A 72,089-nucleotide genomic window follows, 5' to 3' on the forward strand; every position below is an offset into this window, starting at 1 on the left:
CCCTGCTTCTCAGACATCCCTGGGATGGCTTTGGATGTTCTTGCATGGCTGAGAACATAATTGCTCAAGAGCCAGACAACCAGTGCCTGTACAGAGACAGTCCCTACCTGGCTTCCCCCAAGCTGTGCCCCTCCACCTGGAACCAAGTGTCTTCTAGGACACCAAGTGTCTTCTGCTCCACTTGGATCTTTACCACAGGAGTGGCAGTCTCTCCTAGGAGTTCTTTAGCTATGCCAAGTTATGAGCTCCATGTAGACCCACTGAACCAGAACCTCTGGAGGAAGGTCTGGGGATCTGTGTTTTAACCAAGTACTCCAAGATTTCCAAGTAGGATTTAGGTTGAACATTTTTGCTATTCAGGGATTGTATGGGAATTTCCCTGAGTTTGTCCCTCTAGACTGGACTTTTCCAGCAGTATGTGTGGACTAGAGCCTAGGATGGCATGGTAGTATTTGGAAAAAGACCGGGACAGGGTCAAGCTTAGTTCCATGGGTAAAGATGTCTGCACCCATGCAAAGGAGGTTCTGGCCATGTTGGAAATTGCAGAGGGTGGAAAGAGAAGAGGAAATAGATCAGATTTTCATTTAATTTTTTGCTCCCCAGAGGGCCCAGTCATAATAATGAACTGAAATAAGAAAAAGGGAATGTGTTTTAAAAAGTGCTGAGTGCTGTAGACTCAGGCAGATTATACAATTATCACCTCATTTAGGAACCAAAGCCACTTTTTACAACATGACTCTAATAATAATAATAATAGCAACTTTTAATCATAAGTATGCTAGTTATTCTTTTTAGGTCTGGTTTCCCAGAAACAGGGCCTGACATAAGGACTCACACGTTCCGGCAACTTACTGAAGAAAATGTTCTTAGGAAGAACCTGAGAGTTGGTAGGGGAAACAGGACAGGAAAAGAGAAGAGGCTAAGCAAGCCAGCAATCACCAAGTCCAACTTTAGCCTGATTGGAGGAAAGCTCTGGAGTGTGAGTTACATGTCATACATTGTCTGCTTGAAGGCAAGGGAGCTGAGCTTTCTGGCTCCTGTCCCGTCAGTAACTAGTTGTTTGGAATAACACCCTGGGCTCCCTGTTTGTACAGGTGAAGTGGCTCTACTAGCCAAAGGACAGACCTCTAGGATCACACTGTCGTCAACAAAGCATACAGGAGCCACGGGTGGGCACCCAGCACTATTTCTTGGTCCCCCAAAATCTGGGTAGGGTGCTGGCATGTCTACTAGGAATAATCCTGAGCTCTTGCTCCATACAGGTGGTTTTCAGGACTTTCCTGTATTCAACTGTCAAACTCTTACCAGGTAAAAACAATTGCCATCTTATTTCACAAATTTGAAGCCTGAGGCATAGGAAAATGAGTCATTAGATTAAGGGTCCCCCACAGTTAGGGGATGGCCAGGATGGGACCTGGACACTGCGGTTCCCTGCCCACTGTTCTTAGTGACTTCCTCTTGCCTCTTTTCTTCCTCTGCCCTCCCCTCCCCTGATAGGCCTCAGGCTTCTGGCAGAGACAGTAATTTTTCCTGGAGCAGCATGAGGATCATTTTCTAGGTCCCCTCTCTCCAGCAAATCAGAATAGACTTGTGAAGAAAAGGGAATTTTTCATCAGCTAAGAGAAAATCTCAATCTCTGTGCTTAATTAGGTCAGATACCCATTTTCCTCTGAGTCTCTTCTAGTTCTTTGAAGTCAGAGGGAGCCCTGGGCATTGGAGAGTGAGAGGGGGGGGGAAGTGAAAAGAGAATTGGGAGGAACCCCCTAGTACATACATGCATTAAAAGGAAAAAAAAATCAATCTGTCAATCCTCTTTAAGGGTTGAATGCAGATAAAGTTAGCTATCAACCTTATCAACATGGAAAAAAAATGCTTAAAATAAAAACTAGGGCAATCCCCTGAAGGAGGGAAGGCTGGGGATCAGCCTGAAGACTGCCTACCTTGTTAAGAGCCCACTTCCTCTCTCTTCCTGAAAGGCTGAACCTGTTTTGCTGTCAATCTAAAGACTCCTTGGTGAGTTTGATATTTTTGATGAAGTAGGAGACTAAAATATAGGTAGGAAAATTTTTAAAGCAGGAGGAAGTCATGAGGTGGTGATTCTGGGGGTCTGGCCTTATAGACTCAGCTCTGACTCTAGTTCTCCCAGTGTGTTATGATTTGGATATAAGTTGTGCCCCCAAACTCCTACTAATGCAGGAATTTTTGGAGGTAAAGTGATTGGACTGTGAGAGCTGTAACCGAATCCATTCTAGTTTAAAGGTACTTACTGGGTGGTAACTGTAGGCAGGTGGGGCATGAGTGGAGGAGGTAGATCACTGGGAGCATACCCTCAAAGGGTGTATTTTCTTTCTGACTCTTGCCTCCTCTCTCTGCTTCCTGACCCCACTGTGAGCTGAGCAGCATTTCTCTGGGCTCTTCCCACATGATGTGCTGCCTCACCTTGGACCCAGAGCAAGGGAGCCAGCCATCTATGGACTGAGACCTTTTAAACCATGAGCCCCAAATATACTTTTCCTCCTTCAAGTTCTTGTCAGGCATTTTGGTTACAATGACAAAAAGCTGACTAAAACACAGTGGCTCCAGTGTAACACCATTCAACACACCTTTCTTTGATGACAGAATGCTCCATACCTGTGTTGTCCTGTACAAAGGCCAGTTGCCATGTGTCACAAGCACGTGAAACATGGGTAGTGTGTGAATCTTACTTAAATTAGTTTTGATAATTAAATTTACATTTAAATAGCCTCGTGTGTCTAGTGACTTCCCCAGTGGATAGTCTAAGTCTTAATCCCTTCTATGAAGTTGGTATTTCAAAGAACCCTTAAAAAATGAGATAGTTAGGTTCCTCCTTGTGATGTATAGATGAACAAATCAAGCATGTCCATTAAATCTGGTGACATAACAAGACACTGGCTTGCAATAACAATCACTTGTTTGGTTCTTGATACTGTTGGGAGCAAATATAGATGAGTGTAACTAGGCAGCTTTGATTGCCTCTCTGGGCTACATTTGAGCATTTGTGAGCTCCAACTCAGCTAAGAGCAGGCTGGTGTAGGATGGGCTCTGCTTGGTGGCTGATCTCCATGTCATGTGGTCCCCATCTCTACATGTTTGCCTGAGCTTTCGACATGATAGCTAAGTAGGGTCCCAAGAAAGGGAACCTTTGTGTGCCTCTGAGGCCAAGTCTCAGGAATGGCACATTGTCACTTCTGCAGCATTCTCTTAGCCAAAATAAGTCACGAGCCAGCCCAGAGGGCTGGACAAGGAAACAGATCCCACCTCTTGATAGTAGATACTTCTAAGTCCATACAAAGGGTGTGGGTACAGAGAGGAATGGACATTGGGGACCAGTTTTGCAAAAGGTAAAATGATTGGCCTTTGGTCACAAAGGAAACTTTCAGAACAGCTGGGACTTTGACTAGGGATTTTTGGTTTTCAGATTATTGTTGACCCTTAGTTTATTTCTTGAATTCTCGGTATAAGACTTGCTTTTGTGGGCCTCGGGTTTTTTTTTTTAATCTATAGAATGGAGAAATGCATTAATTTCTCTGACTTCTTCCAGCTCTCGACTGGTTTATGTGTTAGACTTGGTGTTTGTCTTTAGGTGGGGTGCCAGGAAGGGGCAAACACATAGAGATGGGCACACATGGAGGAGCCCTCTAGAATTCCTGAAAGCTGTATCTTTGGCAACTGGCTGTTTGGAAGCCAGAAATTATAATTGACAAATATAAGGTATTTACAGTTGAGCTCAGCTTTTTGGAAGGAGGTTCATAAAAGATTTAATTTGGAAAGGATAGAGGTTTTCTTCTAGGTTTTTCTAATTTATAATCTACCCACTTCCTTTTCCTTTCATAAATATGATGTACGTGAGTGGAGTGATCTAAATATCTTCCTAGTTCCAGAAGCTTGACAGTATTTTCATACTGATCTCCTGTTAGATAAATCAAACTTTGCAGATCTGTGAACTGCAACACCAATAATATTCCTCTGGTGGAGCAGGGCCCCTGCTCACACAGTTCGTTCATGGGCCGTGAATCTGGGCAATGCCGGCCAGTTGACAGAAATGCCCCGAGCAGTCACCTCACAACTGTCAGCCCCAATTGGTGTGCTTTGCCAAAACACTGGCTCACAAGTCTTTACTTGTGAAAATAAGCAGAAATGAGTACATGGTGAAAGATTCTGAGGAAAGAGATCTTTGGGTAGGGAGAATCATGAAGATGATGTTGAAGATAAGGAGCTAAGGAGAAGGCAGAAGAGGAGGGGAGGGGGAGGAAGGAGGAGTAGGAGGGAGGAGGAGGGGAAGGAAGGAGAAGGAGGGAGAGAGGAGAAGAAGAAAGAAGGATGAAGAAAGAGAGGAAGGAGAAAGCGATGAGAGAAGCATCAAAATGAGAAAAGAGAAAGGGATGTAGGGGGGAGGGGGGGGGAAAGAGGCTCAGCAAGGACCAGAGCCAGCACCAAAGTCCAGTTTTCCAGATTTTGGACCATAGTTCTTTCTCATGTACTACTCTAGGCTTCCCTTTCCAGGTATGAACTCTTAGTACTGAGTTTAGGACATGTCCGTCCCCATTTTAGTGACAAAATTAAGTTAGAATCAGCCCTGAGTGTTTTCTGGCCTCCTGGCTACTTGAGTTATACTTAGTTGCTTCACTTCTTTGTATGTTTATCTTTTTGCTAACAGAAATAGGTTGGGCTACATTGAGTTTTATAGGTCTTCCTTTTTTTTTTAACCTTTTTTTTTTGGCTAAGAAACTCTTCTTCGCATGAACTTTTATGAAGAAACTAGGCACAGGTTACCTGTGAACAGGGTTGCTCTGTGCTGCTTGAAAATATTTGGGTGAGGCCATCTGCCTCAGATTGGTGTTTCTGGAAGCTGACCCTGAAATGAAGGTCCCTGAGGAAGTCATCTATTAGAGACATGCTCCCAGGAGGCAGAGGGGAAGGCAGAGTTTGGGGGTGTGGGGAGGAAGAGACTGAGAAAAAGTGCAGATGTGGGCAAATACCACCCTCAACCTGACCCTGAGAATCATTAATTATCCAACAGAATTTATCTCCATTGAAGAAAGGGGACTGCCTTTTCACATTCTTGGTTAGAGGTCACCCAAAGAGGTATCACTCTTAGCAACTTGCAACTCTTCTCATTGATAAGGAAATTCCAGGACTGGTTGCAGGGGCCACCCATTACTGGCGAAACATTGCTAAACTGGGGAATAGGTACCAGGGACCAGCTGAAGAGTCCTGAAAGTTCTGGGCATGGTACCAATAGTGTCTGTCACAATATCTTGACAAGGTTCTCCAAAAGCTGACATCTGCACAGGCAGCTGTGGTCCACAAAAGGGGAAGCCATCCTAGACTAGTGAAGCACTAACCAGTCACATGATGGAGCCCAGCATAACCACTGGAGGGTCCATTGTTAGATAAAGAAATGATTGTTGCCTTTAGCCATTAAGTGCCTGCTGGCATGCTCTTTATGCAGCAATAGTGATCTGATACAGAGGGAAAGAAATTATTTGAATCTGAACCTAATTTTTAACTCAACAATCATCTCTAGGTAGGATCAGGATGTGGGGCCAGGACCGGAGGTAGAATTGGCCTCCATCCAGTTTTATTTTATTCTCTCTTGCAGTGCCAAAGAACTTCATGAGATACCAGATAGCTCTGCCTGGAAGGAGGCAATAAGAATAATGTCTCTCCAGTTATTACTGAATTAATATTAGACAATTGACCCCTTCTTTCAAATCATCTTCAGCATTTCAAGCTACTGCTAGGTTTTAATCTACTGTCTTATCGTCCTTGAGGTCACTGCTGCAGCAGAATTTGTTCTTGAAAGATAACTCAGCATCTTTAAAAAGAAGGCATCAAATAATATAAAGAAAGAATGAAATAAGATAGCATGGCTAAGCAAAAAATGAGGAGGAACAAAGAAGAAGGAGAAATTAATTGAACCGTGCTTTGAATGACTGGCTTCGTAGACAGTTTCTTTTACAGATATATATATCTTCGACATCTCCTATGACTTTAATTGAAGTTATTTTTAAACTTCAGAGGAGCCCAAATACAAAAGCTTAGTTCAACATGACCTTTCTGGAGATTGCATGTTAAGGAAGCATCCTATGCTGGCTTCAGTGAGGTATCTATTGCTCTGCTTGACACCATTCCTCCCCAGGATCACCCTATTTGCATAAAAAATTAATATGAAAAGTGTGGTGAGCCACTAGGCAGATGGATGCCTTTGACTAATTACTTGAGAATAGTGACAACTTTGCAGACATGCTTCCGAACAGATTTAATGATGAAAATGCTCTGCAATTATGGGGACACAGTGTCTCTTTATCAGGGATTGGGAAGAAAGAAGTTACCAAGCGTCTGGCATCTTGGCTTTGGAAGAGGAACAACTAGAGCCTACACAGGGCCCCTCAGGGCAATACAGGTGACAGTACTATGTGCAGAGCTCCCAGAAGCCACAGGGTCATGTCCACTCCCTTCCTTTTCCTCTTTCTGACTCTGAGGATTGGAGACTTTCCTCTCCATCTGCCCCAGATCTCCTGGTATCTTGCATATTTGGTCTTTGTTGTTTGTGGACCGTTCCTACCTTGGTGTATATAAGGATCACCCGAAGGTCTAGTCAAACCCAGACACCAGTGACTCAGATCCTGCATTTCTAACCAGCTGCCTGGTGGTGATGGTCCTGCACCAGGGACCTCACTTGGAGTAGCTCTACTCTAAGGAAATGTTAATCAAAGCAAGCACAGGGCTGCAAACTGAACTCCTAGGGACCAGTTCCAGCCCACTGTTCCGTTTCTTTCCTTATAATATTTTAAAGGGAAATTACCCACCCACATCTGGGTGTTTTGTCTTCTCTTGTAAAACAAAACCATCTGTCACTGTCAATGGCTACAATCGCCTTGTAGTTAGTACCAACATCCCTGTTTAGAGTGAACATGTACTCTCCTCAGGACACCAGTGTCTTCCACCCACTTTTGTACTTCACCAAGCCACATCCATCATTTCCTTAATGTATCTGTTCTGTTAGTCCTTCAGTTTTTGTCTCCTAATTTAAGTTTGCATAATTTGAATTAATTAAAATGAAGCTTTTGAAGATAATGCCTCAATTTAGAAGTGTGATTTGATGGTGGAAATCCCAGACTTCAGTGATCAGCCTCTAAAGAGAATTATGGGATTTCTCCAGTGTCAATTTCATGGCAGATGAGCCACAGAAGGCCATCTTCCATGTTTCCAGGTGAAATTTAACTAGTTTCCCTAAAGGGAACATGCTATGATTTAAATATTACATGTTCCTAAAAAACTCATATGTGAGAAAATGCAAAAAAAGTTTAAAGGTGAGATGATTGGGTTATGAGAACCTTCACCTAATCAGTTTGTTAATCCCTTGATAGAGATTAGTTGAAAGTGACTGTAGGCAGGCAGGGTGTAGCTGGAGCAGGTGGGTCACTGGAGGAATGCCTTTGGGGTATACATTTTGTCCCTGGTGAGAAAATCTCTCTCTCACTGCTTCCTAGTATGAGGTCCTGAGCTACTTTCTTCCACCACACTCTTCCACAATGATGTCCTACCTTACCTTGGTCCCCAAAGAATGGAGTTGGTCGTCTATGGATTAAGGCCATGAGCCCAAATAAACATTTCCTCCTCTAATTGTTCTTGTCAGGTGTTTTGGTCACACTGGTAAAAAAGCTGACTGAAAAATAACATAATAATGTGGAAATAGATGAGAAAAAAAGTATGCATATTCTCTAGGGAATAAAGAGGCTTTATGAAACCAGGAATTTTTAGTACAGTGAGTCTGGGTAATAGGTTAAGAAATGTAAATTCAGGTTACAAGAAGCAACTTGTAACTGGGGTTCTGCTTATGAAAAATTCCATTGCCTCCTTTGGTTCATGTCTCCTTCCTCAGTTTCATAATAGAAGCCAGGCCTCATTGACTGGATTTCCTGCAGCCCTGTCTGGGTTCAAGTTGTAGCTTGGAAATGTATTTTTGCATTATTTTGGCCAGATCACTGAGCTTTGGAGTACTTTGACTTTCCCATGTATAAATCACATCAAACTCACACCTGTATATGTGATGATTAAGTTTGGTAAGTCTTATAAAGGTCTTAAAACAGCATGATACCTAGTGAATGCTCGACAATCATCCTCACCATCTTCCTGTCATGGAAAGGGCATTGGCAAAAGGATCAAGTCAACCTGAGCTCTAATTCTTATCTTGCCAGATATTGAACATATGACAGTGAGAAACATTGACCTTTCTTTCATTCATTCTTTCAACAACCATTTAATTACCATTTATTTGCTCATTTGGAAAATGCAGACATTGATATCTACCTTACAAAGTTGTTGTAAACATTAAATGAGATAACTACATAAAATGCTGTGTCTGACATTTGAGACATGTTTAATAAGATTAAGTTGGTCCATATGAAATTCCCATTTTTTGTGAGTCAAAAATGGCTGAATATCAACAACTTTCAATAGTTTGAACTATACAAGCAGTACTATTACTACTTTTAACATTTTTGATGTCATTGATGTCTTTTTTTTAATTGATTTTTTTCCCCCATCACTTCTGTAAGGAGCATATCATTTACTGCTATGTGAAACAAACCAGCCCCAAACTCAGAGGGATCAAACATTTTGAGTCATTATGATTTATTATGAGTTTATAGACCAGATGAGTAGTTCTGCTGTTCTGAGCGAGACCCTGCTGATCTTGACTGGGTCCTCTCATGAGTCTGTAACATACGATGAAAGGAACATAGCAGGCTGCTCTTGGAACGTCTGACTCACTTATGTGGGGCACTGGGAGTGACTGGGCCGTGTGTAGACTAGGCTTATTCATGAAGTTATGGCAAAGCTCCAAGAAGACTGTGAGGCCTTTTGGGCCTAGGCCCCATATTGGCATGACATTGCTTCTGTTCATCTTATTGGCCAAAATAAGTCACATAAAGGCTAAGGAAATAGACTCCACTTTTTGCTGGTAGGGCTGAAATGTCACATTGTCAAGGAGAAGAACAAGGGATAAGAGGAGAATTGAGTTTTTTTTTTTTCTTTTTACAATTGATCTAAAGCAGGAGGTATACGTGATATTTGTGTTCTTTGGCCTCATCACTTATATTATTTCTTCAATTAAAAATAATTTTGATAAACAGTAAAAAGTTGCCCATCCTTTGGTGATTAGGATTTTATCTTCCCATCTTCTGGCTGTCTGGGCAGTTTAGGAGTTTCCTGGCTGGGCGATACATAGGCAGACTCATCAACTAGAACAGTTTCATGTCTCTACCTTAAAATAAAATAATCAGGGATCGCCTTAGCAAGAAAACAAAGTGACTTTGTAGCACCTTGATGATTTAACCCAGGCCCTGTGGATAAAATGTACTGTTGTCTTTAATATCCTTTTTTAGCCATCACCCCTAATTGCCAGCAAAGACTAAAGAAGATACCGCTAAAGGTGCTAAATTGACACCATAAGGAGAGAAAAAATGTCTGGTTTAATTATTAAGATCTACAAGTCCAAAGATATGAAGACCTTAAAAACCTTTCTAGATTCATGTAATGAAAACTAAAATTGCTGGATCACTCTGTACGTGTATTAACCTGTTTCTCCTCTCAACAACATTCTGATAAGGGTACTGATACCAATCCTGTGTTACAGGTTTAAGAGAATAGAAACTTTTCCAAAGTCACAGAGTTAGAAAGTAAGAGAGCCAGAATTTGAACTCACGAACCATATGTTGGGGCTATACACTTAACAATTATCTTGAGATAAAGTAAATTATCTAATTGAATTATATTAAATCCTTTTCAATTTTATTGAATCTTCATGAATCTTTATTAATACAAGTGAATCCATACAGGCAAATAGCAGCACAATGTGTATAATATCTTATATATGTGATATATATTATATACATATTATATATATATATATATATATATCATATATATGCATATGTGTGTATGTGTATGTATAAAATCCAGTTTTTCAGAATTACCCAGTAAAAATGGCATGAGGTCAGTGTTCCCAGATATATTTGAACATCATTGATACCAGAACTCAGGTATCAGATTGGTTCAAATCCTCTTTTTAATTTTTCATTGTGTGCTAGTGTCTGAGGCACCTAAGACATCTGTAGCCTCAGTTTCATCATCTTTTTCTTTATTTGTTTTTTTAATATTTATTTTTTAATTGTAGGTAGACACAATACCTTTATTTTATGTGGTGCTGAGGATTGAACCCAGTGCTTCACATGTGCTAAGCGAGTGCTCTACCTCTGAGCCACATCTTAAAAAATTTGTTGCGGCTCAGTGGTAAAGCACTTGTCTAGCTCATGTGAAACACTAGGTTCGATCCTCAGCACTACATAAAAAAATAAATAAACAAAATAAAAGTGTTGTGTCCATCTACAAATAAAATATATATATATATATATATATATATATATATAATAAAACATATTATACATAATAACAAAATAATATATAATAATAAAATATATATAATAAAAATGAAAAATAATAAAATAAAATAAAGGTTTGTGTTTGTCTATAACAATAACAATAACAACAACAAACCAACAAAAAACCAAGCACACAAAAGCCAAGAACCACTAGAAGTAACTTTATAAGTTACTATGAGATTAATGTAACATATTTAAATCTCATGATTCATTGTGGGTCCCCAGCAAGGTTCATTTCCTTCCTTCCTCCTCTAAGAAACTGTCCAACAGAGCTTCCAAGTGATCCTACAGGAACAAGAGGGAATCTGGTATCAGGAAAGGAGTTGATTTAGCTATTGATACTAAGAGCATCACCTGGGGAACTTGTTAGAGATGCCCATTCATGGCTCTATCTCTGACCTGCTGAATCATTTTAGGGTGGAGCCCAGCATCTGTGCTCCCCAGTGATTCTCATGTTCCCTGACCTTTGCACTGGCCTAGGTGACTTCCAGAGACTCTTCCCACTTTAATTCTGTGGTTTTGGTTCATCCCTTCCTCACCACGAACCATCTTATAGTTGCTCCCATTTGATGGTTACCTCCTCTGTTCAAACATGAGAGTCAATTCTTTGCATGCATTTATTTAATCCTTCCCCAAGTGGGATTAGTACCATGCTGTATAGATGAGGAAACAGAAGTGAAGAAACCTGCAGACCAGGATTCCAATCTTAATCTGTTTGGAACTTTAGCTCCTGAGCAATCTGCTAAACTAATCCTTCCAGTGTCTCTTACAACTTCAATAAGGACTCAGAGGAGAGCTACTTGTCTTTTAAATTCATTTGGTTGATCGTGCAATGAAATAAAGAAATTAATCCAATGATCTCAGACAAATCATTGAGGGTCTGTGTAAAAGGATATTGACTGATAACCTGAGTTGTCTCAAGAGTAGAATATTCTAAATCATGGTGCTGAGGAGAAGGGATTGGTTGTTTCTTTCAGGGCAATGAACAGCAAGGAGCAACCTGGTGTGCAAAAGTGCTGCTTTAAGTGCCCGGCAATTGAGAAACACAGCTGTAGGTAATTATTTTTCCCTAGCTATAAATAAAAAGATCCTTATGAAGAACAAGGGAGAGACTAGTTGGGGGAGCAGGGATCCTTCCCTGTACTCTCACCATCAGCTGCTCTGAATGGTAAAGCAATAGGTTGGTTTTAGCCACTTCACACCACCTGCTGCCTTTTCTGTAGACAATGTCTCTACAGGGAAATGGTTTTAAACACAAATATATGGTCAGGTAAGCCTGGAGAAGTGACTGTGTGTAGCTTCCTGTTCAGTGTTCCTGACCCAGAAATAAACAACAGCACAGATCCAAACATTTTTTTTTGTGTGTGTGTGGAGGGATAGAGACCTTGTGTCCCATCACCAGGGGGCTCTTACCATTGCTTTCATATGCTTCAGCTACACAGATATATCTCCAGTCTTGGCTTCATGCCTGGGCACTGCTCAAAGGAAGTGGGTCCTCAAGATGGAGATAGTGATCAGGGTTTCAGGTGGTTTGAGGAGAATGTCCCCTGGGCTCACTCAAACCACATGTAGCAGCAGAATTCCACAAGGATACCAGTTCTCCTTTATCAAAACAATCTTATTCTTGTAAAATGGCAAATGCAGTTGAGAATGGAATCATACCAAGATTCTGCTCTCATTTGAACCATCAGTGTCAAACAAGTCATTTCAATGAGTAGATTTTGATGGATCTGGGGAGGGAGAATATAGAATCTCCAGCTATTTGCTATTGAAGGTGTAGTCCTGATCAGTAACATCGCATCCCTTAGAACCTGTAACAAATGCAGGGTCCTTCCTGGGTGCTCTATTTGACTTACCTAATCAAGTCTGCCGTTTAGAACATTTCTAGGTAATTTGTGTACATATTAATATTTGAAAAGCATTGGTCAAGATGTCTGAGACTGAAATGGGGTCACATAGCAGCCAGGTGAGGAAAGGGAAGAGGTGAAATGCAGATAGTGTAGCCTAGTAAAGTACATTCTGGAAATGCAAGCAAAATTTTTAAAATGCATGCAGAGCAGAAAGCATCTGAAAGATCAAGTCCTATTCTCTGATCATGGGTCCACTTTTAGATCAAGCAGTATACCTTGGAGGTTTCTTGGGGACAGAATCTTGGACCCCCAAAGGAAAATAATATGAGTAAGAATGGTATTGCCTGGCTAAAATCTGCTAGGCAGTTTTACACAGCAAGATGCTGGTTAGCAGGGAATATTTTCCACAGCAAATGTGATGCTCTCACAATTGCCAACCATCATGCTATCTACTCAGAACACATTCGATTTGCAGCCTCCACTGACTGTTGTTCATGAGGTGCTTGCCTGGTATAGAGCCAACCTGTGAGCTTCTTGGAGTCTTGCTTTGATGCCTGAACGTCTGGGGAGTCACCATGTTCTTGAGTCTGGAGGTGAGGAAAGAACTGGTGAGCACTGAAGGTGGAGGAGGTATAAGAGGGTGGAGCCAGAAGAGCTAGTACTGAGTTCTGGGACCTGCAATTTTATTTCACTCTCATTAAGTTTCTACTGATGAATTCATGCAAGTCTGCTACAAACCCTTGAGAAGGGGCTGGTTCATATTGATTGTGTTGCCCTTTTATTAGATGGCTAGTATACTTGTTTCCAAAGCATTATTGTACATCAGTAGTTTAGTAATTTTGGTGAAATCTCATAAGTTTATACATTGGGGAGTCTTCGTCATCTTCAGCGGGTGGTGGCTCTACGATCTCCATCCCAGCTTTACTTCACTGTCCACTATTTTGTACCATGATTTGAAATGTGCAGGAACAGGAGCTGTAGTCAGATCCTCTGTAGAGGAAAGACACTTTATGATTCAAGTCACACTCAGGATGACCTGAGGTCCCAGGTTAGACTATAGCATCTTTTGTGAAATGGAGCACACCTATATGATGATTTAAGGATGATGAACATAAATGGAAATTCAAATCCTATTGAGATGTGCAGAAACTGCTCTGGTAGCTAATCTCTACCAGCCTATCTCTACAGGGCATAATTCTTTTTTGATATGATACTCATGTATTTCATTCATTTTAAAACTTATGAAGATTATTCTCTCAAACCCACACATGGGGTGAGAACTGAGGATCCTGGTTTGAGTGGAATGGTAATTTTTAGAAATGGAAAACTGATAATTGAGCTTTAAATTAAATAAAATTGATATGAACTATTTACTGAAATGAAATAAGAAAATTCAAATGAGGCAATTATCTGGTGTGGAATCTCAGCAGGTCTAGATTTTCAGGGAGAGGCCACCTCTCTTGTTTATGAGCAAGGCTCTTATTGCACAAGGTTTAATTGAGGACGCTTCTCAGTCACCATGTCTCACCTGCAATAAACCCCAGGCTTTAGTCTGCATTGTAAACTTTGGTGGTTTGTCGAAAGGTTTCTCTGTCCAAAAGCAGAGCCCCCTTTGCATGTTACTAAGGAATTATATCTAGCCCATACATCTTATTTCATTCTCATTCATCAGGTGCTGTTTCTAGAGAGAGGGTGGATCTTTCTCTCAGGTATTTACATTCTTCTGAAGGAGACCACCCAAATCAATGGTTGCAGTAAAGTACATCTAAAAATATGAGACTAAAAGAGATACTTAGGTTTTAGGGTTTGGCTGCAGAGTGTCCCCCTCAAGGCTCCTGTGTTAATAAGAGAATATTCAGAGGAAAATGATTAAATTATGAGAGGTATAAATTATCAATCCATCCCAGTTTGAACTAGGACTAACTGGGTGATAACTGTAGGCAGGTGGGTTATGGGTGGAGGAGGTGGGTCAATTTGGGTATTGCCCAAGATCACACAGCTGGTAAGTTGTGGATCAAGGATTCAAACTTCAGTCTGACTCCCCAGAAAGTGCTCATAACCATTTTTCCAATAATTCTTAAATACCATTGCACAGTGTAATCATTTGAGAATCTTTAAAAAAATATAAATAAAACCAATAAATGTTGTAAAAAGCTGATGCCTGAGTCAGGTGTAATGGCTCACACCTGTAGTTCCAGCTACTTGGAAGGCTGAGGAAGGAGGATTACAATTTGAGATCAGCCTAGGCAATTTATGGAGACTGTGTCTCAAAAATGAAAAATAAACAGAGCTGGAGATATAGCTCAGTGGTAGAGTGTCCCTGGGTTGAATCCCTAGTATTGCAAAAGGAACAAAATGAAAAGCAACAAAAACAACAACCAAACCCCCTGATGCCTGGATTTCTTTTCCAGCCAGGCAGATAAAATTGGTGTGGGGTCAGTTGGGCATTGGGATTTTTAAAAAGGTGATTGGGATGTGCAACAGATTTGGTCATCAGGGGCCACACCATGTAGTGTTAGAGCAGTTGAGGACCTTAAAGAACACCAGCATGGCTTGCGTTGGTGAAGAAGGAAGAAAATGAGATTCTTAGTCCCCAGCTGGTTGACCTTTTCCTATTTGTGCATTTGCCAAAATGAAAAGCCTCCACTTAAAAAAGAGATAGTCTCTTTGAATTATGAAAACCCTTGTGACAGCAGAGATATAATTTCTGTCAGTGGTGCATCATCAGACCCTGAGTATGTTCTTGGCTTTCCTCCATGTCCAGTGCACTGCCTTCTTGCTGCTTGACCTTGGGAGGTCACCCATGTAGGCCACCTGAGGACAGCCCAGCTGAAGTCTTGGCAGAGGCTGGAAGAGCCGCTTCTTGTCCTCAGCAACATCATCCAATTATATTTGAGTGGGTTCATTTTGCATTTTCTGCATAGGTTGGTGCTAAATCAAAGCAGAACTCCTTCAACACTATATCGATTGGCTGATGTTTGCTCATGCTAGGCATGCTGCTCCATCCACCCGGACACTAACTAGGGCTCGACTTTGGGCAGTGAAACATGTAGACTCTATCTGCATTGGAATCACATCAGTATGGAAACTTAGGGGGACACTAGAGAGTTACTTTACCTAGAGGCACCAAAGAGGTAAGCAGCGATAAGACTTGGGTCATTGATTCCAATTTGTGGCCTAGGTACATCCTTCCTAGTTCCCCAAGGTTGGGAACTGGAACTGTTTTCCTGGCACCAAGGTAGAACTCAGAATAAGTGAAGTAGTTGTGATGAAACTTTGGCTTCAGTTTTCATGAGCATGTGAAGAAATTGATTTGAACATCTGCAACAGGCCTTCTGGAGGGGCCCCAACATGAATGGGGGAAATGCCACCAAGGAAATATTCCTTTCCCTGTTGATTGAATTAAAGGACACGGAAGTTGAGAGAATTTCCCAATACCACTTTTGGTGAGTTGTTGAACTGGAACTGGAAATGAGGGTGTCTTTACCAGGTGTGGCTGATTAAACTCCACACCCCTATTCATGTGTAGGAAAGCCTTCTAAGGACTCCTAAATGGGCAATGAAGCGAGGAAAAGAGGTGATTAAGGCGCACTTGCCACAGGTATGTTCTGCATTACATACAATCAATTCTACAGCATAACATTTTATGTGATTATAATGTTTCACGAGAGTAGCAAAGGCTATGCTGTAAAATGCCCCATCAAAGTCCCAGCTGGTGAACCAGGAATTATGAAACCAACTTGTAGGTTGGGAAGCCAGTGTCATCCCCATTCGCCACTAATGTTGTGTACAATTAGCATTCACAAGTAATGGCTCAGAGCTGACTCCCAGTGTGAGGATTTATGAGGCTTTCTACAGAGCAGGGAAGTCAGATGCATGTCAAAGACACTCGATTACATTAGATCCCTTTAATAAATAGGCCTAAAATTATGACATACTTATGACCAAGAGGAGTTTCGTTTGTCTCTAACTTCAAAAGCTTTGGAGAGTTTATGAAAAGAGATATGTTAAGGTAAAATTTTAAAATATTAGTGACATGACAAGCATTAGATAAGTTACTTAAATGATGGGTATCTATGGGTCTCAGCCTGTGGAATGAGGAAAGAGGCCAAAGGGATGGTGAGCATCCTTGTCAGGATCTATTACAGGTAGCTGTATCATAATGTGTATACAATGTGTGTGCATACATAATGTATGTGATATATATAATATCATATATGATGCATAATATATAAGATAGTATATGTATAGTACACACACGTATGTATACACATGTTGATTGAATGCAAATGTGGCCAGTTGAATAAAAAGTCTACAGATTTCACACCAGCCTTTTGCTATTCTATTTTCTTAATCAGCAGACACTGCAGTATTAATAATACTTACCCTGATCCTTTTCCTTAAAATAAAAGGAATGAATTACTTGGGTTAATGATGTGTCGGTAAGTAACAAAACCAAGCACAGGTGATGTGGTATAATCTCTTTTCCTCCTGGTTGGGAGAATTCTAGGCCTTCCTCCAGATCTGGACTGAATCAGAACATTGAGCAGATGGCAGGACTGAGAGCACCAGGTCCTGCTGTCCTTATCCACACTGGGAAGAATGGAAAGCTACTCTCAAGACTCTGGTAGAACAAACCCAGAGAGGGAAAAGGTAAAGAGGAATGCAGGGTTTGGCTGTGTTGTGTGTCTAATTCATGGAGCATTAGGAGAGCTTTGAGAGAGGCAAGACAGAAGACACAGGGGAAGGTCCTGAAGACATGAAGTATTAGAAAGGAGGAATATTAAGAAAAAGGATTTTAAGTTGTTCTTCATGGACAGATGGAATCCCTTTTCAAGAAATTTCAGAAATGATGCAGGTTATATTCTATTTACCTTTGGGTGATGGATCATTATTTCCTTGAATATAACCTCCTTCAGGAATGAACTTAAATGCAGGAGACATGGAACATCTCCTCTTACACAGATTATAATATATTTTTTTCCAAATTATAGTCCATAGTAATGAATATCTGATCTCCATATTTCCTCTCTTTTTTGCCTAAATGATATGTTTCGTGACTAGAAAGGAAAACCATAACAGCTAGAAAAGCTTTCTGAAACTAGGGTGCAGAATCCATAATCTGGCAGGTAAATTTGGACCCTGTAATCCTTAATGAATGGATATTAAAGCCCTGCTGATAATCAATGGCAATTTGTTGGAAATAGTTGAGTCAGGGTTCTAGGTAGCAAATCATCAGAAAAAGCCATGAGAGGGAACAAATTGGGGTATATTTACTGTCATTTTGGAGGGATAGGGAAGTTTTGAGGGAACAGCTTGCCATTCCAGATGGCTAGGGCCATGAGCAAGGGGAGCCAAAGAGCAAGAATCACAAAGGCAGTCCCAGGACTTGCCTGCCAGTCATTTACTGTGCCATGCTCATCTTCCTGCCAAAAGTGAGTGTGGCTATCAACACCCAGTGTACACTGTGGCCATTATCAGGAGAAAGGTTGAGGTTCATGATAGAAACCTCTAACATTCTATCTCACCATAGAAAATGTTATGTTCCTGCAAACCCAAAGAAAATTTTGTGAAGTGATAACTCTAAGGATCCAGGGACCCTAGTTAGATATTCCCCATTATTTTCTCTCAAAGCATCCTGTAATTTGCATTCCTAATACTCTTTACAATTAAAACTAATTATCAAGTAATTATTTAATAATCTTTCTCTTTCGACTTTAAATTCCATTTGAACAGGGATAATCAGGGTATTTTTTTTTTCATGGATTTATCTACAGTGCCTATCAAAGTGTCTAGTTCATGATAGGTTCTCAATGATTATTGACTCATTGAAGGAGTCTTTACCCACACTGGTGAGAATGGAAAGCTATTGTGTCCAGAACAAATCCGGAGAGGGAAGAGGTAGGGAGCAATGCAGGGTTTGGCTGTGCTGTGTGATCAGAGATGGAACAGGATTGAACACTCAAGTCTAGGGAATGGATGATGAAGGAATAGGATCCATAGGAGAGAAGTGAGAAGAGAGTTCTAGAAAACCAAGTGAATTCCTTCCATTGGAGGTGAGACTGTGTCTTCTACTATGTTACGCAAAAGTGGTCCATGAACCTGGAGGATCAGTCTTCCCTGGGTGCTTGGAACGGTGGACCTTGATCCTGTCTTCTGAGGCAGAATCCACATTTGAACAGATGTCTGGGTGATTTGTGTATACATTATATTCTGAGAAGGGTGTTCTATATGATAAGTAAATAACCTGCTTCCAAAGAAGGAGGAGATTGAGGAGAAGGAGGAGGAAGAGGAGAAGAAAGAGGAGAAGGAGAAGAAGTGGAGGAGAGCGGGAAAAGACTTATGACAACTTCTGTTGAGGACACTCAGTGAAAACAGTGAACTTAGCAGAATAGACAAAAGGGGGAGAATCTGTCCCACTAAACCCATTACACAATAGCTATGTTATTCAATCTTCAGATAGGAAAGTCTCCTGCTATCAGTACAAAGAAGAAGATGAAGCAACTTATTGTAGACTTATCGTAGTGCTGAAGTTGGTATGTGTGAGGTGACTGAGAGCCAGCAAGTAATGCCAAGTTCAAGAACTATAAACATTATTGACTCACATGGGGGAAAATCACACTCTCCAAACAGGGAAATGGAAAGGCTAAAGTGTAAGGATGGTTTATCCACAATTTATTCATACAAATTGGCTGAATTTCAGGGAAGTGAGAGAAAATGAGCACAAATAAGCAAGCCCTGGGAGCTAAGCTGTCAGTCATAGTAATGATACAGGTCAGTAGTATTTACACTGTGTTCTGTGGAGTTCTTTTGTTCCTGAGGGGTCCCTCAGTGGCAGTCAGAAGGCTAGCGGGGGAAATGTGAAGAGAGATCTGGACAGAACAGCTATTTTATCCTTCAGGGTTCTACCAAGTATGAGAGTGGTACAAGGGGAAGATAGATTGGCCTGCATGCCATTTCAGTGAGTTGGATAAAAGAGGTATCTGTCAGTGAGAAGAGTTTTGACTTACACAATTATAAAAGTTTTAGATCCTCCCTCTAGGAAATAAGAAAACACAGAGACTGAGTGAGATGTTTACTTTTGTAGGCACTTATAATTTAACACAAACATGCAGTACCATAGTATCATCACAACCTGAAGCCAGGTCTCTCTCAACTGTGCCCAGGTGTAACCTCAGTTTGTCTTAACAGACAGCTCTAAGGTGGTCATTAGCAACTGATTGGAAATACTTTGGAGATGAAACTTATTTATGAATTTAAGTTCCAGGAAATAGAAAGATACACCAATAATTTCTCCAATTACCTATATTTTAGTAATGCAATGATTTTGTATGGGGATAAGATATGAACATTTGTCAATTTTACTAATTATTCAGCTATGATTGTGATATTCCCTGCCTTAATAATACTTCTCTTAGCTCACATCTCATTCCCCCCGCCATTCTCTATTGCAGATAGATCTATCCAATTATTTGTGTCTATATAAGACTCTGAAAACGGACAGCATGACGTAGCTGGTGCATCACAGAATCTATCCTTGGGTGAAGGGGTGGTGAAGGCTACTGGCTTTCTAAGGCATTAATGGTGGGGATTCTGGAATCTGGCCACCAACATTCTTGTTGTGAACTGTAATGAGGACCTAACTGAAGCAGAGGTACCATATGCTTAGGGCATTGTTGTTGCTCTGGGCATGATGCTCTGGCTTTCCTGGAGATTACTGAATACCTGATGTATTCCTTTTCTGCTTAAAATGGTTATAGTGGGTCCTATTATTTGCAATTAGAAATCCTGGCTTACTTAGTGTTTTATAAAAACAAAACAAAACAAACAAACTCCAATTCTTTATCTTATTTTGTACTTGACATGGATGGTGGCATAATAAATCATTCTATAACTTAGTGACTTAGTAAATAGTAAATAGTAAAATAGTAATAAATAGTAAAATAGTAAATAGTAATAGTAAAACTTCATTATCTCTCATGGTTTCTGTGGCTTATGAGTGAATTTAGCTTAGGGGTTCAGCTGCAGTAGAGAAGTGGGCAGGGGCAGCAGTCATCTGAAGGTTTGACTGGGGGGTGAATAGTCTTTTTCCAACATGGTTGGCAAGTTGGAAATGGTATTTGGTAGTTAGCATCAGTTACTTTTTATAGATATCTCAACAAGTCTATTCTAATGACAAGTGACTAGCTTTCCTAGAGCAAGAAATCCATTAGGGAGAGACAGGGAAAGAGGGAGGGAGGGAGAGAGGGAGGGGAGGGAGAGGGAGAGGGAAGAGTGAAGAGTGAGAGAGAAACAGGCAGAAGTTTTCCTTTCTATTATCTATCATGGGAAGTCATACACCATATTCTACTATACTCTATTCATTAGAAGTGAGTCACTAAGTCCAGCCCACATTCAAGGAAAAGAGAAGAAAATTGCTACCACTTTTCAAAATGGAACAATGTCAAAAACTCTGTGGACACATTCAAAAACCACCAATTGTGCCATTTACTATGTAACATTGCAGTACCTTCTTGAAGTAAGTGAAACACCTGCCTCATGAATCTGGGCTCAGTCATCCATTTGACTAAGGGAATCTTATAAGATGTGGTGCAAATAGCAATCTGAAAGGTATTGGAGCATCTCACAGTCCACAGGGGGAAGATGGCAGTGGAATCCTTTGTTACCCAGGAGGAAATTAAGAAAGAGTCAAGAGAAAACATGCCTGTTGCTGCTGCTGCAAGTCTTCACCACCAATAAAGGTTCCCATCACCAAAGGGATAAATTCTCCCATGGAAACTCACCCTCCAGAGAGCTGCAGATTTACAGTTGGATGCAACTCTGAAAGAACTGATCAGTTTAGTAAAAGATCTACCCAGAAGCTGAAAAAAGGAAACACTCTTCAATTTTGCAATTATTTTTATGGATCTTAAAAGACCTGGCTATGGAGTTAAGGAATTGGCAGCACCATTTCTGGCTGAAAGGGGACTGATGATGTCATGACCTTGCAGTTGCAGAAGTTCCAAATAGGCCATTATGTGGACCTAGGAATTACCCCTCCAAATCGGGCACCACCTTCTTCAGGGCATATGAGACCATATTAAATTCTCTTTACTAGAATTTATTTTTCAGCCAGTTATGTAAAATAAATTTACATACTCTTTTTCCTCCCCCGATTTTTGCCATTAAGGCTTTAAATTCTAAGCAAATTGTAGTGCATCTATTTAGGAGTTAGATTTGGATGTACTATGGTTATGAATATTAATAGAAAATCTGTATGTTTCAAGCCTTTGTAAACCATGAAAAGTGCTCTTAGCATTCTGTGTAAAACTATTGTTAAATATATGTGTATAACCACCAAAAAGAAAAAAAAAGGGACTATACTTTTTACTTGTTCTCTTGAATTTCTGATATTACCATGAGACTGTACTCAAGATAGACTATTGGATGAGGTACATGGTAAAGGGTTTAGAATATTAGTTTATCTATGACTGCTTATGAAATTATTCCCAAACTTAACATCAAAAACAAAAAAAAATATTTATTACCTTTCAGAATTTCTGAGATTCAAGAATTCAGCAAAGTAGCTGCTTGGTTCTGGCTCAGTGATTGCAATCATTTTGAAGTTGACTGGGGCTGGAGCATCTGCTTGTAGGAAGGCTCACTCATGTGCCTGGCGAGTTGGTGCTAGATGTTGGGACCTTTCTTTTTTGCCATGTGAAGCTCTTCATAGTACTTACTCTAAGTGTCTTCACAGCATGGCATGTAGCTTATATTAGACTTGGTGATTCAAGAGGTCAGGGAAGTAGCTACAGTGACTTTCGTGACTAACTCTTGGATTGACTGTTATTTTTGTGATATCTGATCAGTTATAGAGGACATTTCTATTTTATGTGAGAGGAGTCTAAACAACTGCATGAAGATCAGGAACCAACAATCACTAGGACCATCTTGGAAGATCACAACCACACCAAGTTGTGTTTGTCTTTTTAGTTTAGGCCAATTTCTATCAGTCAGTGGCCAGTCGAACACCAGACAGAGGAGCATGTCCTGGGAGATCAGCAGAGATGCCCCTGCAACTTCTGCTGGCTCTGGATATGTGAGTAATAAGTGAGGTTCTGTAGTTATGTCTGAGAGCATTCTTCTATACAGCCATATAATGCGCTGATATGAGCATATTAGTGACACTGGCAGAAATTTAAAGGATTATGACTTAGAACTACAACAAGAATCTTTAGCTTCAGGATTCCTATCAGCTAATGCTAAGATGCACATATAAGTAGAATCTTTATATTCCAATAATTTGTATGTATTTAAATATTTGAGCCATTGATTTATTTGTTTCTCTTGCAAAATAAAACTCAGGAATAAATGCATGCATCTGTATTTGTTCTGAATTGTTCTCATGGTATATAGACAGCAGAATGAATTTTCCTAAACTATTTAAGATTTTAAAAAAATAAGTTTATTAAGTATAGTTGACATTTATTAAAATTCACTGATTTTTTAAGTGCACAGTCTCGTGAGTTTTAATGAATGTATATGGTCATAAAATCACCACCACAGTGAAAATATAGCACATATACATCACTTTCAAACTTTGCTTGTGAGGCTGGAGAAACAGTGCAGTTGGTAGAGTGCTTGCCTAGCATGCAGGAAGCCCTGTTCAATCCCCAGCACCAGCACCACAAAAACAAACAAACAAACAAACAACAACAACAACCGACAACAACAAAAAAAACCCAACAACTTTGCTGGTATCATACATACTTTAAAGTAACTATTTAATTGAAGTAAACATGTATGCAGGCAAAAAAAAAAAAAAAAAAAAGAAAGAAAAAACTCACAAATGAGTCATGTACAGTGGTGCATGCCTGTGATTCCAGCAATTCAGGAGGCTGAAGCAGAAAGATTTTTGAGTTTGAGGACAATCCTGGCAACTTAGTGACAACCCTGTCTCAAACAAACAAACAAACAAACAAACAAACAAACAGAGTCTGGGGAGTATAACTCAGTGGTGGAGAACTCCTGGGTTCAATCCTCAGTTAAAACAAACAAAAACAAACAAACAAACAAAAAACCTAAGTTGCACAACTTGATGAATTTTCACCAAGTGTATCCATAATTGAAATCAAGAACTAGAACATGACAAACTCTTCAGAATTTCTCTCATGTTCCTTTTCTCCGGTGGAGACCATTAACCTGTCTTTCATCACCATGAATCATAGATTAGTTGCCTCTTTTGTGAAGTATAATATAAATGGAATCATATAATAACCAGTTGGTTCTGCTTCTGTAGATTCAGCCAACTGAGGATCAAAAGTATTTTAAAAAGAAATGCATCTGAACTGAAAATGGACAGAATCTTCCAATCATTACTCCTTGAACAATACTGGACAACAACTAATTATATAGCATTTATATTGTGTTAGTATTATAAGTAATTCATCAATGACAGAAAGTACATGGAAGAATGCATATAGGTTATATGCAAACACTATGCCGTATTATGTAAGGGACATGAGCATCACAGATTTTGGTATTTGTGGGGATCCTGGAACTAATCCCCTTCAGGTGTGGAGGGATGATTGCACTCCATTGTGTGGGACTTCTTTTGTTACATAATATGCTTGTGAGATTACTTTCATATTGTTTCATGTAGTTGTAGGTTATGCATCTCCTTGTTGCCTAGCACTCCACTGTATGCACATACCACAATTTATCCATCTTATTTTTGGTGAGCATGTGTTCTGTTTTCGGTTTGAGGCTTCTATGAACATTCTGGTACATGTTGGTTGACTTGCTTTATTATTTTTTTTAATATTTATTTTTTGGACTGATTTGGTATTTTTAGGGGATAGTAGAAATGAATATGAAATTGCCCATTTATCTTGATTCAATTTGCTATTTTGAGCATTTTCCAAGCAACAACATAAATTTCAAAGGAGAGTGCCTGATAGAAGATTGGGCCTCAGGTTTGTGTTTATTCTATTTTATGAGAGAAAAAAATAAAGAGTATAATCTAAAATTTGAGAGGCAGGTTAATAAAATGGTCACATCCTGGGCTTTTCTGTCAACCTTTCTTCCCCTTCTTTTCATTTTCTTTTCCTTCTCCCTTTCAATCATTGTAGATAGATATGAATTTCAAAACGCAGTTGAACAGTCCTCAGATGAGTATTTGTTTTTTCTTTCATGAAAGTGAATATAAATTCAAGTGATTTTCAATATTCCCTAAATGGCTCCTTTTTCTAGGAAATAGATTTGCACTTTTGTAAACGTTGAGACATTTTCTTGTTGTCTCACTTTTGTTCCATTTATTCCATCCTGCCAGATGAGTCTCCACTGAAAGGAAATCGAGGAACTGGGAAACGGGTGAAGGAGAAATGAAACACGGAGACCTGGCAGAGATACACAGGAGAGTTTATTTGTTAGAGCTGACAAAGGCCATCTCTCCATATGGAAAGAGGCAAAACAGGGTTGGATTCGGGACTTTTATGGGGTAGGCTCAGAGATTAGGGCCAGGTGGGTCCTAATATGGTGGTTAAGAGTGGGGTTGGTATGAGGGAGTGGTGAGCCTTTCTCAGAGACGTCCTTGGGTAGGAAACTTAAATTTTTTTTTAAAAAATGGCAGCTGTCACTTAAGATGGCCATCCAGATGCTAAGCAAGGATCTTATATCCACAAGGAATCACGAAGGCCACAGAGCCATCCTCAGCCACATCCTCTCCATCCCTGAGACTCTAGTAACACTGCCATTAGAGGCAGCTTCACATTTCATCTGCCATTCATGATGGGCAAGTCTCCATTTGGACTGGCCAGGCATGCAAAATGGCAGCCTGTTGTAGATAGATTTTATATACTCCAGGCTACTTTCAAAGTCCTGTTTCATCCAGGGAAGTTCACCTGTTCAAAACTGAAATCACTTGCAGGTCTACCGATAACATCCTCCCTATGTCACATTTGCCACATGTTTTAAGGAAAAACCCTCTGCATATTTTAATTGCTTCTAGCTCTTTTCTTAGACAAGCCAACAATTGATCCAGTTTTGAAAGGACATTTTTTAACCCATGGCATCTGTATTAGACAGTGATGTCAGTTCCTCAGGGTTTACTCCACACTGACCCTTTCTCAAGAGTCTCAGGCAGGTGGACCCCCACCCACCCACCCCCAGCTTCAGAGTGGCACTCAAATGGTTAAGTCAATTACAACTTTAGCCTCTGTGAGCTGTCATAATCGTTCACACAGGCAGGTCAGCACAACTGACCACTTGGCCCTTTGGTCTGAGCTATTGGGATAGTAGTCTGTCTCTAATTTGTAGGATTTGAAAAATGGGAGTTTAGAGCTGGGAATTATGAGATTGCTGGAAATTATCTTCTCTGCGAGATCAGGTCCTGTTGTAAATAGAAGCAATACTAAGGAAGCAGTATTTGCTATATTTGGGCTCTGTTGTTTTCACATTTTTCTGAATTTTGCTGGGAAAAAAAATTAAGTATTTCTTCTCCTTCTCAGTTCTGTCCATTTCAGTAAATGCAGACCCATTTCTCCAAACTGCTCTGTGGAGCTGTGAATGGCCAGAAAAGTTGACTATGCCTTCATTTAGGATGGCTTCAACTCACATTTGCAAAAGAAGCCAATAATTAACTCTAAGAGTTGGGATTTGTGTTTCTCCCCTTAGGCAAATTGGGCTCTGAGATGTATACAGGGCTTGGTGTTACAATCTCATTCTCTTTGAGGCAGAAAACTCACTCAATAGGAGTCGTTTGCATTTCTATTTAAGCAGCCTGGGAGACAAATATAGTGAAATGAATAGCCTTTTAATTTAATTGGCTTCCCAGTGTGAATCCAAAAATAGAAGGCACAATCCATCCTGAAATTACTATAGAAATCACTGAGGTCCAAAGCCTAGCTCATAACACCCCCTTGGAGTCTAAACATCTTTTTCCCTAATGACAGACCTCCCACAGAAACTTGGGTGGGCTGAAGATGGGGAGAGTCTAATCCCACGTGGACATTAGATCTATTTAACATTAGATCTATTTATTGGTGATTAGTTGTTATTAAGCTTTTCTTCCCCAAATAAAAACTATGTATCATTGTTACAAGAAGAAAGTAACATTGCATATTTATGCACAGTACTTTTCAAAATTAATTAGAAGCATTTAAGAGAAGAAATGTAATACATTTTGAGTATTCAAACTGAAAATAGAAGAGGATATCATAGTGTGCCTGAAGTGAAAGCTTGGCTAAAAGTCTTCCAAAAAGGCCTGACATCTGAATCTTTGGCTTGTGAGAGCTAAGATCTTGTTGGCCAGTTCTGGAGTAAATCTTGCCTTTGGATTGGAATTGAGGAAAAGGAAGCGGTTACATGCTGTGTTACAGTTCGACATTGGAAATTCTTTAGTCAATTCAGACACCTCCCCAGAACACCATTCTCTCCTGGTGGCTCCTAGAGCAGGATATGTGTGAGAAGACACTTGGCAGATGGTGGATGTTCTGGGGAGATAAGGAGAAGGTGATGGGAATGAGAACTAGCCTCCTGAGGGGAGCAGATGTTTTCTTCCATGGACCTTTCTTTATTTACTGAGGAAAATATCCACTCATGTCTAACTTCTCTGGAATATCTTTTTTTCCTCCTGTCTCCAATGAAAACAGATTCCTTAGATTGAATAATATGGTCTCTAGAATTTTGATGGAATTGAAATGTTGGGGGGAAGAAATGATAGAAACACTACAGAAAAACCCTTTTGTTTTAAATAATACAACAATTGGCATGATATGAGTGGAACCAGAATGTTCCAAAGTAGAGAAAAGCCAACAACATCCTCCTCATGGATGAAAGCTTTCCTCATGATTGGACTTGTGTCCTTCCATAAGCAAAGCTGAGACCTCAGGTCACTTGCATAGACTTTGCTGGACCTGTATTCATGACGAGCAGGAGTGATTTCATCTATGAAAGTATCCTCTTTTAATCAGATTCTGTTTTTTTTTTTTTTAATGGCCCTAAGACATGAAACTTAACTAAATTATTTAAGAGGCTGAGTGAACTTTGGTTCATACACCCTTTCCCACAAATTTCTTGGGTATCTCTCTTTATTACTAACCTTTCATCTAGTTCCTCAACCAATCCTCTATCTGCATCACCTTACTTAATTCTCACCCTGAACAAGCTGGTGATACTGCTTGTCCTATGTAACAGATGAAGAAAATGAGCCTCAAAGAAGTAAATATCCTGAGTTCTCTGCATTCTTCATGCCTCCAGTTGGAGAGTTCTGAGATGTAGAACAACTTCTATACCCCTAAGGAATGTATGTATCTCCATTTGTGAAATTCTAGGTGCTAGGAAAGCTTAAGGATGTTGATGCTCTTTAGGGTAAATTTCTGTTAACTCCCCTCTGCAGGTGATTGCCATTTTTAGCGGAGAAGGGAGTGACCCTATTACATGGGAGAAATGGAGCAATAAAAGTCGGGAGTGATTCCTAGACTTTGCAAATGGTCATTTTATTTTGGACACCCCCACACCTGTATCTGAGTATGGCATTAAAAGAGGTAGTGTTAGTTTAATTTTTATTTTCTTGAGGAACCTCCGTTTTCCAAAATAGCGGTACTAATTCATAATACCACCCACAATGAATAAGAGTGTCCTTTTCTCCAGGTTTTTGCCAACACTTTTTAATCTTCCATCTTGACTGTTAATAACCACTTTAATAGGTATGATGTAATATCTCATTGTGGTTTTAATTTTCATTTCTCTTGTGATTAGAGATGTTGACCATTTTCTTTATCTTATATCTGTTGACTATTTTTAGGTATCCTTTTGAATGATGTCTTTTCAAGTCCTTTGACCATTTCTAAATAGGGTTATTTGTTTTCTGGCTATCTGCATATTTTGAACTCCCAGAACATTTTGAATTTTAGCTCTTATCCAATGTGTGATTTGCGAATATTTTCTCCCTATCTATGGGTTATATTTCCACTCCACTAATTGTTTCCTTTGTTGTATGGAAGCTTTCAAGTTGGATGCAATCCCATTTGTCTATTATCATTTTTTTTTGAGGCCTGTACTTTGGGGGTTATGAAAGAAATCTGTTCCCAGACCATTGTCATGGAGCTTTCCTCATACCTTTTCTTCTAAGAGTTTTATAGTTTCTGGTCTGACATTCAAGTCCTTAATTCATATGCAGTTGATTCCTGTATAAGGGGTAAGATAAGGATCCATTTTCATTCTTCTGAATGTAGATACACAGCTTTCCCAACACTGTTTATTGAAATCAACACACTGAAAATATATCTGCACTCCTATGTTCATTGCGGCATCATTCACAACAGCCAGGAAATGGAAAAATCCAAGTGCCCATTAATGGATGAACTTTAAAGATGTCGTATATTTACAAAACAGAATACCATTCCGCCAAAATAGGAGGAGGAGAAGGAGAAGGAGAAGGTGAAGGAAGCAGTAATCGAGAGAAGGAAAGGGAGGAGAAGGAGAAGGAGGAGGAGGAGGAAATCCTGTCATTTGCGATGACATGGATGGAACTGGAGATCATTATGAAGTAAAATAAGCCATAAGCAGATAGACAAGGACTGCGTGATCTCAGTTGTGGGATCTGAACAAATGGGCCTGAAAGAAGTTGAGAGTAGAAGGATGGTTAAGAGCCAGAGGCTCAGGGAGGGGGTGGATGGGAAAGGGGAGAGGTTGCTCCATGAATTTAAGTTCAAGGTGGACAGGAAGACTGAGTGCTGGTGTTCTCTTGTATATTTCAAAGTAGCCAAGAGAGGATTTTAGAAGTTCTCATCCCAAAGACATGACAAGCATTTGAGGGAGCAGATAGGCTAATTGGTCTGGTCTGATGGGTCCACAATGTATATGTGTAATGAAACATAACATCATGTTCCATAAATATATACGACTATTATCTGTCAATTAAAGAAGAGGCAGAGGCAGTGTTTTTAGAAATAGATCTGGCAGGAAAGAGAATGTTTTGCTGCTGGCTACGTCTAGCTGTCTTGTTCCATTGGGAGGCTCTGCCTAGGACTTCAATTTTATTCATCGGTTGCATTAGATGATCACTCAGGCCACGATTTTAGCTAAACTGCTTGCTCCTCCAGAAAAGGAATAAATCTCCATTTCATATGCATGGTAAGAACTGGAAGCCTTTGATTACAAAGGTTTCCAATCAGCTTTGGGTGTGCGTGTGCGCTTTTATCTCTCTCACCTTTGGGATAGTTTCTGACTTCCTCCTTGGCCTGTTAATAATTAATAGCACTGGCGTTTATAAGCCAGGGGTAATATGTTTTGATTTTATGATTTCTTTTCATGAATTATGGATATCATTAAAAAGTGATTTTTTAAAAGTGCAAGAAGGGAACGGAAGTTGATGGGAGGTCAGAGGAGATGAGAGGGCACGTGATCTTCCTCTTGTATCATCTGTCAGGTTTAATAAATAGCTTTCAGCTTGAAGGAATTTGAGGCTGCTGGTGGCTTCTGTTCTCTCTGCACATCTTCCTTCCTGGGTGGGAAGACACAGCCACAAGTGGAATGCAGACTTATAACTACAGCCTTGAGACCTTCTGTCTGCAAGAAAGTACCATGTGAAGCAGGCTTCTCTTAGATGCCATTCAAATGTAAACCCTGGTGTTGCTCCTGAACTGACATGACTCAAATTCTAGAAAACTGAAGTTTTAATATTGACATTGATTCTGACCTACTGTGATTTTGAATAAGGCAATGAATCTGTAGGGTTCCTTATCTCTAAAATGCAAAACCTTACCAGATTCATTCAGTTAAGTAAGACTGTGTTGAGAGTAAAATTCAGTTGTGAATATTAAAAGTAAGAAAAAAAAATCTGTTCTTTTGAAAGAAACTGTTAAGAGAATGAAAAGACAAGCCACAAACAGGACAGCTTATTTGCTAAACATATCTAACAAAGGACTCATATCTAGAATATATAAGGAGTACTGACAGCTCAATGATATGAAGAGAAAATATCTGATTTTAAAATATTTGAATAATTGCTTTATAAAGATATAGGCATGAATGGCTAATAAGCACATGAAAAGATGCTCAGCATCATTAGTCAGTTGTGGAAATGCAAATTATATCCACAATGAGATAGTACTACATACTGATGTGGAATAATTAGAACTTTTGTACCAGCTGTAGGAATATAGGTGGTAAAGTGACTTTGAAAAACAGGTAACTGCTTATTATGTGAAATACATACTCACCACGTCCTTCCCTTCCATTCCTCAGCATTTGTCCAAGATGAATGTAAGCTTGTCCACACAAATTCACCCCAAACTAGAAACCACCCAGTGGTTATCAGCTGGTAAGTAGATAAATGAATAATGACAGGTCCTTAAAATTGAACCCTACTGAGCAGTAAAGAGGGGTACAACTGCTAATAAACAACAGTGTTAGTGAAAGTAAAAACTTCCATTCCCAACAAAAGGAGCCAGGCTCAAAGGATTTACTGTATGATTCCATTAATGTAAAGTACCAGATAAAGTAAATATAATATATACTGGCAGAAAGCAGACCAGGAGTTGCCTGGAACTAGAGGTGGGGGTGGGAAGATGACTACAAAGGAACATAGAAAAAAATTAAAAATTTTACATTACTTTTAGACAGTATTTAATTATATTGCTCATTCTGGCTTCTGAACTCCTGGGCTCAAGTGATTCACCTGCCTCAGTCTCTCAAGTAGCTGGGAATCTAGGTGTCCTCTACCATGCCCAGTTGGAACACAAGAAAAAATTGGGGGGTGATGGAAATGTTCTATATCTTAACTTTGGTAGCCTTAGAACAAGTATATATGTTTGTGAAAATGTCTCTAAATGTACACATAAAGTGGGTGCATTTTCTCACAGAGAATCTTACTGTATACTTTCTATTTCTATGGCCTTCACATTTATTTATCTTCTCTTCTGCTAATACTATTCAGTGTAGTTTTTCATTGCAGACATTGTGTTCCATTGTGTTTTTCATCTCTAGAGGTTATTTTTGGGTCTTTTTTTATCTTTTACCTCTCTGCTCATGCTTTTCTCTACATTCTTGAATATAAGGGGTATGCAGTAGTCTCTCTCCCCTTGTCCTCACTGAATATTTACCAAGACCCCCACTGGCTGCCTGAGACCACAGATAGTAATAATTGTTGTTTATTTTATTTATTTTATTTTTTTTAAAAGAGAGAGGGAGAGGGGGAGAGAGAGAGAGAGAGAGAGAGAGAGAGAGAGAGAGAGAGAGAGAGAGAGAGAGAGAGAGAGAGAGAGAGAGAGAGAGAGAAGAGAGAGAATTTTAATATTTTATTTTTTAGTTATCGGCGGACACAACATCTTTGTATGTGGTGCTGAGGATCGAACCCGGGCCGCCTGCACGCATGCTAGGCGAGCGCGCTACCGCTGAGCCACATCTCCAGCCCCATTGTTGTTTATTATTACTATTACAGATAGTAATAATAGTAGCTTGTCTTTTCCTCTCTCCTTTTTATACACAAACACATACACATATACATGCATATACATTGTATATATGCGTGTATAGGAAAAACATTGTATATATGTATATAAGCACATATATATATATTTTTTCTATACATACACATATACAATCAAGTTTAATTTATAAATGAGGCAAAGCAAGAGATTAACAATAAATACCAATAAAATAAAACACAGCAGTTGACAATATAAAAGTTAGGTGAAAGTGCTTGCTTTCTCTTTCTCTTTGAAAATATCTATTTTATTGTATTCACTCTTCTTCTGAAGGATGGTTGACTTTGGGTAACTGAAACTGTGAAAAGGGAAACCACAGATAAGAGGGAACTATCCTATTTATTATGTCCTTGTATATTAATTCTATTATCTGTGCCATTTCTCTATTTTTATAGAATGATTTTTTCCCTTATGATATGAGTTGCATTTTGCTACTAGTTTACGTGCCTGGGAATTTTTTAAAAAAATGTTTAGTTATAAATGGACACAATACCTTTATTTTTATATATTTTATATGGTGCTGAGGATTGAACCCAGTGCCTCACGCGTGTGAGGCAAGTGTTCTACCACTGAGCTATAATCCTTGGAAGCAAGACATTGTAATTTCTGAATTGCTGGGTGCTGGATATTTTGTGTGCCTGGAAATATACTTGAGTTTTGTACTTAAAAAATACTTTGATTCTTTTGAGGCTTGCTTTTAAGCATTCTTAGGGAGGACTACAGTCTTCATTCTAAGGTTAATTTAGTTCCATTTCTGAGGCAATATCCCTCTGAGTACTTGACCAGATGCCCCATGTATCATGAGGTTTCTCCATTCTGTTGTTGAAATAGGAATTATTTCCGATTCTGAATGGCCTCTGAGAAATTTTCCATCTGCTCCTTTTCAGTGGCACTTTCTCTAGCCTTGTGTAGTTAATTTCCTTACATACACAGGCTAATCAGTACTTTGGCTAAAGACTCAATGGTGACTCCCTGTAGAATTCTGGAAGTCTCTCTCTGTGTGCCTCTTTCTCTTCTCTGGTATTCCATCTTACAAACTGCAGCTTCTCTGGCTTCCTCTTTCCCCTGCCTTTGGGTACATTTACTCTCCGTGTGCTGAAGACTGAAAAATCTGTCCAGGTAGTAAGGCGGGTAGTAATAATGTTTGTTTTGTTTTTTATCATTCTTCCAGATTTACTGTCCTGTGCTGCATGTTGTCCAGTGTTGGAAAAATCATCAATTTTTATATTTTATACAGTGCTTTTAGTTTATTTAAGATGAGAGGGAAAGTTTAGCCTGTGTTACTCCATTAGGGCTGGAAGCAGAAGTTCCAAATGTGTATATTTTATTGCACATACATTATACTTTTATAATCATCATGGTGCATTCCCATCCGTGACACTGCACCACAACCTTGGACACTGAGGATAGCTCTGGAAAACTCTGCTGCTCACGCGGGGACAAGTATTAAAAGAAGAGACTGGCTAGAAATTACAGAGAAGCACATAACTGATCCACTTGGCTCTCTCCCACATACATCACCCAAATGATTACTGTAGCACTTCTACCCTACCATTTCTGACTCTGCCTCCCTTTGCCTGTCTATGCTCATAGCAGACTGGAGGTGCTGGAGAATCATCTCCTTCCTGAGCTACTTTCAACCAGTGACTGGTAGGAATTGGTGTAGAAACCCTCCAGCTACTTCACTCTTCAGGGAGAGAAAGCTGCAAAGTGTCTTTCACATTGTTTCCAGACTTACCAGCAAAATAAACCACCAGTTGTTCCCAGTGGTAATTTGGTCAATGACATACCCTTCCTTCACTAGTTTTCATACCATGTCTCACATATTCCCTCCTACAATTAGTACTTTCCAAAATCAGCTCCCATATAAGCCATTCACAGTGGAACTCTTGGCTCAGGGTCTGCTTCACTATGACAGTAACCAACTGTGCCTTAGCCAGAATCCAGCTGCCCACAGGTTAGCCACTTCCCACTAGAGAAGAAACAGGGCCCCATTGGCCTGCTGTGCTCTCAGTTTCCTGCTTATCCTGTCTGTGGTCTCACACATGAATGATCTAGCACATGTCTTTTGCTTGTGGAAGTATTAAATGAGAATCCATTTCCAGAGAACAATTTTGGCAGTAAATATACTTCCAAACTTGCCTACCACTTTCGGCTCAGTGATATTTTTCTAGAAAAGTATTTAAAGAAAATAAATGAAGGTCTGTATGATATTTGGCTCTGAGACTTTGCATTGCAGCTCTGAAGATCAGCAATAGAATATGGGAAAATGATGGGCTGACTCTTATGATGGCAGGCAGTTGAACATCTCTCATTTGGAAATATGAAATCTAAAATGCTCCAAAACTCCAAACTTTTTGAGTGGTAATATGTGGCAACCCACAAGTGGAAAATTTCACACCTGACTACATGTGAATGATCATAGTAAAAATACACGTAAACAAAAATTACCTTTAGGCTATATACACAATATATAAGGTGAATATGAAGTATAAATGACTTTCGTTTTCAGTTGTGGCTCTCATTCCCAAGGTATCTCATTATATTTATACAATATTACAAACTCTGAAAAAAAATCCCCAAATTGAAAACACTTCTGGCCCCAAGCATTTCCCATAGACTTTGTAGTCATGAAGAATAATGTAAAAGATGATTATATTTTGACAGAGGAAACATTTTACAATCTATAGTTGGATGCAAGAGGCATGTTATATAGCAATAAATATGTTATGATTTTATTTATTTTTGTTTTGTAGTAGATAAAAGAAATTACACTTAGACGTTGCCCATATACCAAAAGGCCCATCAACTGCACAACCCAAAGTCTACTTGAGCTTCCAGCCCATCTCAGACCAGTTGAGACCCACATTCTAGTTTTTTTTTTTTTTTTTTTTTTTTTTTTTGCTTTTTTTGTTGGGTGGGTGGGAACTGAGGGTCAAATTCAGGAGCATTTGACCACTGAGCCCCAGCCCTAGCCCTATTTTGTATTTTATTTAGAGAAAGGGTATCACTTCATTGCTTAGCACCTTGCTTTTGCTGAGGCTGGCTTTGAACTTGTGATCCTCCTGCCTCAGCCTCCAAAGACTCTCGGATTACAGACGTGTGCCACCTCGCCCAGCCACACTCCAGCTTAATGAACACCCATATGACTTCCTACAACAGTAATGACCTATGTGTTTTTTTATTTGTTTGTTTTGGTATTAGGGATTGAACTCAGGGGTGTTTAACCATTGAGTACACTCCTTGCCCTTTTTCATATTTTATCTACAATTAAGATCAAATGAGTTACGTGGGGCCTTGCTAAGTTTTGCTGAGTCTGGGCTTTGAACTTGTGCTCCATTTTCTTCAGTCTCCTGAGCTGCTGGGATTACAGGTGTGTGCCACTTCACCTGGCACCAATTTCAATAGTGAGTTTTCAATTTCCTCTAAGTAATTAATCACAAAGTGCCTTTCAACTTTTTCCTTATTAGATAGGACATTTTCCTTTTTGCCTCTGCCCTGTCCTCATTCTGCCTATTAAAGAGAGGCCTGATGAATCCCCCCAGATGGATGTGGCTTGCCTTGCCCAACATACATCTAGGAGTGCTGATGTGGGCTGAGTCCAGCCAACCTTCCTGGGATTGCTTATGAATCTGGGATTGCCTCAACAGAGAAACTTTTAGCGGATTGAACGTGGTAGTTCACTAGTCATATTTAAACACTCTGAGTCTTTTCTAAATACATTTTATATGCTTTGTGATTGTGCAGTACCAAACATACAGCTTTGTGTTACTAACTCATGAGGAGGACCTTAAGAAAATCATTTGAACCAGAAGTGAAAATTCTACTTCCTACCTGCTCTCTTCTCCTTCCCCTTTTTGATTTTTTTTCTGTCTGTATTAAGTACCAAGTGAACCACTGAGATACAAATCAAACTGAAGCATCACAAATCTATAGGAATATTTTAAAAGTGGCAAGGCTCTGGGTGAGAATTGAGAGATAAATTAAAATAAATAATCCAGAGTTTATTCTGGGACTGATGCATGGGACAGAGTCAAAGAATTTTTGAACTAATTAAGCTAAACTTGCCAATTAACATCTGAAGAATAATGCCCAGAGATTAAATGATTTTCTAAAATCTAACAGCTAACAAGTACCAAATAAGGAAAGCTATTTACATCTAGAACTTTGAATCTTTCCTATGTATTTATTCAAGGGCTGATTTGCCTCTTATTGTACCCCATTTTTAATTTAAAAATAGAGAGGTTTGTATTAAAGTCATCTGTGAGCTTGGAAGGCTTATTTTAGAGGAGTGATTCTCAGTTCAGAGTATGGACTAGTATTGCTTGAAGAAAAAATACCAAGACTCAAAGTTATCCTTTGCAAGTTTTGACTCAGCCAGGCTGAGATGAGACTCAGGGAATCTATTTGTAAATTGCTCCCCAGGTAAATCCCAAGTGAAGCTAAATGTTGGACCAGGTTTGAAAAAGTCTTAGTTAATCTGGAGTGGAAAGGAATGTAAGGTGTACAGAAAAAAGTAGGAAATGCCCTTGCAAGACTCAAGAACACTTCTGTTTTTTCTTTTCTGGTAGTGGGGATTAAACCTAGGGGTGCTTTAACATTGAAATACATCCCCAGTCCTTTTTGTTTTTTTATTTTGAGTCAGGATCTTGCTAAGTGGCTGAGGCTGGCCTCAAACTTGCAATCCTCCTGCCTTAGCAAGTGCACACCACTATATCTGGCTAAGACCCAGAGCCTTTCTTTTGGTGTGAATTCATTTCTGCTCTTGTTGGTGTACACGCTCAAATCTATAAATGGAACCCATACTCTAACAGGGATTTGTAACATTAGGTGGAGGTGGTTTGAAGATCAGTAAATTGTCTTCTACCTTCACTAATCTGATAGTGAAAATAGAGCTATCCGGTAAAACAGATCTCTGTCGGGAGGTGAGCAGTACATATGACTTTGCCTTTTTATTGCAGAACAAGGCTTTCTGATTTACCATTGTTCTTCAAAAGCCTTTTTCTTCCTTTCTCTGTGATATAAACTCAAATCACAATATTTTGTTTCCTTTCCCAATAATAAATGGCTGTAGACATCTCTGTTTGGTAAGAGTGACAGATTTTCCTTATCATTTGTTTGATTAAAGACTCAGAAACTTTCAGGAGCCCTGCTGATTTCTTCCTATGTTTGAATGCAATACAAAACAAAAGGCTTAAAGTGCCAAGGAGTAGGCAGGTGTGTTTATATTGATTCTATCTATAGCTGCTGTTTATTTTTTTTTGTGTGTGGGAGAATGGGTGTCTTCATGCTGTGAACTTCCAGATTCTAGAATTTTGAGATTATGTTAGCTCAAAAATGTTCTTTTCCTATCTTCTCATCTTTCCAACTTAGTCCACTTTGGAACTTGAACCAGTCTTGTTCCTGAGGTGTGGTGAGCCTGAATTAGAGGTCCCATCAGCAGAGGAACAGGGGATCACATCTATCCTGGGGACCTAGTGGTTACTATTAGAAGAAGGAAGCCCCCTTCCAAAACAACCGACCACTTACTACTTCTCATGAGTCTAGGCATTAGCTTTGCTGTTCTGCTGACGTGGGCTGAGTCCAGCCGACCTTCCTGGGATTGCTTATGAATTTGTTGTCAGTTGATGGCTCAGCTGGGGAACGGCTTGCCCAGGTTAACCTCTGCTGGGATAACTCTCCTCTCTCTATGTGCTTCTTATTAATTTCTAACAGGGCAATGCAGGCATTTATTCATACAGAGAAGCAAGAGAGAAAGCAGATAACACATAGACTTTTTAAAGCTTCTGCTTGCATCCCAGGTGCTACTGTCTTGTGGGCCAAAGAACAACTAGCATGGCCAGGTCTATAATCAGCATGAGAGGTCATTACCAAAGCCATAGGGAGCAGTGGAAAATTGGGGCTACTGACATGATAAATGTACAACAAATATTATATGGGCAGTGATAATAGAGACACCATTATTCCTTTTGTCATTGCTAAAATATGTCATAGGTTTCTAAAAACAAATAACAAGGATGCACTCAGACATTGTGAGCAGAAGCATATTTTAAGTGTGTTGTTTATGTGTCTTAAAGGGGGAGAGGTGATGTTTCTCCTCCTTTGCTTTTTTTTTTCCTCCCAAACCCAGAGCAGAGAGAGTTTTGAAGACCTTTGAAAATTCTTCTATCAGTCTTTTGGGAACTGTAAGAGGATGATTTTTAAGGACACTGCCAACTGGGAAATCTTTTTTCCAAACAAACACTGTTCTCATTTTTGACATCATGCTTTTGACATCAAGAGCTGTCTGCATTCGGAGCTTAGAACTCATTTTAGAACTCATTTTTGGAAAGTTGGTCATTGTTTTTTCTGGCACACCCCAAGAAAAAGTATTTATTTTAAAGGTGTGAGAGGGTAACAAAACAAATTAAAAGAGAGAGAGAGAGAGAGAGAGAGAGAGAGAGAGAGAGAGAGAAAAGCAAACCCACATGGCTTGGTTGGTTATTTTTACAAAAATTATGGTTTTTGTAGACTCAGTTCAAGTGAAGATGGTACAAATATTTATTTGTTGCTGAGAGCCACAGCCGAGTCAGAATGGCCCCTGGCATTTTGTCAATAGTATTGGTTGAGAGGCGAGCCATTAAGATGATGCTGGATTGATTCAATTGTATATTAGATCTTTACTGTACCCCTCGCCCGCTACTTTGGAGTTCTTGTGCTACTTTGGAGTTCTTGTGCTACTTTGGAGTTCTAGCGGGGATTCCTGGAGAGTTCGCGTTGGTTGAGGAAGTGCCGGAGGAGGGATTTACTGTTGGTGGTTCCTGGATGAGCCGGGTGGGTGGCGTTCAGGAGAGTTCCCGGGGAGCGTGTGTGGAGTGTACTAGTGGAGTTCGGAAATAAAGTTTGTTCCTGCTTGAGTGGCTCGTGATTTGTGCCCAGCCAGACTGCGGCAATTTGTATTTATACCTTTTACTATCTTCACTTGAGCTGGGACCACAAAACACTCAGATCATTCTTTTGGCTACTGCATTTGCTGAGTGCTTAGTAACACAAGAGAATAATGGGAAGTTGAATTCACCATATGTTAGAGCCGAGAAAGGTGAATTCACTGAAGTGAAGCTGCATTCCCAGGTGTCTTCTTTGAGGTCCATGGATCACCAAGAGCAGGATCACCTTGGAAAGGACCACGGCTCCACCCAGAGCTGCTAGATCAGAATCTGCATTTTATCAAAGCCTCAGGGATTGGCATGTACATTAGCATTTGAGAAGCACTGGTTTATAATTAATTATGGGATGAATTAGAGGCCACATCTGGATTTACTAGAAACACTGATGTTATAAGACCACAAATCCTATTTGTAGATTACATTAATGACAGTAGTAGATCTATTATCTTTAGGCCTCAGTGTTTTTATCTATCAAATGGAGAATGGAAAAGATCAAGATATAATTATAGGAAAGTGCTCTGAAATAAATGAAGAGGTCTAAAAAAATTAGGTCTTATTATTTTATTAGGGAAGGTCTAAGGTCTTAACATGTTCTAAACATCAAGGAAGCTGCAAACTTAAGAATTGCAGTTCTGTCTTTATGTGTTATGACAGTTCCACCATCTGCCCTGAGTAACTGGTATTCTAGTAAACTAATGCACCTGCCACGTACCCTCCTATATTCTACAATGTACAAAAAGTAACAGATAGTAGATTGGCTGTTACTTTTTCTCAATGATGAGTCACCTATCATTTCCAAGAAGGGTCTAACATCTGGCCCCTGATTTCTTGTAAGATTTTGTTACTGAAAATGGGGTCCTCTGATACGTAGTAGTGTCGGCCTTGCCTGGGAGCTACTTGGGGATGCAAAAATCTCTAACCCTATCACCTACTGAACCCAAATCTGTATTTTCACAAGATCCTTCAGTGATTCCTTTGTGAAGGAACAAAGCTTTACCCTTGCTTTTCAACATTGGGTGTTCAATGGAATCCCCTTGGGAGCATTTAAAATTACCCATGCCCAGGTCCTTTAAGCCAATTAATTAGAATTTTTGTGAATGGCCTCAGGAATCTGTATTTTTATAAAGCTTCTGGTGATACTCTCTTATACTATTTGAAGGTACAGAATAAGATGGGGGAAGGGCCGAGAAGATTCAAATGACAAAAGTAATGCTTGGCATTTGAAATGATTTGACCTTTGAGTGTGATGGGAGAATAAAACAGTGATGGAAGAAGCAAAGTTGAGCCAAATGGAATCTCAATTGTGGACACAGTGGATGGGCTTTGGGAAGAGTAGAACCCAACACTGCATGGTGTTATGTGTGCTAATTGAGATTAAAAAAAATCTTCCATCTTTCCAGAACTGTAGTGAAGCCGATAGTGGGTTGGTTCATTGTCTGGGAAATATGAAATAAGTTCTGAATGAGATAGGAGTTCAGGGACATCAAGATGGTGGAAGCAGAACACAAGAAATATGCTGGCTGGAGTACTAGATGGGGAAATGAGTCATCATGCCCCTGTTTAGGATAAGTCTCTTTATCATGACACCTCCCTCCACTGAGGGCTTATTCCCCTTGACAACTCCTGTCACAGGTTCTGTATTCTAATTTGGCAAAAATAAAGTGACCAATGGGAACAAATGGAACAAGATATTTAATCAGGTCCACAGGAAGAGGGGACTCACAGCTCAGCATACAAAGCAAGACTTATTCAGACATGGGGCCTTGGGTTATTGTTTCTCCTTCGGTCCACCCTCCTTGATGTTATGGAGTATTGTTGAGAGCCATTCATGGGTTATGTTTGACCCAACAATTGGCATCACAGCCAGTGAATTGGAGAATCTGGTGTCTGGGAACTATTAGTGGAAATCTCCTCTGGCCAAGACTGCCCAGACACATGTGAGTCCTATTCAGCTCTGCCCCAGGTTCCACACAGCACCAGCAGTGGGGTGACCTGTTGCAGCCACACAGCTTCTCAGAGATGGGTGTAACTTGCCAAAATGCCAATCAACCTGCTGACTTCAAAACATCAGGAAGCAAGACTCCACCCCTGAAACCTTATCCTTATATATGTACTTCTATATGTCTGGCTCAATTCTTTGTTTTGGAATCCAAGAACCTTTGATGTACCCCCTTGAATAAACCTCTGGAGCCATTTTCTAATTGTCCAGCTCCAGCACCTGTGTGGACTGGATCTATCAGGCACCCCACTTCAAAACTATCTTTGTGACTCTGCACCTTATTTCTTCACTGATTATTTCTGACTTATCTTCTCCAGTGGCTTATACTCTCCAGGGCAAGAAAAAGGATCCCCAAGTGAGGCGCTGGCTGCCTCCCCATAGAGTATTACTTTCACTTTCAATAAATCTGTGCTTTGCCTGGTACTTCTATATGTCTGGCTCAATTCTTTGTTCTGGAATCCAAGAACCTGGATGAGAGCTGGATACCCCACTGTTATCATCAGAATTATGCCTGAGTTTATGTAGAAAATATGCAGTGAGAAGGGATGATGATATGGGTTGTAGGATAATACTCAGGATACCTGGTTAAATTCAAGTTTTAGATCAACAGTGAGGGTCCTCTATGTATCAATATGTATGGCAACTATATTTTAAATATGTGAAGCTTGAACATAACTGGGTTCCCTACATTTCTATTTGATAAATCTGGCAACCTTAGGATGAACTCTAAACTGGTTGATGAGAATCAGGAACTGAGGGCTGTAGGCCATCATAAGAATGTTAGCTTTGAGTTGGCAGAAATCCTGGCCAAGATATTATAGTTAAATCATGAGAAGGCATCTTATTTGCATTTGGTCAGAATCAGAAATACTCTTTCTTTTTTTGAAGTATTATATTTTAGTTGCAGATGGACACAATACATTAATTAATTAATTAATTAATTAATTAATTAATTATGTGGTGCTGAGGATTGAACCCAGTGCCTCACATGTGCCAGGCAAGCCCTCTACCACTGAGCCACAACCCCATCCCCAGAACTACTCTTTCTTTATTCTTCATTTTCAAAATTTTCCCCAACCTGCCTTTGCCTTCCTTTTGTTTCTTGAAGTGAATTCTTTGGCTTTCTCAGAGCTCTCTAGTTTAAAGAAAAGCTCTTAGTCTTAAAGTAAATTCAAATTCATTGGTATTTAGGGAAAGGCTCTTATTTATTTACCATCTTCTCATACACTACAGCATTAAAGATGCATCCACAAATTTACATTCCTAAAGTGCTCTCATTCTTCTCTATTATGTGATAGACAATTTCCTGGGGCGAGAAATAAAGTGAGCCCTGGGTATGGTGAGAAAATATGGGGGTGGAGATGAAAAACAACAGTAGAAGGAAAACAAGACTTTTGTCTGAAACCACCCCTCACCCCCACCCACCAACTCTCCCCCTGCTTTTTACAAAGAGCCTTTTTCATATGGGTGAACAGGCAAGGGCCTCTCTCTAAACCACCAAGCCTATTTATGTATGTTATTTTCTTTTGAAAACTCCCTATGAGGCACTTCTCAAGTGCTGCCTCCAACCGTGCTGGAGATTGGGTAGTAGTAGAGGTGCAGAAAACACAAAGTACAGGCACTGTAATCTTCTTTCTTCACTTGCATGATAAAGAGGAAAGAAAAGGAGAAAAATGGGTAGCCCAGTGGAACTCAAAAGAGTTGGATCATTGGGCCAGCTGTACCAGCAACAGCTGTGAACTTATCAAAAAAGCAGAATCTCAGGTCCCACCCCCTCAGACCTACTAAATTAGCATCTCTGGGAAGGGAGCCTCAATCTGTGTTTTAACAAACCCAGCCAGGTGACTGACTCCAAAGTAGGCTGATGTTGAAGAATCACTAGAAGTATTTTATCTGCTCACCCTCAATAAAGAAAACTCATCTCTTCTGCTGAGCGCCACAGTCTTGTGGGAAATGGATTTTCTAGATTTGCAGGGCTGGGCTGTCCAACTCCAGGTGAGAGGAACAGAGGAGAGGTGTGTCCCTTACATTTAGGAGTCTTTTTCTTTAACTAGTTGACAAAGATAGAACCAGGATAGGTAAGGGCAGAAGGAATAGCACAAAAAGAAATGAGACTTTTTCTGCCAGCTTCAAAAGCTGACAGCCACAGAGAAGGAAACATTTCCATTAGATAATGAACTTCATATCCAGACCAAAAATTAGTTTAAAGAATATTTTATATTTTTATTTAGATATCATATGTATCCAGAATAATAATGGCAATAATTTATTGAGTATTGACATGTGAATAATAATGGCAATAATTTATTGAGTATTGACATGTGACATGCATTATACGAAACATGATTTAAAATCATGTCAGTTGATGAACACAACACTGCAAGGGATGGCCCTGTTACGGTTTAGATATGAGGTGTCCCTTAAAAAGCTTATGTGTGAGACAGTGCATGAATTCTTAGAGGTGAAATGCCAGGCATGGTGGCGCCCACCTGTTATCCCAGCAGCTCAGGAGGCTGAGGCAGGAGGATTGCAAGTTCAAAGCCAGCCTCGGGAACTTAGCGAGACCCTGAGCAATTTAGTGAGACCCTGTCTCAAAAATAAAATTAAACAAGGGCAAGGGGCTGGGGATGTGGCTGAGTGGTTAAGTGCCCTGAGTTCAATCCCTAGTACCCCTCCCCACACAAAAAAAGAATTTTTAGGGGTGAAAGGTGAAATGATTATATTATGAGAATTTATAATAATAATCAGTGAATTGATCCACTGATGGATTACCTGGGTGGTAACTACAGGCAAGGTAGGGTGTGACTGAAGGAGGTAGGTCATGGGAGGCATGGTTTGGGGCATATGTCCCTCATGAGCTGAGCTCTTTCTGCTTCGTAAGTGTCATGTCCTGAGCTGCTTTCCTCTGCCATGCCCTTCCACCATGATGTTCTGCCTCATCTTGGGCCCAGAGCTATGGAGTCGGCCAACTGGTGAACCTGAACCTTTGAAACTGTGAACCAAAATAAATTTTTCCTCCTCCATGTTCTTCTTGTCAGGTATTTTGGTCACAATAGTGCAAAGCTAACTAAGACAATCCCATGCCCATGAGTCCACAGTTTTTAAGAGGTCAGCTCTTAACTCTTTGGTTCTGGACCTTGGTTGTATCCTAAGCTCACTAAGGTAGGCTTAAAAATTATTAGTACTTGAGTCCTAGCCCTAGAGATCCTGACCTATTGGGCCTGGGGTACAATGTGTATTACCCTACACATCGGAATTTTTATAAGCTCCCTGAGATTCTAATGTGAAACCAGGTCTGAGGGCCATTGTCGGATCCAGTCTGTCATTTACTCCCTTGTGCCTTTAGCTCAGTGGATCTCAACCCTGGATGCAAATTAGAATCACCTGTTTCTCCTTTAAACCATGCTACTTCTCAGACTCCATTAGTCTGCTTTCTGTTACTGGGAAAAAAATACATGACATAATCAACTGAACACAGAGGAAAGGCTTATTTTGACTCACATTTTGGGAGGTTTCAGTCTGTGGTCAGTTGTTCCTATTGTTTTTGGACCTGTGGACAGACAGCACATTGTGGCAGAAACATGAGGTAGAACAGAATTGTTCACCTCATAGCAGCTAGGAAGCAAAAGAAAGGGAAGAGAAGGGCCCCACAGTCCTCTTTGAGTGCACACCCCCAGTGACCTGATTTCTTCCCACTAGACCTCACCTGTAAAGGTTGTATCACCCCCTAATAGGACCAAACCTTCCACACATGAGCCTTTTGGATAAATTTAAGATCCAAACTATCAGAGACTCCATTTCTTAAGATTTGGATTTAGTTGATCTGGGGCAGCCAAAACACCACATTGTTCTGATGTGTAGCCACCGATGCAGGCATCATTTCTTTGACTCTACTAAGAGCTGGGGTAGAAGGCTGGGTGTGTCATTCAGCCTGGACCATGACCTTTTTATCAGTGCTGATCAAGTACTCATTGAGGATAGAACTGGGTGGTTTCAGAACAGCAGGTTTCAGACTATTTAGTTCAGGATTATAAATGATTCAAGCAAGTGAGGTGTGTGAGTATGTGCAAGCCAATACATGTGCTGTCAGGACAAATAGGAATTAAAATAAGAGGCTTAATTCCTCCTGTTGAAAATAAGGTGAGATTTCGTCTCCCTCCCCTTCATCAGACCATTTACCCTAGACAAGGTAAAAATGTAAGGACTTTCCCTGTCTCTTTGAAAATAAATCTGTTAGAAACTACATAAGCTGTTTGTCAGCTTTGGAATGTCTTTCTCAAGGACCTGGGAACCATGTCTTTGAAACATAAACATCAAGGGAGATAACGCTCCTATCCCTGAGCTTCTTTAGAAGGCAAACTTCAGAGCCTACCTCAAGTTGTAAAATTACCTCCCGACAAAAAGATAGGAGTTTGTATTTTTCCCCCCTTCTGGATAAAGGCGATTAGCTCACATGGATGGTTACCTTAATTACCAAGTAAAGTTTGGAGAGAGTAACTATGCATGGTTAATGGTTGCTGTCGAACCTTCTTACTTGAGAACCAGTGATTGTTTACCTTGAAAACATGTATGTAACAGGTTGTGTCTGCTGACCACACAAAAGAGTGATTGTGATTTGTATCTTAACAGTCTGCCCTTGATGCACAGCATGTTCTGGCTTATCTCTTGCCTTTGGATCTAGAAATTTTTAGCTGAGAACTCTGGTTTTTAAAAATTTCGTTCTGCCAACATTCCCATGGGAAAGCTAATGGATGCATAATGTTTATCCACAATAAAAGTGCTTGCTTTCTCTACTCTTTGTGAAGATGATCTCAGTTAGGAGAAGACTGTTTCTTAAAACTGTATATTTTTCCAACAGTGTGGGCATGTGTACAAATGCATGTCTTTGTCTGCAATTCTGTGCACGTGAGTGTGTGTGTGTGTGTGTGTGTGTGTGTGTGTGTGTATGAGAGTATGAGCTTAAAATGCATAAAAAATAATGGGATCCTGGCATTTGTGGCACGATAGCTAGAACTGGAGGATATTGTTAAGTGAAATAAATCAGGCACAAGAAGACATATACTGCAGATTATCTCATATGCAGAAGCTATTAGTGTTGATTTTATAGAAATAAGAGTGTGGAATGGTGGTCACCAGGGGCTAGGAAAAGTGGAGGAATAAAGAAGGATTGGATAACAAGCACCAAAATACAGTTATTCTATTGTTCTATAGTCTACAAAAAAGTATTATATATTTCAAAATAACTAGAAGAGTTTTCAACTCTTGGAAATGGTAAGTGTTTGAGGAGACAGAAATGCTAATGATCCTGACTTGATCATTACAAATTGTACACATGTATCAAATTATCACACTGGATCCCATAAATATGTGCAAATATTATGTGTCAATTTAGAATAAATTTATGGGGAAAGAAAAAGTTTGTCTTTTACTCTCTGTGTTCTACTATCTCTCCACTTCTATAACTTTTATAATTTTTTTATTTTGGTTTTCCTTGTAAGCTTTATTTGAGAAATTTTGCTCTGCTTTTAATAACAGATTTGAAATACAGTGAATTCAGTTTCACTGGGGTCCCCTCTAGTCCTGATATTTTGGGAATTATGGCTCATGCTAGGACCCTGACCCTCCTGGAGTTCCCAGTGTGTCAGAGTATCACCTATGTGAAGAAGGAGCTTGGAGAATACCCTGCGTTATTCCCTGGAGGAGGGCTGCTCCTGGAAAAGCTCTGGTATTGGTAGTGGTGAATATATAGGGCACCACAAAGCCGTAAACAAGGTGAGGAACAGTGGTAAAAGTGGAGAATTGGAAAATGATCTCCCCTTTGAAAACAGTTCTCTGTCCTCAGGACCCTGTGACACATGCATCTAGCCTCATGAATAATAACTTTTCCAAAAGTCCCAGTGTAGACAAACTAGAAGAATATTTGGCTGGTGAGAACAGATGAGGCTGTGATTGATGGTCTTTTGATATAGCCAGAGGCTAGCCAGGTACATTGGCTTCTGGGACTCCTTCTGATGGCCCTAAGAGAGACACAGGAAGATTATTACAGTCAATGGGTGTTCTAGTTTCTTTCTTCTTTTCATGCTCAGCATTGCTACCATAGTTTCAGGAGCTCCTTTAAAATCTGGGGTGGAGAAAGTGAACACCAGACCTCCCAGATTCTCTCTCCACCCCTCCACCCACCATCCCAACAAAAAGTCACATTGTGCTCATTGAACCCTGGCACCATGAATGGAGCCTTTATTCTAGCCCCATTTCTGAGTGTGCTGCAAGTTTCCTTAAGTGCAGTGGTTTTGATGTCAACTTATAAAACCACAAAGTAGAAAGCTGGAAGGAATTTCTGAAATGGCATGATCCAACTTCATCCTTTTTCCTCTCCATTTTCATAACCAAAAAGAAAATAGAACTAGAGAAATCAAGGGACTTGTCCAAGATAAAGCAGTTGGTGGGCTACTGAGCTGTCTGCGGCCCTTGAATCTAGAAGTACTTGGCTGAAACCTCCTCTGCCTATTATTTTTTCAATTTCATCCCACTAACATTCCCATGGGAAAGCTAATGGACACATAATCCCATTAAATGATAAATCATTTTCTCCTCTTTAAGTGTCAGGGGGACTTGAGAGCTGGAACTCAGAATTGATTTCTACTCTTGTTTCACCTTTCCAAATCCTCAGTCCAGGGTGAGGTTTACTGTAAAATTTGTTTGTTCAAATGACGGACTTCCAGCATGAAAGATTTTTGCCTTTTAATGTGATTGAAGCAAGTGAAATGATGTATGTGTTAATAAGGTTGGCATCTCTGCTTGTTAGAAACATGAATAATTATTTTTACTTGGGTTGAGAATTGCTAGTTTTTAGGAACTTTTTTTTTTTTTAACTTGAGTTAGAGCTATAGGTTACATTTGCCTTGGTCTCTAGACTACACTGTAAGACTCTTTGTTATCTAAAAGCATCACTTTTTAGGTAGGAAGCTTGTTTTGGGGGGCATTAGTTTTCTGAAGACTCTTTCCTTACCTTACTCTGATGCATGGTTTCTGTTTGACCCCAGTCAAATATTTCCTCTTCTGAGAAGCTCTCCATGACTTGTCAACAGCGTTGGTGAGCATCTCTGTGGTTTCCTGGACATACCTTAATAGCACTTGTTAATATCCTGTAATTTTTAGTGAGATGATGAAAAGTGAAATTGAAAATTTCACTCTCAAACACATTATTATAAGAGAAAGATATCAAATTTAAAAAGCTATCTACTGTCCAATTCTGTTTATATGACATTCTGGAAAAGGCAGAACCCTAAGGACACAAAGCAGATCAATGTTTGCTTGGGAGTAGGGAGATGTATTGACTACATGGGTACCCGAGGGAATTTTCTGTTGGGATTATAATGGTTCTATATCTTGATTATGGTGGTAATTACCAGATAGTATGCATTTTCCAATACTTATAAAACTGTATGAAAAAGAGGACGAATTTTATTGTGTGAAGTTAATATTTTAGAAAATCTCACTATAGAGAAAAAAACAAAGATAAAAACATATTAACTCCTCAAAAAACAAAAACAAAAACAAAAGTTTCAAATCAATCAAAAAATTCCAAATTATCCCCTGATAACCAAACCAAAGTAAGTAAAGCCAACTTCATTCTGGGAGCTCAGTTTTTATGCTTTATTAGAAATAAAGTTCCTCAAAAATTATCTGAGTTCTTTTGAAAGTTACCATGGAGGCCCCTTCAAGATAAAAGTTCTCTCACAGCAGGATAGCTGTAGCCTACAACAATTTATTATATATTTATATAATAACTATTTATATATATATATATAATTTTTATATATACATATATATTATATTTCAAAATAACTAGAAGAACTTGAAGTTTCCCATCACATAGAAATGATAAATGTTAGAAGAGATGGAAATGCTAATTCTTTTTTTTATTTGTTTTAATTAGATACACATGACAGTACAATGATCTTGACATATCATACATTTAATCAGATGGGGTATGGAATGCTAATTCAATTATTACACATTATATATTTGCATTGAATTATCATATTATTCCCCATAAATAAGTACAAATATTATGTATCAATTAAAAATAAAAGATTCTTTCACTGGAACCACCTCTATCACTAGTCATATAGGTACCTACCTGAAGGTGCTTCCTCTCTCAGAAGAAAGGCCCAAAGTTCAGGTTTACTGGTACAAAAGGGCCTAGTTAAGATAGGCTGGTGCCTTTAGAATCCAAGGAGTTTGTGCTGTTGCGATTTTCTAGATATTTTGTCTATACCACTTGATGGAAGGGTCTACTGGAAGTAGAGGCTGAGGCATTATCATGGTAGTAAAGTAGGCTGCTGCTTTAATCTCCTGCTGCAGCTGATGTTAAGACAGCAATTAAAAGCCACAGGGATTCAGGGCCACTCTGGTCCCATAGTCAAAGTGAAATGGCAGAGATCAGATGGGAGTTACCGCTCAGTAAGCACCTGGCGGACATGATGATTGACAAGGTGGAGGATGTGGTTTTTCTGCCCGCCTTGGTCAGGATGGACTCCAGGACTGACACAGACCACATCTAAAGATCTGGGAGAAATGAGCCCCCCAGAAGCTTCTGACCATCTCAGGGGACCACTTCCTGGATATTGATGAAGGTGGCATCATTAAGTGATGAGACCAGCTTTTTAAGAAACTATGACAAAAATTTGGCTTGCAAAGTAGTGGATCTTTCCAGGAATCCATAATTATTAATGTGTAGCTGGAAGAGCTGACTGTACTTTAATAAACCAACTGTACCAAGGAATCATACTTTGTTCTATTAATTATTACCCTAGTTTTATGACTTACATTCACTCTGATTCTAAGGTTCAAATCACTAGGATTGAATTGTCCTATATAATAGCCACTAGCCACATGAGGTCATGCAAATTTAAATTTATAGTATTAAAATTCAGAACAATTTATAATTCAGTACCTGAGTTTCATTAGTCACATTTCAAGTGTTCAGTTGCCAGAGGAAGTGGTGATTTTGGGGGGCAATATATAATGATATGATGCTATTGATAGAATATTTTCTATCGTTGCAGAAAGAGCTATTGAACAATTTTGTATTAGAGACTATTTCCTCAAAAGCCTAAAATCTAAAATGATACCTAATTATTACTGACTCCTAAAAATGATAGTTCATCTCATATATGCTAGCATCCAGACCCACCTTTCTCAGCTCCCAGAGGATTCTGCCATCTCTGAGGTGAGAGAGATTGTGTTCTCACTGAGTTTGCATCTGTACTATTTCTGGTGTATGGACACTTCCGTTTGTTTCTGTCTTATCATCTGGATGTCTTCACTAGTAGTAAGTGCTCAGGAGCTGCTGCCAATTTATTCTGGATTATGTGTCTGGAAAGTTGGGAAAGCTCCAACATGAGTCTCCTCCCCTTAGCAACCTGGTCATCCATGGGCCAGTCTGGGTGGCATGCTTGATAAGGTTGTCCTGAGTCATTGTCCCATACTACTTACAAGTTATCTCATTTACATCTGTTTTGCCTGTAGGTTTTTTTCACAGATGCGTCTGTGCCTGTATTTGCTTTGGGCCTGTAATTAAAGGTATGCTGCATGGATTTTTTTTTTTTTTTTTCTGAGAGAGCAACATTTTCTGTAATATTGTGCTGGTAATGTTTAACAACAAGCTCTCTGGCAGGTGTCAGTGGGGGAGAGGCCTTGATTTCTAGCATTGGTGGAAGATCATGGCATAAGTACTTCTACCGTGGCCAAGGAACTGTAACCCTTTTGAATATATAAGGCAACATTGGGTAGTACTATTAAAGATTCATAGATTGTAGGAATCTTTTATCTGTGACCACTTTTATCTATTAAGTAGGATCAAATATATATAAAGATGTAGGAAATTAAAATGGTCCCAAATCTCTGCCTTCTAGGAGGTGGTGCCTGACCTGCATTTGTGTTATATTAATGAGAGAGAACATGCTGCTGTTTGGGAAGCAGGTGGGGTAGGAATGACCCCTGGCTTTATGACCTACTATTAACACTACTGCTTAGGAAATCCAAAGAGGTTTAAGTATACGACATTTTCTGTTTTTAAAAAACCCAGTTGTTTTAAAGCTGGAGTTGTTTGCATTATATTGTATTGTGCTTAAAAGCTCCATTCAGGGAACCTTCATTTTACCCAGCTATCCTTCTCCTTGGTCTGTACCCAAAGGACTTAAAAACAGCATACTACAGGGACACAGCCACATCAGTGTTTATAGCAGCCCAATTCACAATAGCTAAACTGTGGAGCCAACTTAGATGCCTTTCAGTGGATGAATGGATAAAAAAAAGTGGTTTATATACACAATGGACTATTACTAAACAATAAAAGAGAATAAACTCATGGTATTTTCAGGTAAATGGATAGAGTTAGAGAAGATAATGCTAAGTGAAGTTAGTTAATCCCAAATAACCAAATGCCAAATGTTTTCTTTGATTTAAGGAGGCTGATTCATAGAGAGATAGGGAGAGGGAGAGGGAGCATGGGAGGAATAGACGAACTCTAGATAGGGCAGAGGGGTTGAAGGGGAAGGTAAGGGACATGGGGTTATAAATGAAGGTGGAATGTGATGATCATTATTATCCAAAGTACATGTAGGAAGACACGAATTGATGTGAATATACTTTGTATACAACCAGAGATATGAAAATTATGCTCTATATATGTAATAAGAATTGTAATGCATTCTGCTGTGATATATAAATTTTTTTAAAAAGTTAAAAAAATAAAAACTCCATTCAGTTCTTAGAAGTTGCCTAAGAGTTTTCTCTGTGACAACTGGAAATCCCTGAAAGACAGAACAAGTGTCTTCTTGGTGAAGTGATTTCTCCAGTGCCTGATGTAATGTCTGATATGAAAAAAGTGCTTAAGAGACCTGGGCTGAAGAAGGGCTGAGCTGGTAGAAGAAGGAACTGCTTCAGGGTAGGGAAGAGATAACTTGCTCCATACTGCTGGCTAATGTTACTGCTCATTCTGGGGATGTGTTTAAAATCGGTCAGTACCAAAGGAGATCCTGGAGGGCTTTTCTGCTGTTCTTCTCAGGTTCTTATAACTCCATGAGTGGGAGAATGGGCAGAATAAAGGTAGGAGCTTGGAAGCCAAGAGTTCTGCAGACAAATCTTTCCTGGGGCTTCTATTTCCTTGCTGCATAATCCTGGGAAAAGCACAGTTCCCATCTGTTTCTAACCCATAATGAGATAGAGGTAGTGATTACTCCTACTTCACAGAATGGTCAAAATTGAAAAGGATGACGCATGCCAAATGGCTGGCACTCAAAACACGAATGTTATTCATATAATGCACTTACATTTTATCAGTGTTGGGTGAAATGGAAATACCTTTCCTCCTAGTTGCTTTCATCAGAGACGACAATATGTGGATATGACTTTGGCCCTGTGGAACCATAGCAAAAAGGGTTTTCTTACTCCAGTTTCTTTGTTCCAGGGCCATGCTAGAAGCTGGGGACAAAGAAGTTAGTGAGTCACATTAACTGCTTTGTGGAATTCATCCATCATTGTGAGTGAAATATTTAGCCATATTATCATGAAATAATGTAATCCACTGTCAACAAAGAAAGATTCAAAAGAGGTATTGACTAAGAGAAAAGTGTTTTACAATTAACTTTGAACAAATAGGGCCAAACATGTCCTGACCTCTCTGTTCCAAGATCTCCTTTGAGAGCTCCTGACTTTCAAAATCAAACTCAGGTGCATCTCAAAGTAAGTAGGCAGCTTTGTGGACTTTTTCTGGGTCACTTAAAAGTAAATGGTGCAGCTGGATATTATAGAGCTTTCAGCCTGAAGACCTGAAATCTCTGCCAGTCAAAGAAGACAGGTAAGGTCTGACTGCTTGATATTGTTATGATTTAGTTTAATGTTGAATAGAGGGGTTTAGGGATGTTGCTCAGTGGTACGGCACTTGCCTAGCATATGCAAAGCCCTGGGTTGGAACACCAGTGCTGGGAGAAATAAACACATGAGCAAACAAACAAAAATTTTGGAAAAAGGCTGCACTATTCTTATCTCAAGTTTTGTCAATTATAATGCAAGTCTCAACCACTCCCAAACCTTTGCTCCACAGAACAAACAGGATCTCCTGCTGAGAATTTCACTTGCCTTTGTGGGCTCCCTGGATTTGGGTATTTTGAGGGCAGTGCATTGAGTTTTCTTTTATGTATTTGTACTTTTTTCTCCCCAACCATTATCCCATCCCCACTCCAGGATTAGACTTCTTTGAAATATGCATTACAAATTCTACATCTGGGAGTACATGAGTGCAAACATGCAAGGAGATATAAATTTAAAAGAAATTAATTAAGTTTTCAGCCACTCCCCTTTGCCTGTCCTCTGTGTGCTGAGCCCTTCTGAAACAAATGAACCCTGGCTTGATTTGCACATGAGGTAGATAATTACCTTCATTGGTTTGGTCAATTTGGCACATTAGAGCAGGTAGAAATTCCACTTATGAATAAATTCTGCCAATTCCTGGATTTATCATATTTTGGGGGGCAAGGGTTGTATTTGGATGTATTCTATTAAAATATATTTGCCCTAGAAGTGGTGATTACCTTCAGCAGCTCTCTTCACTTCAGCAAGGACTTGTCAAGGTAAGAACTAAAAAGATGTCAGGGTTTGTAGTTAGAGGGGGACAGCCTATAGATTAACAGGAAAGGCCCCGAAGGACAAACCCAGCCACTCATAACTCTATACACGTTGGCCAGCTGCATATTCTTGAAGCCAGTGCTCCTCAGAGTCTGGTCAGTCTATCAGATCATCAACACTACCTAGAAGTTTAGACAAATATACAATCTTAGGCTGTCCCAGATGTGCTGAATCAGAATCTCTCTGGGTCAGCAGGGTCCAGAACTCTGTGTAACTACAAATATCCAAGTTATCCTGATGCATGCTGAAGTTTGAGAAGTTCTGCACTAAGCCATTGATTCAGACCAACTTTTTTGTACAAGTAGCACAGTTTTATATAATATTGGACTTTCTCTGGCATAAGAAGAATTTAATGTGTGTGCACCAATAATCAACATTTACGATGCTGCATTAAAAACCTATAGTGTAAAATGATGCCAGTCTTATTGCATTGTGTTCCCCTTCCTTGCAGTTCTTAAAAAAGAGCAACTTTTGAGACATATTTTATTAATGATAATTATGTGATGCTGCAGATAATGCCTCTACCTTCACGTTGTCCAGAAAATGTTGGCCATGATTTACAAAGAATCATGTGGGCTTTCAAATCTCTCATAGGTTTGCATTCAGAATTAAACACCTATCTGAGTAGGAATTCAGGATATAAAGAAAAAAAAATAACTAAAAAGGGGATTGGGTATTTAATATCTGAAAATTCCATTTGCTTTTTTTGCAGTTAAGCTGATGAGAGAAGAGATTTATTTTTCCATTTCTGGAATAATATTCCATTTGATGTGTTTTGGAACTTAGTAGTGCAAATTATACTTTTGAAAAACTCATACAGTAGTGAAATTAGGCATAAGTAATTCCAAATTACTGTAATGCACATCCAAAACACTTGAACCCTTATTCTGTCCCTGGGTTTCATCATCTATTGGATCGTGGATAAGTTGACTACTTCTTGAGTGTCAACATCCTTCTCCAGAAATGGGATTGCAGTCTAACTATTTCATGGTTTTCTGAGGATAAAATGAGAAAATATGAACAAAAGTCATTGTAAAAAGGGCATACAGATATGAAATCTACCAGAACCATGGTGGCCTGGAGCCATGTATCAGAATTCCTTCTGTACCCCCACCCCATCTCTTTCTTCTCTGCAGAAACAAAATAATCTGAGAATAAGAAGGGAACATCTGAGGCTACACATGCTTTTCAGCTTTTCAACAGAATCAGCGGTATGAAGAGTTCAGAGATATATGAAGAGGCAGCAGTCCTCTTCTGAAGATCCAAACTATAATCTGCTACCCAAGGAGACTTATCCAGCAGAGGCCTTAAAAAGAGGATGCTCCTATCTACTAAGGGCATGTAAGCCTGGGAGGGGCTCTCTGACCTTGTATCCCTAAATTTTGAGAGGAAGCCCACATTGTGTGAGAAAAGGATTAGTATTTATACCTGGAGAGGTTTAGCATTTACCTTCTCATTAATAGCAATTTAGAAAAAAAGGAGTAAGGTTCTACAATAATATACCCAGCCAAGATATCACCTGACAATGGAAGTAATAGACAACTATGATATTATGATGTGTGTGTGTGTGTGTGTGTGTGTATATATATATATATATATATATATATATATATATATATAAAGTTGTTGTCTATGGTTCTTTGCTCATAATACCACCCTAAGGTGAAAGATTAGAATCTTCCCTGCCTGCATGCCTTAGAACTGGCTATAAACAAATTCTTTGACCTACCTTGTCTGATAGCAGATCATAAGACTTGTTTCACAAGAGGGCCTGCCCTGTACCCTGGAGGAAGGAATTCTTCACAGAGTGTTCAAGAAGAATCTGAACAGACAAGACTTGCTGTGTTTCTTTACTCAGTCTATTGATCGTACCTTTTTTGTACAATTACATTTATACACAATTGTTCATATTTCAATAAACTCTTCACAAAATCTCAAAAGGACAAGATTCAGAGAGTTTATAGATAACTGAGTACATGGAGGTTCCTGGAGTGTAGTATACCTGGAGAGGACATGGACGCTCTCCACCATACCTGGTCCTATGCATCTCTTCATCTTTATCCTTTGTAATATCCTTTAAATAAACTAGTAAGCATATTTTCCTAAGTTTTGTGAGTAAATTAACTGAACCCCCAAAGGAGACTATTGTTTTTACCTCATTGGGCGCAAGTACAGGTAAAACAATCTGGGGCACCTGAAATAGAAGGGGACCAGTCTAGGGGACCTAGTCCTTAATCTGTGGAATCTAAGGGTCCAACTAGATGGTTCAAAACTGAGTTGGATTGGAGGACACCTATCTGGTGTTTGCTGCAGAACTGATTACTTACTTGCTGGTAAGGTGAAATTTGCACACCTTTGGGGGAGGGGGACAGTCACAGAAGTGACCTGAGTTCTGCACATATAATAAAGAAACTGAGCTTGAGTTTGGTTTTTCTAGTCAGGATCTATTTTCAGAGCTGTGAGGTCTCAGAGAGGATAGAATGTAGCTAGAAAATAAAACCTCATGAACCTTGAGGAAAGTATTCAAGGACAGAGTCAAATAATTGATTCATGACATGGATCTCAAAATAGGGGAATATGCAAAGTACAGATATATGAGACCTGAAATGGCCTTGCTTTTATAAATTAATAATTACAAGGAAAAGGAAAACCCACAATACCACAAAGAACAAACAAAATTAATTTGGACTATTATGCATCATTATTAAATATAAATCAGATAAATTATATCAGAATAGAACTTTTCCATTTGTACAAATCAAAAATGATTTATTCCATGCTATTTAGAAATGTCATACATAAAACAAAGTGTGTGACAATAAAATATGAGTAATAAAAGTTTTATCAAAAATATGCTAGAAAACCAAGTCAAAATGAAGCTAAGGTGAGACTATTAATGTCACGTAAAATGAAATACAAGGACAAAATATCAAACAGGGTAAAGACAAATAACTAATGGTAAAAGTATTTTTCTACAAGGAGGACACAACAGTTGGAAAAATTAATGCATCAAAAATCGTATCTGCCAAAACCACACTGACACAAAGCAAGCAAGCTAGAAATACATGGAAAAAATAAGCAACCAAACAAAAAAGCCCCAATATATAGCACTGGAAATCTAATTAACAAATTCAGATTAATAGAAGCACATCAAGATACATTGAATATGGTTCTTTTTCTTTGCAGAAAACTGATAGGAAATGGACATTTTCCCTATTTGGATGAAGCATCTGTCTCCATGCCATGTATTTAGCAACAAAGAAAATTCTAATAAATATCCTAAATAGAGATTTCATAGGTTACATTCTCTGATGAGACTTGCTTAAACAAAAAACAAGCAATAAAAAGGCCAGAAAGAACATTACGTTGAAGTAAAAAGTATTTTTCTAAATAATTACTGGATCAATAAAGATATTAAACTGAAATTACACCCTTTGGAAAATAATGAAAAAAGAACATTTGGTATGAAAATCTATGGGATATTAAAGTTAAAGTATGCAAAGTTTTATTTGCTTTTATTAATTAAAAAGGACTATAAGGGCTGAAGGTGTAGCTCAGAGCACCTGACTAATATACAGTAGGCCCTGGGATTGATCCCTAGCTCTGCAAAAAGTGAAAGAAAAAAGACAACTATAAATAAGTGAATTTATAACTGAAAATTAAGAAATTAGAAGGACGATGTGAACCACAAGAAAAAATTAGGAGGAAATATACAATTATAAATTCTCAATAAAAAAATAAAAACAGAAAACATCAAACTGAAAGCAATTTCATTGAAGAGATAGGTAGAAGGCAGGTATGATTAAAGACCAGAAAAAAAAAAAAAAGCAAATGAACAATCTGTGTCACTGGGAGAAGGAGAAATCACAGATATGTGAGAGATGTGAATATTTAGCAGAGAATATCATGTATAAATATGTTGCAAAAATTTATTATCTAGAAAATCATATGCAAATAAAGTAAATTCAACAAAATTAAAATATCTTATTAGGCCTTTTACCAATAAATTGATGGTAAAATAGTTAAATGCCAACAATGTAACAAAATCACTAGGTCGAAGTAGTGTTATAGTCCAATCTTATCTAACATTTAAAAACATGAAAAGTTTTCTGTGATTTAAATAGGGACTGCAGAACTTCAGCCTTACAATTTACTTTATTAAATTTATAGAATGTTAATACCAAAATCTAATAAGATTCTTACAAGAAAACAAAGTTTTTAAATCAATTTACTCATGGATATAGATGCATACCTTCTAAAACAAAGTGTTAGCAAAAGATTTCAGCCAAATAATAGGTAAATACGAATGCCATACTCAAATGGTACTTATTCAAAGAGTTCAAAGGGATTTCAAATTTTGAAATATCATCTGGTTTATACCTAAATTAATTAACTAAAAAGAGAAGCAGCTATATCACTACAGCATTAGATACTGAAGGGTTATTTTTATAAAATCCAGCATTGATTTCTTTTAAAAATTGCAAGTAAAATTTGAATGGAAGGAAAGAAGAAGCCATCATAGAGAGCACTTACTTACATGTTTCACAAAACATGAAAATACATGGTAAAACCCTGAAACCAATTCCAATAGAATATGAGAAAATTAAGGATGACTTCCATTACTATTAAAACTGAACAATATTTTACAATTGCTAATTGAGGCAACAAAGGTAGTAAATAAAATTGTCAGCTAAATATAGCAGAAGAAACTCAATTGTTTTATTCTTAATAACTTTTGACACACTCCACTTAGACAACAAAATTACTGAAAAAAATTATAAACTTGTGATGAGAGGTGTTGGATATACACATAAAATCAATAGTTTTTGTCGATAACTGTAATAGGTAGTTAGAAATGGGACAAAATTATTGTTCTTTGTGACAAAAGTAATAACATTTAAGAATAAACAAGATGAGGGAGATATAGTTTAGAAAAAAATAAACTATGAATCTTATTCAAGGATATAAAATAAGATATTAATACATAACCATATACCTGAAAGGGAGGGTTAATATTGTGAAAATAACAATTCACCCCAATGCAATGCAAAGTAAATCGGAGTTGGAAGACTAAATGATTAAGAAAAGCCAAGAAAAATTTGAAAAAGGGTTATGGCGAGGAACATGATTTAGCATTACTACAAACTGCAAAATGCTGCTGCATTCGTTTGCTATTGCTGCTGTAAGGAATCACTACAACCATGGTGGCCTAAAACGATAGAAATTTATTTTCTCATAGTTGTGGAGGCCGGAAGTCTGAAATCAAGGTGTACTTAAGGTCCTGTTTTACGTGGAGTCTCTAGTGAAGAATTCCTTCCTTGCCTCTTCTAGCTTCTGGTGGCTGCAATATGCTCTGCCTTGTGACCACATCACTTGAGTCCTTGCCTTCAGGCTCTCATTGAGAGTAGGACATAGACATGCATTAGGTAGACAGGGTTGACTCCCTCTCCCCATCTCCCCCAGGGGTTTACAAGTACAAAGCTCATGACCAGTGACTCCACTGGAGCCTGAAGATATGTGCAGGAAACCTGAGCAGGTCCCTGAGGAAAAGCTGTGCATGAACAACATCCTGGATGAACAGTGGGGTGCATGAACACTAGGTGCTCTAGTGTAACTGGACTGAAAAGACCCAATTTAAAATTTCTAGGATATGATCTTCAAGGCCACCTTACTCCCCTTTAATTTTATCATAGAAATCCTAGACACTATCCACCCGAGTGGCAACCCTTTTAGGTACTCCTGCTATTAGAGCTACCCTCCTCCTCCCCACCCCCTCCTCCTCCTCCTCCCCACCCACTCCTCCTCCTCCTCCTCCCCACCACCTCCTCTTCCTCCTCTTTGTCCTCTCCAGGGATTGAACTCAGGGGTACTTAACTATTGAGCCCCAGTCCCAGCCATTTTTTCTATTTTGTTCAGAGACAGAATCTCACTGAGTTGCTTAGAGGCTTGCTAAATTGCTGAGGCTGGCTTTGAGCTCACAATCCTCCTGCCTCAGCCTCCTTAATCACTAGGATTACAGGCATGTACCACTGCATGCCTTCTTTCTATTACTTAATAAATCCTGTTACTTTGTTCTCACCCTTTGTGTCTGAGGATCTCATTCTTCAAATTCATAAGACAAGGAACCTCCTGGTCCTTGCATCTCAATTGCTTCTTCCTTTCTTTGTAATTCATCTCTCTCTAGAAGCACCTTGGTCATGGGATTTAGGGCCTATTACAATAATCCAGGATAATCTCCTCATCTCAAAATCCTTAACTGAATCATATATACAATGGTGTTGTTTCCAAAAAAGGTGACATTTACAGAGTCCAGAATTAAGGCATGGGTGTCTTTGGGGGGCATTTTTTAGCCTACCACAGGCACTTCTAGAGCAGGCAAAGAGGCCAAGGAACAGAATAGCCCAGAAATAGGACCAAGTGCAAATGAAAACTAGATTTATGGCAAAGGTGAGGTTTCAATTCACAGGGAAAAGATGCTTTATTTGATAACTGGTTATCTATAGAAGAAAATAATGTTCAATTTTTAATCTCATTATCACATAAGAAAACAAGACCCAGATATATCAATTATACATATGCTCAAGAAAAATTAGCAGAAGTTCTAAGACAATAGAATTGACCAGTGGGAAACATACATATATGACTACATTAAAAATGTAAAAATAAGCCAGACACAGTGGAGCACACTTATAATTTCAGCTACTCACAAGTTCTAAGCCAGTGTGGGCAATGTAACAAGACCCCTTAATAAAAATAATAATAATAATTAATAATAATAACAATAATGACAAATAAGAAAAATATTCTATAAATGCCTTTTGAAAGATCAAGAGTCTACAGTTGGACAATAACTATTACATATAGCTTTTTTTCTTTTTTTATTGGTTATTCAAAACATTACATAGTTCTTGATATATCATATTTCACACTTTGATTCAAGTGGGTTATGAACTCCCATTTTTACCCCGTATACAGATTGCAGAGTCACATCAGTTACACTTCCACTGATTTACATATTGACATACTCATATCTGTTGTATTCTGCTGCCTTTCCTATCCTCTACTATCCCCCCTCCCCTCCCCTCCCCTCCCATCCCCTCTTCTCTCTCTACCCCCTCTACTGTAATTCATTTCTCCCCCTTGTATTATTTTTCCCTTTCCCCTCACTTCCTCTTGTATGTAATTTTGTATAACCCTAAGGGTCTCCTTCCATTTCCAAGCAATTTCCCTTCTCTCTCCCTGTCCCTCCCACCTCTCATCCCTGTTTAATGTTAGTCATCTTCTCATGCTCTTCTTCCCTACTCTGTTCTTAGTTATTCTCCTTATATCAAAGAAGACATTTGGCATTTGTTTTTTAGGGATTGGCTAGCTTCACTTAGCATAATCTGCTCTAATGCCATCCATTTCCCTCCAAATTCTATAATTTTGTCATTTTTTAATGCAGAGTAATACTCCATTGTGTATAAATGCCACATTTTTTTTATCCATTCATCTATTGAAGGGCATCTAGGTTGCTTCCACAGTCTTGCTATTGTGAATTGTGCTGCTATGAACATCGATGTAGCAGTGTCCCTGTAGCATGCTGTTTTTAGGTCTTTACGGAATAGACCCAGAAGGGGAATAGCTGGATCAAATGGTGGTTCCATTCCCAGCTTTCCAAGATATCTCCATACTGCTTTCCAAATTGGTTGCACCAATTTGCAGTCCCACCAACAATGTACAAGTGTACCCTTTTCCCCACATCCTCGCCAGCACTTGTTGTTGTTTGACTTCATAATGGCTGCCAATCTTACTGGAGTGAGATGATATCTTAGGGTGGTTTTGATTTGCATTTCTCTGACTGCTAGAGATGGTGAGCATTTTTTCATGTACTTGTTGATTGATTGTATGTCCTCCTCTGAGAAGTGTCTGTTTAGGTCCTTGGCCCATTTGTTGATTGGGTTATTTGTTATCTTATTGTCTAATTTTTTGAGTTCTTTGTATACTCTGGATATTACGGCTCTATCTGAAGTGTGAGGAGTAAAGATTTGTTCCCATGATGTAGGCTCCCTGTTTACCTCTCTTATTGTTTCTTTCGCTGAGAAAAAACTTTTTAGTTTGGGCAAGTCCCATTTGTTGATTCTAGATATTAATTCTTGTGCTATGGGTGTCCTATTGAGGAATTTGGAGCCCGACCCCACAATATGTAGGTCGTAGCCAACTTTTTCTTCTATCAGATGCCTTGCCTCTGGTTTGATATCAAGCTCCTTGATCCATTTTGAGTTAACTTTTGTGCATGGCGAGAGAAAGGGATTCAGTTTCATTTTGTTGCATATGGATTTCCAGTTTTCCCAGCACCATTTGTTGAAGATGCTATCCTTCCTCCATTGCATGCTTTTAGCCCCTTTATCAAATATAAGAAAGTTGTAGTTTTGTGGGTTGGTTTCTGTGTCCTCTATTCTGTACTATTGGTCCACCCGCCTGTTTTGGTACCAATACCATGCTGTTTTTGTTACTATTGCTCTGTAGTATAGTTTGAAGTCTGGTAGCGCTATACCACCTGATTCACACTTCCTGCTTAGCATTGTTTTTGCTATTCTGGGTCTTTTATTTTTCCATATGAATTTCATGATTGCTTTCTCTATTTCTACAAGAAATGCCATTGGGATTTTGATTGGCATTGCATTAAACCTATAGAGAACTTTTGGTAATATCGCCATTTTGATGATGTTAGTTCTGCCTATCCATGAACAGGGTATATTTTTCCATCTTCTAAGATCTTCTTCAATTTCTCTCTTTAGGGTTCTGTAGTTTTCATTGTATAAGTCTTTTACCTCTTTTGTTAGGTTGATTCCCAAGTATTCTATTATTTTTGAGGATATTGTGAATGGAGTGGTTGTCCTCATTTCCATTTCAGAGGGTTTGTCCCTGATATACAGGAATGCCTTTGATTTATGCGTGTTGATTTTATATCCTGCCACTTTGCTGAATTCAATTATTAGCTCTAACAGTTTCTTTGTAGACCCTTTTGGGTCTGCTAGGTATAGAATCATGTCATCTGCAAATAGTGATAATTTAAGTTCTTCTTTTCCTATTTTTATGCCTTTAATTTCTTTCGTCTGTCTAATTGCTCTGGCCAGTGTTTCGAGAACTATGTTGAACAGAAGTGGTGAGAGAGGGCATCCCTGTCTTGTTCCAGATTTTAGAGGGAATGCCTTCAATTTTTCTCCATTCAGAATGATGCTAGCCTGGGGCTTAGCGTAGATTGCTTTTACAATGTTGAGGTATGTTCCTGTTATCCCTATTTTTTCGAGAGTTTTGAACAAAAAGTGATGCTGTACTTTGTCGAATGCTTTATCCGCATCTATTGAGATGATCATATGGTTCTTATCTTTAAGTCTATTGATGTGGTGAATAGCATTTATTGATTTCCGTATATTGAACCAGCCTTGCATCCCAGGGATGAATCCTACTTGATCATGGTGTACAATTTTTTTGATATGATTTTGTATCCAATTCACCAGAATTTTATTGAGGATTTTTGTGTCTAGGTTCATTAGAGATATAGGTCTGTAGTTTTCTTTCTTTGGAGTGTCTTTGTCTGGTTTAGGAATCAGGGTGATGTTGGCCTGGTAGAATGAATTTGGAAGTTCTCCCTCTTTTTCTATTTCCTGAAATAGCTTGACAAGTATTGGTATTAGTTCCTCTTTAAAGGTTTTGTAAAACTCTGCTGTATACCCATCCGGTCCTGGGCTTTTCTTAGTTGGTAATCTTTTGATGGTTTCTTCTATTTCCTCAATTGATATTGGTCTGTTTAGGTTGTCTGTATCCTCCTGTCTCAATCTGAGCAGATCATATGACTTAACAAATTTATCGATGCCTTCACTATCTTCTATTTTATTGGAGTATAAGGATTCAAAATAATTTCTGATTATCTTCTGTATTTCTGAAGTGTCTGTTGTGATATTGCCTTTTTCATCCTGTATGCTAGTAATTTGAGTTCTCTCTCTTCTTCTCTTCGTTAGCATGGCTAAGGGTCTGTCGATCTTATTTATTTTTTCAAAGAACCAACTTTTGGTTTTGTCAATTTTTTCAATTGTTTCTTTTGTTTCAATTTCATTAATTTTAGCTCTGATTTTAATTATTTCTTGCCTTCTACTTCTTTTGCTGTTATTTTGCTCTTCTTTTTCTAGGATTTTGAGATGTAGTATGAGATCATTTATTTGTTGCTTTTTTCTTTTTTTAAGGAATGAACTCCATGCAATGAATTTTCCTGTTAGAACTGCTTTCAATGTGTCCCATAGATTCCGATATGTTGTGTCTGTGTTTTCATTTATGTCTAAGAATTTTTTAATTTCCTCCTTAATGTCTTCTATAACCCATTGATCATTCAGTAACCTATTGTTCATTCTCCAAGTGATGCATGATTTTTCCTTCCTTCTTTTATCGTTGATTTTCAGTTTCATTCCATTATGGTCCGATAAGATGCATGGTATTATCTCTACTCCTTTATATTGTCTAAGAGTTGCCCTGTGACATAATATATGATCTATTTTTGAGAAGGATCCATGTGCTGCTGAGAAAAAAGAGTAACTGCTTGATGTTGGGTGGTATATTCTATATATGTCAATTAAGTCTAGGTTGTTAATTGTGTTATTGAGTTCTATAGTTTCCTTATTCAACTTTTGTTTCGAAGATCTGTCCAGTGGTGAGGGAGGTGTGTTGAAGTCTCCCATGATTATTGTATGGTGGTCTATTAGACTCTTGAACTTAAGAAGAGTTTGTTTGATGAACATAGCTGCACCATTGTTTGGGGCATATATATTTATGATTGTTATGTCTTGTTGGTGTATGGTTCCCTCGAGCAGTATGTAGTGTCCCTCTTTATCCCTTTTGATTAACTTTGGCTTGAAATCTATTTTATTTGATATGAGTATAGACACTCCTGCTTGTTTCCGAAGTCCATATGAGTGATATGATTTTTCCCAACCTTTCACCTTCAGTCTATGTATGTCTTTTCCTATCAAATGCGTCTCCTGTAGGCAGCATATTGTTGGGTCATGTTTTGTGATCCATTCTACTAGCCTGTGTCTCTTAATTGGTGAGTTTAAGCCATTAACATTTAGGGTTATTATTGAGATATGGGTTATCCTTCCAGCCATATTTGTTTATTTATGTTACTGAATATGGTTTGTTTTCCTCTTTGTTTATTTCCCCCCTTTACTGACCTACCTCCCACTGTTGTTTTTCATTGTTATTTTCCATTTCCTCTTCCTGTAATGTTTTGCTGAGGATTTTTTGGAGAGATGGTTTTCTAGCTGCAAATTCTTTTAACTTTTGTTTATCGTGGAAGGTTTTAATTTCATCTTCCATGTTGAAGCTTAATTTTGCTGGATACACAATTCTTGGTTGGAACCCATTTTCTTTCAGTGTTTGAAATATGTTATTCCAGGATCTTCTAGCTTTCAAAGTCTGTGTTGAGAGATCAGCTGTTATCCTGATTGGTTTACCCCTAAATGTAATCTCTTTCCTTTCTCTTGTAGCTTTTAAAATTCTCTCCTTATTCTGTATGTTGGGCACCTTCATTATAATGTGTCTAGGTGTGGATCTCTTATGATTATGCACATTCGGCGTCCTGTAGGCTTCTAGGATTTGGGATTCTGTCTCGTTCTTCAAGTCTGGGAAGTTTTCTCGAATTATTTCATTGAATAGATTGCTCATTCCTTTGGTTTGGAGCTCTGTGCCTTCCTGTATCCCAATGACTCTTAAGTTTGGTCTTTTAAAGTTATCCCATATTTCTTGGATGTTCTGCTCATGGTTTCTTAACAGTCTTACTGAGCTGTCTATGTTCTTTTCAAGTTGAAATACTTTGTCTTCATTGTCTGATGTTCTACTTCTAAGTGTTCTACTCTGCTGGTAGTATTCTCAATTGAGTTTTTAAGTTGGTTTATTGCTTCCTGCCTTTCTAGGATTTCTGTTTGTTTGTTTTTTGTAACCTCTATCTCCCTGTATAGTTGATCTTTTGCTTCCTGCCTTTCTAGGATTTCTGTTTGTTTGTGTTTTGTAACCTCTATCTCCCTGTATAGTTCATCTTTTGCTTCCTGGATTTGTTTATGTATTTCATTGTTGAAGAGATCTTTCATTGTCTGATTTTGCTGTCTAATGTCTTCCTTGAGACTCCAGATCATCTGAAGCATGTATCTCCTGAATTCTTTATCTGACATTCCATCTGCTGCAGATATTACCTCTTCTAACGTTGACTTGACCTGCATTGCTTGTGGTCCTTTCTTTCCTTGTCTCTTCATACTGTTCGCATTTCTTTCTGCTTACTGAGAATGTTGTGTTATTGAATTTTCCCCCTATATATTTGTATTACTCTTGTATAGTTGCAAAGTCTCCCGCGCAGGCGCGGGCAGGGGCTCTGCTCCTCCTCCAATTGGGGCACTGTGCCTACCACATGGGCAGGCCGCTGGGCCTGTTCTGCTGGTTGGTAGCAGGTGCGCCTACCTTGCAGGTGCCTGGGGCGGCTCTGCCACTCCCAGGTTGCTGGGCCTGACCTGCTGGTGGGTTGCAGGTCCGGCTACCTTGCAGGTGCGGGGGGAGGGCGCACACCTATTTGTATTTAGACAGTTACGCGAAATGGAGGACGTAATGCTTGGGATGAAAGTTGGGGGGAAGGGGAAGGTAGGTGCTCTTGAAAAGAAAGAAGGAGAGGGAGATAGATAGCATAGAGGAGAATGGAAAGAGCAGTAAAACTTGGAAGGGGAGAGAGAGAGGGAAAAGGGAGAGAAAAAATTAAAATGAAATAGGAAATAAAATTAGGTCTTAGAGATCCATTTTCTTCTCTTCCCATAGGCAAAGCTGTGCCCTCCGGGCTGAGTTTTGCCCTCAATGTGTCAACAGCAATCCCTGTAAGGCGGTTCCTGGGAGTCTCTCAATCCTGTTGGTCCAGAGCCGTTTCACTTCTACGGCCCCTCCTCCCCTTTCTCCTGCCAGCCAGCCAGGTCCTGCTCACCGGAGGCAGTTCCCCAAGGATTTGGTTACACTTTCAGCCCCACCGAGTGCTCTATTTCCCTAACTACTGAGCACTCTCGCTGTCATTCTTCTAAGCCCCAGTGCTGTGGAGCTGTGGTCTGGGAGTCAATTGTTTAATTTTTCCGGACCCCTTTGGTGGGCACACCTTCGGAATCTGGCAACTAAGACCATTGGTGTCGCTGCTGGTGGTAATAGGAGTTGGGGGTCGAGGATCCCCTCTACTTCCCTCAGCCCCTACAGTCACAACCACACTGCTGGCGGTAGGAGGAGTTGGGGGTCTGGAGTGTCCTCTGTTTCCCTCCGCCCCTACCGTCACACCCTCTCAGTTCGCGGTTGGGGGATTTGGGGGTGGGGAGTCTTCTCTGCTTCCCTCTGCCCCTACAGTCATGCCCTCGTCACTGGCAGTAGGGGGAGTTGGGGGTCGAGAGTCCTTTGGCCCTTACGGTCACGCCCATGGAGAGATTTTGAAGTTTCCCGGTTGTTTGTATCTGGTGTGGGTGGGAGTCACACACCTGCTAAAGTAGATTCCGCTGGGAAGGAATCTCTTTGGCCGAATTTTGGTGACTTCCCCTCTCTGCTATGGCGGGCCCCTGGCTCCTTGCCGGAGTGTCCGAAGGGAGGGGTGGAACTGGCTTTTCTCTGGTCTGACACAATCTCTGGTTTTAGTTCCCAGTTCGCTATTTCGTAAAGGGTTGGTTAGATTCCCTTCACGCTGTCTGGGGGGGGGGGGCGTTCTCCGGGTGGGCGGGGCTGTTAGTAGAGCCGGGAGGGCACAGGCTGTCTGCTGGGCCAGGCGGGGACACTTCTCACTGCGCTGGGCCGCCGGAGGCTGCCTTTAGAGCCGGGCAGCTGCGGCCGCGTAGCTAAGATCCGGGCGGGCGGGGTGGCCGTTCGCTGAGCGAGAGCGGGGCCTCTCGGGACGGCTGGATGGCGGGTGCCATCTGCGGGTTCGCTCGGGGCCACCGGCCGCTTTCTGAAGCGGCTGGTGGCCGCGGGATTGTACCTCTGCACCCGCCCGGGGGCCGCCTGTAGAGCCGGGCAGCTGCGGCCGTGTGGCTACGAGCCTGCCAGGCGTGGTGGCCAAGATCCACTTGTCTGGGACAAACTGACACTTCTAATAAACCTACCAATTCCGGGCAGGTCCCCTCTTAACGGAATTTTGCTAGAAGTTCCTCAGTAGGTAGACTGCCGCTGTTCCAATGGTCTTTCTGATCCCGTTAATGTGGAGACATTAGAATCGCTGCTTCCTCCCCGACGGCCATGTTGGATCCCCCCTACATATAGCTTTATATTGCTTTCTATGATTTTGTGTTACCATGATCATTATTACATATGGAATAAAAAATAAAAATGAATAACATTTTAAGGGAAAATATTACCTGTATTTTTGAGCCACAACAATGTGGGTTAGAGTTCTGACTACTACCATTACTTAATATTTCTGAGAGTTACCTTTTCCATCTGTGAAAATGAACCAACACACCCCTCTATAGGTTGAGCTAAAATGTTTCTAGGATTTTCATAGTGAAGAGCTATAGGTATTACAAATTATAGAGAAATAAAGATGTGATAAGGGTGAGAATTAATATCTTACAGTTGATTGGAAAAGAAATTTATATTATGCCATGGTTTGGATGTGGGTTTTCTCCCAAGGGTTGTGTGTCAGATGCTTGGTCCTCAATGTAGTAATATTAAGAGGTGGGGCCTATTGGGAGGTATTTAGGTCACTAAAGGTGCTGCCCTCAGAGGAGATTAATGTAGTTTTTGTGAGACATGGTTAGTTTTTGAGAGAGTGAGTGATTGGCCCTCCCCTCTCTCTGGCTTCCTGTCTTGACGCATGCTCTCTCTCTCATTGTCTTATACATGCTGCCACCACTGTGACACCATCTGGTATGGGGTTCTCACTGGAGCTGAGCTGTTTCATACACCATGTCTGTGAATCTCCAAAACTGTGACTTAAATCCCTTCTCTTTATGTATTGCCCAGCCTCACATATTTTGTTATAACACTGGAAAATGGACCAATGTTCATAAAAGTAAAAACCTGAGAATGCACATATCCATATTAGAGAATGGAGATACCGGGATTAAGGATATGCCTGATGTCACCATAAATATATCTTGCTGACATCCCTAGTGATTGGGGCTCAAAAATTACAGGTTGTGTCTATTTTTACCTTGCATAGTGATATAGACATATACTTTTTCAAAATGAATATTTCTAACTTTATCATCTAACCCCCAATTATTTTTTTCTTTTTATTTTATATTCTAGATTCTGAATTTATTTTGCTGAGACAAAAAGACATTTTTTGAATTCTACTAGCAAGGCTGTTATGGGAATTCCTTAAAGTATTTAGGTTAAGAGGCCTTTGAATTACAAAAAGCACAATTTCCCAAACCAATATCTTATCAGTTAAGACACATTCAAGCCCTGGGTAGATGGTAACTTTCTTCTACAGTTACCATCACTGACCTGAATAATACATTAACATTACTCTTACAGAATAGAATTAAAAAGCTGAGGAATTCTTTAGTTCCTTCCCAGCATTTCAGAGAAGAAAGAACCAAGGTCAAGGAGAGATCAAATTGACATACAGAGGTCACATTGCTTGCCACGTTACAGTTTAGATGTGAAGTACCTCCCAGTTTAGAGATGAAAGGATTGGCTTATGAGATCCTTAACCCAATCAGTGAATTAATCTACTGATATGGGTCAACAGGGTGGTAGCTGTAGGCAGGTAGGATGTAGCTGAAAGAAGCAGGTCACTGGAGGTGTGGCTTTGGTGTTTAAATTTTGTCCCTGGTGAGCACAGGGTCTCTCTACTTCCTTGTTGTCATGTCCTGAGCTGCCTTCCTAGGCCATGCCCTTCCGCCATGATGGACTGCCTCACCTTGGACCAAGAGCCTTGGAGTCAGTTTTCTGTGGACAGAGACCTCTGAAACTGTGAGCCCCCAATAAACTTTTCCTCCTCTACTTTGTTCCTGCCAGGTCTTTTGATTGAAGCAACACGCTGACTACAACACCACAGCTGAGTGGGGATAAAACCTATATCTTTAACTCCCAATCCAGGTGCTGGAGGTATAGCTCAGTGATAGACTACTTGCCTAGCATGCTTGAGGCTCCAGGTTCAATCCCTAGCACAGAATGAAAAAAAAAATCTACTATTTATTTCCCAGTCCAGTTTTGCTCCCATGAACACGTACTCTCTGCCTAATATAAAGACTGAGAAGAGGGTCTACTCCAGGAATCTCCAAATGGTCTACTGCCCCCATCTCTTGAAGACTCAAATGGCTAGTTTTCTTTTTTGAAGGTGAATAGAAAGATGATGCAGAATTGCAATCTATCTTCCACACTTTACTGTCTGTCTTTCCAGAATGGGTCCCACAGGCATCATAAAGCATTCCAATACTTTCAAATACTAATGAAGTGCCTTAGATAGGAATACTCTGACTGTACTGAAGGATTACATATTTATGCATACCTGAGAGACCAATAGGGACAGGAATGAGAAAAGCATATCCCTACAGAGGTTTGCCACTTAAACATTACTGATGGGACAAGTGAATAACTTTACACTGGCATGTCATACACCTGTTCTGATGTAGGGTTAAATGGAAATTTTTAAAATTATTATCATTATTTTTTTTGCATATGTAGAAAATAATTCCTAATGTCAGGCAGTCAGACAATCCTCCATCAACCCTGTGTAATTACAGTGTCAGTGCAGATGTATCCCATTTTGGTCTATCACAGGAGCAGTTTGTACTTTCGAGTAGTCTTGAATCACTGAGCTTTTATCAAGATCTGGGCATCTGGGCTTGTGTCCAATCCAAATCATGCTGACGGCTGTCTAAGCTTGGGTTCTGCTAGAAACAGACCCTGAGTCTAGGATGGAAGCGGGATCAATTATGTGAGTTGTGGTTGCAGGAAATTCCTATCAGGGAGTCAAGTGTTGAGACAGGAAGGGGAAGAAGCCAACAGTTTGTGTTAAATCCAAGTTAACACCAGACAAGCAGGGCTCACTACCACTTGGGACCACTAGGGGTCAGTGTGGAACACATCTCAGAATCGTCCCACCCAAGTGGTGAGAAGCTGGGGTAGTTAGTTGTCTTCTACCTCCCACCCTTCATTGGCTGAAGTCGACTTTCAGAATCTTGAACTTGACTTCTGCAGGCATGAACTTCTAGCCATTTCAGCCCTGCTTGGTAAGAGCTGAAAGAAAGCACTCAGGCAGGAAGTTCACAGCTGTGTGTAGCCAAGTCACAGTCACTGGAGCACCAACACCATCTGCTCTAATGACCTTCTGGGAAAGATAGTTCATATCTTAATTTTTAACAACTTTATTTTATAAATAGGTTAGGGCTTCTAACTTGACCTCACAAAGATAATTTAGTAACATATTCTTATGCCAACTGCAAATTTTAAATTCATTCATTGATTAGTTTTTAGTTCTATTATGAAAGTAAATAACAGTTTTAATTAAGACTGCCTTTTTTGAAAAAAAATATTTTTTTTTGCTATTACCTGAACAATTGAGAATGAGTTAAAGACCATGCAGTTTGCTCCAATTATGACATCTAAGCCCACATTATCTTGTTGGCAGGAAATGAGGTTCCTACGAACATTTGCTTTTCAAACGGACAAGTAATTACTTAGAGCTGACAAAGAAATACAAATGAAAATATTTAGTCATTTTCAACTAGGACTAAAAATCACCTTAGTTATACCAATCACAAAATCTGTGCAATGGGGACAGACATGATCCCTTTCCTATGTGCCTCTCCAGATTTTCCTCTGCTTTTGTCCTTCTCTGTAATTCTTACGTTTCCAGGGGCTAGACTGAAAAAGAGAGGCATTATAACCAGTCCTATTTTGCTTCGTGCACATTTTCTGGCATTGTTACTTTTTTTTTTTAATTGTGATGATTTTCTTAAACCTGGATTTTGCTCTTCTGTGATTAAAGCTAGAACCACAAATGCCTGTTGCATTGCAATCTTGAGTCTTGTCTCATTGCCAGCAGGTTTCAAAGCCTAGGTTTTCTGTCTAAAACATGAGGACTGCATTGTTATTTATGGGTAATTACAAAATCACCTTGCTCCATTTGATTTATTGGAGAAATTTCAATCAAGGTTTAGAGCTCATCTCAACTAAGCAGTTATGTTGATAGTATTTAATGATTTATTGGATGCTGCCAACTGCAGCTCTTTCTCTTTTTGGATTTGAGTTAGTGGATTTGGGGACTGTTTCATATGCTCTCAAGGCTATATTGATATTTGATAGATCCTAAAACATAGTCCATGGCCCCCTTTTGCTTCCTTTCAGTCAATTTGATGGGTTTTATTTTTGGCTAGTATGCATAGATAGGAAGGGTCTGCAGTATCCCCTAAGGTTATCTAGCTCCTCCTAAGTGCAGAATCTATTGTAGATAAGGGAACACTGGTTTACCTGGAACTGACAGGTACACTCAGAGAATGAATTAATCATGAACTTACTGTTTAATAACAAAAGAGATCTCATTTATATTGGGTGTGCACAAACTAATTTGGTGTATGGGATATATTTTCCATATATACCATATTATATTTTTGTTTAATCTTTACTATAATTGAAATGGTTTACATAGAGTAAAATGCATAAATATTACTTTCATGGATCAATGAGTGTAT

The sequence above is a fragment of the Spermophilus citellus genome (assembly GCF_964194105.1).
Source record: "Spermophilus citellus genome assembly, chromosome: 4".
NCBI lineage: Eukaryota > Metazoa > Chordata > Mammalia > Rodentia > Sciuridae > Spermophilus > Spermophilus citellus.